This window comes from Copadichromis virginalis, linkage group LG22 (genome assembly GCF_057382275.1).
Source record: "Copadichromis virginalis isolate Kocher_CV1m ecotype Utaka linkage group LG22, C_Virginalis_male_GT1.1, whole genome shotgun sequence".
NCBI lineage: Eukaryota > Metazoa > Chordata > Actinopteri > Cichliformes > Cichlidae > Copadichromis > Copadichromis virginalis.
The window spans coordinates 36,398,125-36,470,213 of NC_140638.1; the positions used below are offsets into that span (position 1 = coordinate 36,398,125).

Consider the following 72,089-nt stretch of genomic DNA (forward strand, 5'->3'; position numbering starts at 1 on the left):
TTTTATTGTTCCTTTTCACATTTCTGCAATTTAAATTCCTTACAATGCTGTGATTGCAGCCATTCCCCGACTCTCTGTGAATGGGACTCATGGTTGTTGATCAATGGTCGTGACAATTTGCACATTAATGATCATAAACTGACCTCACAGCCCATTGTTAGTCAGTGGTGCTGGTTTCAGTCATTGTGTAAATGTCCTGTTTATTTAATTGGAAACCTGCAGTCAGCTGAAGAAGCCACCTGATGATGACAATGAAATGTTTCTCCCACTGAAGACGTCCAGATGAACAGAATCAACCTCTGGGATTTACTTACCTGGATGAGTGAGCATGCATCAGGACTTGTTAGGTGGGTTTTGTTAGTTAACAACATGCTCCCTCACCAGGTCATCTGCTGTGTGACCCTCTAATTTAATGATTTTGGGATTGCACTCAGATGCCAACACCACACAGAGCTCCTTGTTCTGGCTCTTTGAAGCACCGAATGAGTAAAGAAACTGTGTTTACTAATTAGCACCTTGTCAGCACTTACCTGTCGATCAGTATACTTTTGTGATTTCAGCTTCAGCTTCTTGCTTTCTAAAGCTGTCCCTCAGTGAGGCAGGATTACTTACCCTGATAAATCTTCAGTTTCAGTCCAAAGTGTTTCCTGTTACTTTAGTTTTGACATTTACCTTATTAATTCAATTTTCAATTCAGTTTTATTTATATAGCGCCAAATCACAACAAAAGTCGCCTCAAGGCGCTTCATAGATACAGAGAAAAACCCAACAATCATATGACCCCCTATGAGCAAGCACTTTGGCGACAGTGGGAAGGAAAAACTCCCTTTTAACAGGAAGAAACCTCCGGCAGAACCAGGCTCAGGGAGGGGCGGGGCTATCTGCTGTGATTGGTTGGGGTGAGAGAAGGAAGACAGGATAAAAGACATGCTGTGGAAGAGAGACAGAGGTTAATAACAGATATGATTCAATGCAGAGAGTCTGTTAATACATAGTGAGTGAGGTAGAAACACCCAGTGCATCATGGGAATCCCCCGGCAGCCTACATCTATTGCAGCATAACTACGGGAGGATTCAGGGTCACCTGGTCCAGCCCTAACTATATGCTTTAGCAAAAAGGAAAGTTTGAAGCCTAATCTTGAAAGTAGAGATAGTGTCTGTCTCCTGAATCCAAACTGGAAGCTGGTTCCACAGAAGAGGGGCCTGAAAACTGAAGGCTCTGCCTCCCATTCTACTTTTAAATACTCTAGGAACAACAAGTAGGCCTGCAGAGCGAGAGCGAAGTGCTCTAATAGGGTGATATGGTACTACAAGGTCATTAAGATAAGATGGGGCCTGATTATTTAAGACCTTGTATGTGAGGAGCAGGATTTTGAATTCTGGATTTAACAGGAAGCCAATGAAGGGAAGCCAAAACAGGAGAAATCTGCTCTCTCTTTCTAGTCCCTGTCAGGACTCTTGCTGCAGCATTTTGGATCAGCTGAAGGCTTTTCAGGGAGTTTTTAGGACTTCCTGATAATAATGAATTACAGTCGTCCAGCCTGGAAGTAATAAATGCACGAACTAGTTTTTCAGCATCACTCTGAGACAGGATATTTCTAACTTTAGAGATGTTGCACAAATGGAAGAAAGCAGTCTTACATATTTGTTTAATATGTGCGTTGAAGGACATGTCCTGGTCAAAAATGACTTCAAGGTTCCTCACAGCGTTACTGGAGGCCAAGGTAATGCCATCCAGGGTAAGAATCTGCTTAGATACCATATTTCTAAGCTTTTCAGGGCCGAGTACAATAACCTCAGTTTGATCTGAATTAAGAAGCAGAAAGTTAGACATTCCTGCAGTTTAACTAATTGGTGTGTGTTATCTGGCTTCATGGACAGATTATTAGAGGCTCAAAAAGCAGCACAGATGTTTGAGGAGCAGGTCAGAGGGCAGAGATGCACAGAGACATGAGAGAAGTCTGGAAGTTCAGACCTGTGGACTCAGTGGGGCGCCTCCTGTGAGCAGCCTGTGTGGCAAGGCTTCAGCTTTATCTTTGACAGGAGCACGAACTCGTCTGTTACCTGCTGCTCCTCAAGCTTTGATATCAGATCCAACAGCTTCCTCTGGAGCTCCATCACCTTGTCATATCTGGATATGGACCTGAACGCACATGCAGCTCTTCACTGGTGGAAGGGATAAGCTGCTGAAATGTGGACATCTTCCTTGGAGCAGCCATAGGTGACACGTTGTCAGCCAGTTCTAGCTGGAAAAAGGGAGCGTGGGCCGTGGGTGGAATGGCCACTGAGGTAGAGGAAGATGATGACAGGGAATTGGATGATTGGACTCAAGTTGTTGATGGGGGAGGTTGAGAAAGAAGCAGTAACAGGTAAGAAGATGAACGTTTGTTTGGGATACAGAAGAGTAAATGAACTCAACAGTTCACATGAAGGGATCACTGTAGTCCAAACAGGTATAGCAATCATCTCACCCCCGTTCTCTGTTCGGGGCAGGAGGTTGAGAGGAGGAGCTGGCCATCTGGTCGGGGTCTGGGATGCTGCTGCAGGACCGGGGACGGTCTTCTTGTCTCCACCCCTTGGAAAGGGGTAATATCTCCTGGGTCTAGGGGCGGATGCCCCTCGGGGCACGATGGTACCTGGACCTGGGGGGAGTGTGAGTGTTCATCGGGTGAGTGCTGAGTATTTGTATATGTATGCATGAGGGTGGGAATGCACGTTTGTGTCTATGTGTCAGGTTGGGTCTTAGACTCTCTGGGAACATCCCAGGCCCTCCCAGGTGTGGGGCCCATCTCCCCTCACCACACTCCACACGTCTTCATAAATAAAATTTTTATCATTAGAGAAAAAATTACCAGTAATCATCCCACAGATGTAATATTATCTACAGCTACTCTTAGTACCATTGATGTTAAGTTAGACTCTTTTTCTCCAATTGATCTTTCTGAGTTAACTTCAATAATTACTTCCTCCAAACCATCAACGTGTCTTTTAGACCCCATTCCTACAAAACTGCTCAAAGAAGTCCTGCCATTAATTAATGCTTCAATCTTAAATATGATCAACCTATCTCTAATAATCAGCTATGTACCACAGGCCTTCAAGCTGGCTGTAGTTAAACCTTTACTCAAAAAGCCATCTCTAGACCCAGCAGTCTTAGTTAATTATAGGCCGATCTCCAACCTTCCTTTCATATCAAACATCCTTGAAAGAGTAGTTGTCAAACAGCTAACAGATCATCTGCAGAGGAATGGTTTATTTGAAGAGTTTCAGTCAGGTTTCAGAGCTCATCACAGCACAGAAACAGCTTTAGTGAAGGTTACAAATGATCTTCTTATGGCCTCTGACAGTGGACTCATCTCTGTGCTTGTCCTGCTAGACCTCAGTGCAGCGTTCGATACTGTCGACCATAATATCCTATTAGAGCGATTAGAACATGCTGTAGGTATTACAGGTACTGCACTGCAGTGGTTTGTATCATATCTATCTAATAGACTCCAGTTTGTGCATGTAAATGGAGAGTCCTCTTCACACACTGAGGTTAATTATGGAGTTCCACAGGGTTCAGTGCTAGGACCAATTCTGTTTACATTATACATGCTTCCCTTAGGCAGTATCATTAGAAGACATAGCATACATTTACACTGCTATGCAGATGACACCCAGCTCTATCTGTCCATGAAGCCAGATAACACACACCAATGAGTTAAACTGCAGGAATGTCTTAAAGACATAAAGACCTGGATGGCCGCTAACTTTCTGCTTCTTAATTCAGATAAAACTGAGGTTATTGTACTCGGCCCTGAAAACCTTAGAAATATGGTATCTAAGCAGATTCTTACTCTGGATGGCATTACCTTGGCCTCCAGTAACACTGTGAGGAACCTTGGAGTCATTTTTGACCAGGACATGTCCTTCAAAGCACATATTAAACAAATATGTAAGACTGCTTTCTTCCATTTGTGCAACATCTCTAAAGTTAGAAATATCCTGTCTCAGAGTGACGCTGAAAAACTAGTTCGTGCATTTATTACTTCCAGGCTGGACGACTGTAATTCATTATTATCAGGATGTCCTAAAAACTCCCTGAAAAGCCTTCAGCTGATCCAAAATGCTGCAGCAAGAGTCCTGACAGGGACTAGAAAGAGAGAGCAGATTTCTCCTGTTTTGGCTTCCTGTTAAATCCAGAATTCAAAATCCTGCTCCTCACATACAAGGTCTTAAATAATCAGGCCCCATCTTATCTTAATGACCTTGTAGTACCATATCACCCTATTAGAGCACTTCGCTCTCGCTCTGCAGGCCTACTTGTTGTTCCTAGAGTATTTAAAAGTAGAATGGGAGGCAGAGCCTTCAGTTTTCAGGCCCCTCTTCTGTGGAACCAGCTTCCAGTTTGGATTCAGGAGACAGACACTATCTCTACTTTCAAGATTAGGCTTCAAACTTTCCTTTTTGCTAAAGCATATAGTTAGGGCTGGACCAGGTGACCCTGAATCCTCCCTTAGTTATGCTGCAATAGACGTAGGCTGCCGGGGGATTCCCATGATGCATTGAGTTTTCCCTTTCCAGTCACCTTTCTCGCTCACTATGTGTTAACAGACCTCTCTGCATTGAATCATATCTGTTATTAACCTCTGTCTCTCTTCCACAGCATGTCTTTATCCTGTCTTCCTTCTCTAACTCCAACCGGTCGCAGCAGATGGCCCCGCCCCTCCCTGAGCCTGGTTCTGCCGGAGGTTTCTTCCTGTTAAAAGGGAGTTTTTCCTTCCCACTGTCGCCAAAGTGCTGCTCATAGGGGGTCATATGATTGTTGGGTTTTTCTCTGTATCTATGAAGCGCCTTGAGGCGACTTCAGTTGTGATTTGGCGCTATATAAATAAAATTGAATTGAATTGAACGTCACCGCAGCCTCCTGTGGCTTCTGCACTGTGGCTGCTGGGGGCTCTCCTCAGCTCTTTCAAGGAGGGTGGCACAGCTGCCCCTCTGTTGACCCTCTTTGGGCTCTTGTGGCCTGGGGGCCTCTGGAGAAAAAAGAGGTATATACTGTAATATCAAACGGGTTTAGCAGAGGTAGAAACTCTATAGATGCAGTTTTGGAATTTGAAATTAGAAAACCCCAAATAAACAAAAAAGTGTTGCAGCAGTGTTGTTCAAAAAAGCAACATGATACTATGTAGAGAGAAGGCTTATTAATTAAAATGAGGACGATGAGTATCACAGGCCGAATGTACAGGTGGATGAAGGATTTCCTCTTCAGAAGGCAAATAGTAAGGATAGAAAATGGAACATCACAAGGGAGTTGATGATAAATGTTGTGTTTCATAATATAGACAGTGGAATGGGAGTTTCTCTTTATGCAGATGACGGCATCATGTGGAGGAGAGGAAGGAACCTAGAGTTTATTACTGGAAAGGTGCAGGAAGCAATTTTTAAAGTCATGAGTGGGTCTTTACATTTTCAGTGGATAAGACCAAGGTAATGTTTTTCACAAGAAAAAGAACCGGTAAGGTCATTAAGCTAAAGTCATACAAACCATATTATTTGGTTTGATGAGAGGGTTACACGGACAAATTCAGAAAAAGTGTGAGAAAGTGTTCAACATCATGAGGGGTTTAACTGGAAGTGACTACATGATATCACATTGCTTTTTTGAATAACACTGCTGCAACACTTTTTTGTTTACTTGGAGTTTTCAGTCAGGACTATAGTTCAGCAGCAGACACTTTACAGAGGTTTGATCATATTCAGTACCGAGTGTCGAGACTTTGTACAGGTGCAGCTAGAACAGCATCAACAGACAGCATCATTACATTGAAAAATGGCACTTAACAACTAACCTCTGCCCCTCTGCAGCCAAACAGAGAGCCTGATGAGCCCAGCTGTGAGTAAGCTATTAAGACTCGACTGTACGCTGTGTTCGTGTTTCCTCTGAAACAATAAGCTCCGTTGCAGCAGCCTTTCAACGCCTCTCTCTGTCTCTCGCTAGCAAAGTGACCCAGACAACAAATTAAAGCTAGTTTTCAGCTGCGAGCCCAACACGAACCCGACGTATCAGCCAGAGATCCCTTTACTACGGTTCGGAGCCGCGGACCTGTTTTATATACGCGCGGAATAGTTTTCTATACGAGATCGCTGCAAAAAGTGCAGCCTTACCTAATGTCCACCTACTGTTACTCATTATATATCAAGATTTAAACATCTAGTTGGTGTTGGTATGGAGAGTAACCTTCAGTAATAGTAATAAATCACACAGCAATAGTACATTCATGTAGCTGTAAAAAGCATGATCCAAAGTAATCCAAAGTATTCAGAATACGTTACTCTCATTGAGTAACGTAACAGAATACGTTACAAAATACATTTTGGGGCATGTAATCTGTAATCTGTAGTGGAATACATTTTAAAAGTAACCTTCCCAACACTGCATATAAACAGATAATAATTTCCTTGGGGGTTATTAAAGTATTCTGATTCTGACACAGATTCATGACTGAAATGCACTTTAAAACTAAAAGATTTTAAACTGATAACAAAAATAATGGCAGTTCTACCCCTCAGCCTCTTAGATGCACCGTTGGTATCAGTTTGAAAATCCTACGTTGCCTCATTCTTGAATGTCCACGCCACCTGCTGGGGAGACAACAATACCTCATCAGCTTTTTACGGCTGAGAGCTAAAAAACATTATGTCATATGGTGGGCAGCTAAGTTTAGACTACCAGGTTTTTGCCTGTGAAACAAGATCAACTGAAAGCGTGACTCCACAGCAGGATGTCTCGCTTGCTTCAAGCACAATGGCCACGAGTGTCAGACAAAAGCTGACGGCCAAACAATCACATGCTGCAGAAGGCGGACCAGTTGAGACTGAAATCAGAACTGCAAACTGAGATATAATTAATCACCCAGATCCTGGCTTTTGAACATTTTGAACTCATGGAAACCAGTGCCATGCAGAGAACGCAAGCGAGATGAGCTGTGTTTTCTTGATATACACCAATCAGACACAACTTTATGACCACCTGCCTAATAATCTCTAAGAAGGCAGCATGAATCAGGCACATAAAGCATGAGCCACCAAAAAGCTTTATGTTTCTGGAAACGAGTCTCAGTGATGAACACCTTTTGCTGCACCATCAGGCACCATCAGCCTGCACTCAGTACAGCCCTCTGCTGGCTCCACCTCCCCTCCTCTCCGTCTGCCCCTGACACTGATTAGCAGTCAGGGAGCTCCCAGCTTCTCCATCTCCTCCTCCTGCAGCGTGCGGATGGTGCGGTCCACGCGCCACAGGATGTCGTCCACTGCGGCGCTGAGCCGCTGGCTGATCAGCAGCTTCAGAGCCTCGAGCCTCCACATCCTCACCTGCACAGGACGTGTCTATTGTGTGATGTTGAACGTCTAACAACCATACACCTACACTTTCGGGTCAGAGTTCAAGTTAAAGGTCTCACCAGGGTGATCATTACAGACATACACGCACATGCCTCGAAGTGCTGGAAAGCTGAGCTGCTAAACTTCATCTGCGCCTCTTCACTGAGCTTTGCTGCTATTTGTAGTTCAAATTAAGTTTTTGTTTTTTCTTGTTTTTTTAATAGTTCTCTGCTTTTATTGTGAAGGGCAGCAGAGTTCCAGCTCACTGGAGCTGAGACTGCCGCAGTTTGCTCCGGATGCTCTTCTTCTTCTTCTTCTTCTTGGTGTTTATTGGCAGTTCACAAACAATGAATTGGTGTGTTACCGCCACCAGGTGGTATGGAGTGTGGACAGGACTGTCATTAAGGATTAGCTCCTACCATACAGATGTGTTTGTCTAAGATAATATGATAATCAATTAAATCTAGTTTTAGTTTTATTCTGTTTAGGTTTTAAATCATCGTCATGTTTCTTCCTCACACTTCTGGCACTGTAATATAACAAGCTCTATTGTCTCATCATCTCCACAGTGCTCACATTTTGTATTGCAGTGTTTCCCTACAGTAAATACTGTGCTCTTTAGCCCAGTGCGCCCAAATCTGAGACATGAAAGGATTGTTTTTCTCTCTCCTCCATTCTGCACTTCTCATTTCTACAGTTTTCCTTTGGATTATATAAAACTGCCGCCCTTTCGTTTCTTTCTCCCGTCGTTTTTGACATCTCTCTTTCTCTTTTAATAAACTTTTTATTTCTGTTTGACTAAAGCTGATACTCCACCCTTTTCTCAGCCGGAAAAGGGTGGAGTGCCCACTCCGGGTCGGGGATGAGTTCCTGCCCCAAATGGAGGAGTTCAAGTATCTCGGGGTCTTGTTCGCGAGTGACAGGAGAAGGGAGGCGGCTCCATCGACAGACGGATTGGGGCTGCAGTGATGCGGACGCTGCACCGGTCCGTCGTGGTGAAGAGGGAGCTGAGTGTAAAAGCGAAGCTCTCAATTTACCGGTCGATCTACGTCCCTACCCTCACCTATGGCCACGAGCTGTGGGTAGTGACCGAAAGAACGAGATCGCGGATACAAGCGGCAGAAATGAGCTTCCTCCGAAGGGTGGCTGGCCTCTCCCTTAGAGATAGGGTGAGAAGTTCAGCCATCCGGGAGGGGCTCAGAGTAGAGCCGCTGCTGCTCCACATCGAAAGGAGCCAGCTGAGGTGATTCGGGCATCTGACAAGGATGCCCCCTGGGCGCCTCCTGGGTGAGGTGTTCTGGGCATGTCCCACCGGGAGGAGGCCCCGGGGCAGACCCAGGACACGCTGGAGAGATTATATCTCTCGGCTGGCCTGGGAACGCCTTGGTGTTCCCCCGGATAAGCTGGAGGAGGTGGATGGGGAGAGAGAGGTCTGGGCCTCTCTGCTTAGGCTGCTGCCCCGATGGATGGATGGATGGATGGATAAAGCTGATAATGAATTCCACTGATCTTTTTCCAGAGTCCTGCTCTGCAGCCTTATCTGCCATTTCATTTCCTTGAGACCATAATGTGCTGGTACCCATAAAAAGTTCACCATTAGTCCCGTTGTGTTTACTCTCTATGGTGTTGAGTTTCTGATGTCTTGTCTACTTTCTGAGTGGTCGCATTGTAAACGTACTAATAATGAACTGGAATCTGAAGACTGGTCTTAATGGTCTTGTGTCTTCAACTGTCTGGACAGCTGATAATGTCATAACCATTTCTCCTGTGTGTCCTAAATCTATAATTGATCCTTTTGCTTACTTTGATACTAACCTCTGGTAGCTACTCCAACTCTATTTAAATATGTTCTTAGATGTATGTGTATACATTTGTAAATATATGTAATATTTACTAATGTGTTTCTGTACTGTATGTGAATTTAAACTCCTCATCCACATTTCTCCTTTTCTAACAAAGTGAAGTCTACTGTAACATCTGGAGGTATCCACAGCTGTATCACTGTAATGGTACTGTCTGACTTATATTGACCTGATCTATTCTCAGTTTTCTGAGTCACAATCCAACCAAAACTCCTCACCAGAGATGGGCAGTAACGCGTTACTTGTAATCCGATTACTTTTTTCAAGTAATGAGTAAAGTAAGGGATTACTATTGCAAAAACGGTAATTAGATTACAGTTACTTTCCCGTAGGAACGCTGCGTTACTGCGTTACTAAAACCGTGATTTTTTTGCATGACAGTGACGTAAGCGAGTGCGACGTTAGTGACAACAGCTGTGTCCAGATCAACAGTGGATCACATATCGAGTGTGGGAGAGAGTATGAGCGTGCAGCGTTTAAAGCGTGGAAGTACTGACCTTACTTTGAGTTTGATCCCATAAAAAGTGACAAAAACATTAGTGTCCGCTGTGCGTGGGAAGAAAACTTCTTTTTACAGCGAAAAAACCCCTAAACTTCCAAACAAGCACCGAGAAACTCGCGGATTCTTCCACTGACCGCTGCACACCTGCACCAGGTTAACCCTCCGTCTGCTCCACTCCTGCTTTACAGGTGAAAATAGAGCAACAGGATTGCTAGTCTTTGACTTTATTTATTTTCTGCTGTGTTTTACTTGCATCTATTTGAAAGACTGAGTGTAAACACACACAAAAAATATTTTATTTTATGTGCTGGAATGTGCAGAAAATAGGTTTAAATGTTAAACTAATTTCTTCCAGTCAGAGAACGATGCAGATAATTAAATTTTTGCTTGATGCATAAAGTTAAAAGATTAAAACTGATAAAACAAGTTTTAAAAAGAGACTTTTCCATTTGATTACATTTTGTATGATGGATTATGTAGAAAAGTAGAATTGGGCTGAAAGATCTATCACTTTATCACCTGTTCAGGTTGTAAATTGTGTTTTTAAAAGTAACTAAGTAATTAATTACTTTTGAAAATAAGTAATCAGTAAAGTAACGGGATTACTTATTTTTGGGGAAGTAATCAGTAATTAGTTACTGATTACTTTTTTCAAGTAAGTTGACCAACACTTCTCCTCACATCTTTTGCTTCCTTCTGCCAGCTCGGTCGAACTGTTTCCTGAGATGATCCGTCACTGATGTAAATTTGCCCAGTAAGTTAGTTGTTAAGTGCCATTTTTCAATGTAATGATGCTGTTCTAACTGCACCTGTACAAAGTCTCGACACTCGGTACTGAATATGATCAAATGATCAATGATATATATATATATATATGTATACATGTATATATATACATATATATATATGTATACATGTATATATATGTATACATGTATATATATATGTATACATGTATATATATGTATACATGTATACATATATATATACATGTATATATATATGTATACATGTATATATATATGTATACATGTATATATATATGTATACATATATATATACATGTATATATATATGTATACATGTATATATATACATGTATACATATATGTATACATGTATATATATACATATATATATATGTATATATATACATGTATACATGTATATATATACATATATATATATGTATACATGTATATATATGTATACATGTATATATATATGTATACATGTATATATATGTATACATGTATACATATATATACATGTATACATATATGTATACATGTATATATATACATATATATATGTATATATATACATGTATACATGTATATATATACATATATATATATGTATACATGTATATATATGTATACATGTATATATATATGTATACATGTATATATATGTATACATGTATATATATATGTATACATGTATATATATATGTATACATGTATATATATATGTATACATGTATATATATATATGTATACATATATATATACATGTATATATATATGTATACATGTATATATATACATGTATACATATATATATACATGTATACATATATATACATGTATACATATATATATATGTATATATATACATGTATACATGTATATATATACATATATATATATGTATACATGTATATATATGTATACATATATATATATGTATATCATTGATCATTTGATCATATTCAGTACCGAGTGTCGAGACTTTGTACAGGTGCAGTTAGAACAGCATCATTACATTGAAAAATGGCACTTAACAACTAACTTACTGGGCAAATTTACATCAGTGACGGATCATCTCAGGAAACAGTTCGACCGAGCTGGCAGAAGGAAGCAAAAGATGTGAGGAGAAGTGTTGGTCAACTTACTTGAAAAAAGTAATCAGTAACTAATTACTGATTACTTGGGGTGTCAGGCGCCACCTTTCTGGGGACATCTCAGGCCCTCCAAGGTATGGAGGCCTATCTCCCCCTACCACCACTTCCCCTGCCAGTGGCGGACTCCCTCAGGTGTCGGTGCGTTGGTGGTTCTTTGTGTCCGGGGATGGGCGTCCAGGTACACACCGGCTCACTCCTTGGCGGCCGCTTATCGGGGCCTGGAGCCTGGGGCTCGCTCGGGCCACTTCGGAGGTGGGGTGCCCTCGGCCTCTCGGCCTGGGGCTCGGTCACTCAGGCACGGCTGGCTGCCGGCGGAGCTCACGGGCGCGTCACTGCAACTCCCCCTGGCTTCTGCGCCGCGGCTGCTGAGTGAGCCCTCATCTGGGACTCTCCTCAGCTCTTTCTGGGACAGTGGCACAGCTGCCCCTCTGTTGGTCTTCCTTGGTCTCTTGTGTTCTGGGGGCCTCTGGATGTCTGGAGTTTTGATCTCCTCCATACCTGCTTCATGCCCTGGAGGACGGGGCTGTGGCCCCCCCACACCCTCTAGCAGATCATTACATGAAGGAACCTTTTAAAAAAAAACAAGCGCGTCCATGCTCACAGGTGTACACACAGGTGATCACACCCACAAACTACACCCTTTTTGGCTCCTACCTCAAAGCACACTGTGTTCTGTTGATCTTATGTGCTGCACAATAATGTTTAACATTTAGTATTTACTGTCATATTCCCATATATCATTGTGATGTTGTTTATTCTATTACTCTTGTTCTCTTCTGCTTGTTTTCTTTTTTCTTTCTCAGCAGGTGATCCAGGTGATCGATATGTGCATTTTTTTTCTTCTTTTTTTTTCTGCCCGTTCTGTTGGTTTTTGGTTTTTGCCCTTCTCCCCCGTCCCTCTTCTCAACTGTTTCTCTTTCCCTCTTTCTTTCTCCCCTTCTTTCCCCCAGTCAAGTCTGTCCCGTATTCAGTAAGTGAAAATAAAATGAACAATAAAAGGTGAATCAAATGGACCATTACGGCAAGGCTGGGATGGTCAATTTGGTAAAGTAAATCCGTTGGGCATCTTTGTTTGCCTTTAGACAACAATTCTGATGCAAAAGAGCCAAACGGGACAGTGCAGCCTAGGCGGAGCAGTCGAACGCAGATCCACTGAGCGCTCAACACAGACAGCATCGTCAGAAGAAACATTGATAAAATAAATTTAAAATTTTGTATTGTTTGATACATATGCGTACCGAACCGAAAGCACTGTATCGAACGGTTCAATATCGATACCAGTATTGTTGCACCCCTAATATATATATATATATATCAGCCATTAAAAGGATGTTGTCAAAGTTCGGCTTCATGTGAGCCTCACAATCAAGAAGTGTGCAGACAGTAAAGCTTTTAGACTCGGAATTCTAAATTTATAAATACACATATTCACAAACGGAAAATGTTTCTGCAAGGAAGGAAATTCAGGAGTCAGGAGGTTTCAAGAGTAAATATTTCAACAGCAGCATCATTCCATGAAAAATCTGTCAGTGGCCAACTTCCTTTAGCACCAGCAGACTTTCTTCTACATGGATGGATCAACATGAACGAGCAGCAGCCCCCCTCTAAACTGATGAGAAGCTCAACATTAAGCCCGAGTTCTCTGGGATCCAGAACCTTCAAACAGTCATAAAACCTTATTCAGGACGTAATGCTGTTAGGCTGATGTGGTCTGTCCAATCTGTTACACAGAACGTGATTTCACAGGCACGAGTCAGCTTCATAGGGTTAAAAACTTCCTATATCAGAAAATTATTTTGACACAGAAGGAACTAAGATCACCCTGGTATGAAAAGAGGACTGATTCATCACACTGATGCTGAACTGTGTGATGGCTCATGCTGACAAACAGAAAGAGATTTGGTCTATAGTCGGTGTTTCCTGCAGTGTCACAGAGTGAAGACCAAATACTTTGAGTTTCTGTAAGTGAAAATACTCATAGTATGAAAGTAACGTAATTTAACATAGTGTGATTAAATATGCTAAACTCCTGCAGAAGAAGATGAGCTGATTCTGAGGGGGTCAGGTGTAACTCATTCAAATTGCAGCATTTTAAACAGGTTTGTTTTTCTTGTATTCAGACAATGATATAATTTTGATGCAATATTTGATAAAACAAATTTAAAAAGTGAGGCGGATTGTTTTCATGTATGCTCAGCCACAAACATTTAAATCAACATACTCGCTTCTTTGGACAAATCTATTCTACAGGTTCATTATGAAAATACAGTAGAACCCCGACTTACGAAATTAATTCGTTCCCGAGGGTCTTTCGTAAGTCGAAAATGTTTGTAAGTCGAAGCACCCATCGCGCCTTTTGAGTGAAAGATAGGCTATAGGCTAATTGCTAACTACAACAACAATACGTCGTTCAAGTGGAACAGCGAAGCGCAAGTACGAAAGCCAAGGGGGTTGTCACATGATTCGGAAGGCATTGTGGTTATTGTAGGCATTCTGGGCTCAGCCAATCAGAGCCAGCGGATTTCGTTACGCGAGCATTTTGCTGTAACACGGGCAGAAATATTGCCGTTAAGTGCCTTCGTAACTTGAATTTTTCGTTAAATGGGGTATTCGTAAGTCGGGGTTCCACTGTATTGCACATCCCAGAGTCTTTTTGTTGCTGTCAGGATGCAGCACTTAAACCTTATGCAGGAAGATTTAGGCTCAATGCTCTATATTTTCAATATAAATGACAAAAATGTATGCAACACTCAGAAACATACTATGAATCACTACAGCTTTAATATTAAGTGACTTATGAATATAAATCTGTGGATGTGATCAGAGCTGATAAAGCGTCCAAGCTTAAACACAGGTGTGGTTTTTAATAAGTAACTTCTTATTGAATCCTTTACCGCAGATGCTGCACTTATAGAGTTTCTCCCCTGTGTGAATTGTCATGTGTTCAGTCAGATGCACGTTTTGTTTAAAACTCTTTCCACAAACTGAACAACCAAATGGTTTCTCTCCTGTGTGAATTCTCATGTGTGTCTTCAAATTGCCCTTGAGGCTGAACATTTTACCGCACTCAGCGCAGCTGAAGGACTCCTTCAGAGGAACTGTCTTCTCACTTTGGTTCTGGCGGAGCTGTGATGGCTCGCCGACACACCTGTGCGTTTTGAGCTGCGTATACCAGGTGAACCTTTTGTCACAAGCGCTGCAGCTGAACCGTTTCTCCTCTGTGTGGACAGACATGTGCAGCGTCATGCGTCTTTTGTGCGCAAATCTTTTATCACAAAAAGGGCAGGTGAAGGGTTTCTCTCCCGTGTGAATTCTTACGTGAAGCTGCAGTGTTCCTTTCTGGCTAAAACTCTTCCCGCAGAACGAACATTCAAACGGTTTCTCTCCTGTGTGGATTCTCATGTGTGCCAAGATGTTCCCGCTACAGCTGAAACGTTTCTCACAGACTGAGCAGCTGAATGGTTTCTCTCCAGTGTGCGTTCTCATGTGGCTGATCAGGTGGTCTCTACGGCAGAATGTCCGTCCACATTCAGAGCAGCTAAATGCCTCCTTATCAGTATTTCTTATCTCACTCAGAGAGACAGCGTCACTCCTCAGAGAGTTTAAATGGGGCAGAGATTCTCCAGGTTCCTTCAAAGTTTCGTGGTTTGCTTCAGTCTCAGGTTCTGGGGCTTTAACATCACTTCCTGGTTGTAAGGAAGTGTCTGGATGTAAGCTCCCGCCAGGTCTTGACCTCACATGAATGCCACTGCTGACCATGTCGCTAACCTTGCTGCGGCCTTTTTTCAGTCCTGTGTGGATTTTCATGTGCCTGCTCACGTCACCACTGTACCTGAAACTTTTCTTACAGATGGAGCAGCTGAAAGGTTTCTCTCCTGTGTGAAGTCTCATGTGGCTGATGGAGTTTCCTTTCTGAGAAAATGTTTTGCCACAAAAAGAGCAACTAAAAGGTTTCTCTCCAGTGTGAATTCTCATGTGTGCTTTGAGGTGTGGCTTTCTGCCGAACCTCTGACCACATTCGGAACAGCTGAACGATCGCTCAATGTTACAGTTAATGTCGATAATAGTGAAGTTGTGGTTTTTCCGGCATTTTTGACCTGACTGAGGTTCCTTGTTCTGCTCCCAGTCACCGTCACTCACCTCGGTCTCAGAAGAGTCTGAAGCTTTGTCAGTTCCTGGCTCTGAATGGCTTTCTGAGTCTGAGTTCATGGCTTCTTTTTTCATTCCAGTCTGATGGCGATGAAGCTGCAAGGACTCTGGTTTCTCCTCAGCATCTTCTTCATTTTTCACGGGACTGAATGTTAATATGGTGACACAGGCCTCCTGCGGACGTCGAAGCTGATCTGCGTCCTGGCTGCTCCAGGCTTCCTCCTGCTCCTCTTTGATGTGTGTGTGCTCTGAGTCCAGGAGGGGGCTCCACTGTTGCTGCTCTTCTTCACCAACAATCACTTTGCGGACATCTGACGGTAAAACTGAAACACAGATAGGACAGATGCTAACAGCTTGTTAACTGAGTTCTAACATGATGCTTTAAGTTAATCTTTACAGGCCTATAGCAGCGAGGATCTGTGCAACAACCTGCTAAACTGTTCCTGTATAACAGAAAGAAGAGGCGTCCTGGAAATGTCAGGTATATGATATTAAACTATTAAACTATACTTTGGTGTGGTTACAAACTCCGATTAATTAATTTTTTTCTATATAGTGCCAAATTACAACAACAGTTGCCTCAAGGTGCTTAATACTGTAAGGTACAATACAATAATACTCAGTAGACAAAGCAGATAAATAAGGAGTCAAACTGTTTCTTGGATACTACAGGCTTTTCTCAAGAACAGATTTTAAATCTGCTGATTATTGATGTTTTTGTTCTTTTAAGAACAGTTGTCATATACACATATTTGTTTTTAAAAAGAAGATATCTGCAAAAAAGACAGCGCTATTTTATAGGTTATTAGTCAGACGTTATGTGAAAGTAGGCAAAATGCTTAGAGGGATCTGAAGGCATCCGCGCAGGAAGTGACCAGCAGGACGAAGCAACCAGAGAAATGAAATGAAAGCCAGCGGTTTCTGGCAACAAAATAATGGTCAGTGACTGAAAGTGAGGCGGCCTCAGGCTGAGATCATGTCAGTTCTGGTGTGAGTGATTAAAGAAGCTACCAATAATACTGACTGACAGTCCAAATCTTACTCTTTCCCTTAGAATGTTCCAGCCCAGTTGTTCTCTGAGGTTTGAAGACTCTGAGAACATCTGGAGCCTGAGCAGGAGGGGCACAGGAGGTAGTGCGCGGCTCTGAGTAGTGATGGATGAAGCGAGGCTTCGTGAAACACTGAAACACTTGGGCTGGAATTCAATCGAGCCACAGAGTGACATCTGCTGGCCAATTTGGCCATCGCTACATCTTAACAATACTTTCCTGTGAAACAGTGATGCACTGGATAACTGTGTCCATCAGTACAAACAAGGACAGAAAAATAAAGACAGCAATCTGTGACTGAGGATGAGTGTGCTTCAGCAAAATTCTCTATCAAAACATTTGTGTTTCTCACCATCGATGTCTTTATAAAGTAAAACACACACAGAAGAGACAACTATGTTTACTGTAATAATCACAGGGTTACAGTTGCTTTTGGGCTCAGTTGGCTCAGAGACTCTGGATGTATTTGCTTGACTTTCAAGATTTCTGGGAGTTAACATCTAACTTAACATCTCATATTCTGACCAATCATAAAAGACTATTTAACACACATCTTTAAATCAGCAACTTCAACCTCTAACCATGAAGAAACTTTCCTGAACTTTAAACTGCTCTGGATTTTCCAACATGTAACACTTGCATGGTGTTTTAGTCAGTGTGAGTGTGGCGCTTCGGTCATAGTGAACCTGCACAATGGGATCAGAACGATGCCACCTTGAAATGAATATGAAAAAAATATTGAAACTGAAATAAATGTACTGAAAAATTGATAGTGAAAAACAATTGATTGAAACCGTCATTTTTTTTCAGTTTCACTCTGCTGGCACTGTTTTGGCGTCCGGGGGCGCGCTGGGGGGCAGGGATTCCGACCCGCATATATTTGCATATATTATGATGCTGACCAATGACTGGAGAAAACACTGACGTCGCAGCTGCGGTCACGGACAAACTTGCACGTGTCTGTTCGGGAATGGCAGCGTTTACATTACCGACTATTTCAAAGTGACAGCCTGAGGTGTTCTTCAGTAAATTGGACTACCAGACAGGAGGACCTGAGGCTCCACCGCATTATTTTTGGTAAGCTAAATGTGTTTCAGAATCAGAATCAGAATCAGAATACTTTATTGATCCCTGGGGGAAATTATTTTTTGTTACAGTGCTCCATTTTAAACCAACATTAAGACAAGACAGACAATACGCTAACTAAGAATAGTACAATATATACATATATATACATACATACATACATAAGTCACTCATAAATAAATATTTGGAAAAGAAACATGTGTAGTTGTAGCAGCAAACAGTGTGTTAAGTGGATGCGTTGTACAGGGAGATGGCCACAGGCAGGAATGATTTCCTGTGTCGTTCAGTGGTGCTTTTCGGTAATCTCAGTCTCTCACTGAACGAGCTCCTGTGACTGACCAGCATGTCATGGAGTGGGTGGGAGGTGTTATCCAACATTGTCTTTATCTTGGACAGCATCCGCCTCTCCGACACCACCTTGAGGGAGTCCAGCTCCATCCCCACAACATTGCTGGCCTTACGGATCAGTTTATTAAGTCTGTTGGCATCTGCGACCCTCAGCCTGCTCCCCCAGCATGCAACAGCATAGAGGATCGCACTGGCCACAACAGACTCATAGAAAATCCTCAGCATTTTCTGGCAGATGTTGAAGGACCTCAGTCGCCTCAAAAAATAGAGACGACTCTGGCCCTTCCTGTAAAGTGCTGTGGTGTTTTTAGCCCAGTCCAGTTTATTGTCAATGTGTACTCCAAGGTATTTATAGTCCTCCACAATGTCCACACTGACCCCCTGGATTGAAACAGGGGTCAAGTGTTTCCTGGTCTTCCTGAAGTCCACGATCAGTTCCTTGGTCTTTGCCACGTTGAGCTGCAGATGATTCTGCTCACACCACGTGACAAAGGAGTCGACCACAGCCCGGTACTCTGTCTCATCATCCCTGCTGATGCATCCAACCACCGCAGAGTCATCAGAAAACTTCTGAAGATGGAGGTCTCTGTGCAGTGGCTGAAGTCTGTGGTGTAGAGGGTGAAGAGGAAGGGGGAGAGGACAGTCCCCTGTGGTGCCCCTGTGTTGCTAATCACCTTGTCAGACACACACTGTGGGAGACGTACATATTGTGGTCTTCCTGTCAGGTAATCAACAATCCAGGACACCAGAGAAGCATCCACCTGCATCGCTGCTAACTTATCACCCAGGAGGGTCGGCCTGATGGTGTTGAAAGCACTGGAAAAGTCAAAAAACATGACCCTCACAGTGCTCGCTGGCTGGTCCAGATGGGTGTAGACACGATTGAGCAGGTAGATGATAGCGTCCTCTGTTCCGAGACGAGGCTGATAAGCGAACTGAAGGGGATCCAGATGTGGTCTTACTATGGGTCGCAGCTGGTCCAGGATGAGCCTTTCCAGGGTCTTCATGATGTGGGAGGTCAGTGCCACGGGCCTGTAATCCTGGGGGCCACTGGGACGTGGCGTCTTTGGTACAGGGACGAGGCATGATGTCTTCCACATCACCGGGACCCTCTGCAGACTCAGACTCAGCATAAACAGTTTATGAAAGACTCCACACAGCTGGGGGGCACAGGCCTTGAGGACGAGGGGACTCACTCCGTCTGGTCCAGCAGACTTGCCTGAGTGAAGTCTCCTCATTTGCATCTCAACCTGGTATAGAGTGAAGGTGATGGGTGGGGGAGGGGTGTCAGGAATCTCACAGGAGGCAACATGTGAAGAGAGAGGCTGGCACAGTGGTGTGGCTCTGGATTCCAGGCTGACTGCAGGTGAGGTTGTGGGGGTGGGAGCAGACACTGTGGTGTCGAATCTATTGAAAAACAGATTCAACTCGTCGGCTCTATTCTCACCTCCCTCAGCTCCCCTGCTGTTGGTTGGCCTGAATCCAGTGATGGTCTTCATGCCCCTCCACACCTCTCTCATGCTGTTCTGCTGGAGTTTCCACTCCAGCTTCCTCCTGTAATTGTCCTTAGCCTCTCTGATCTTGTCCTTTAGTAACACCTGGACCTTCCTCACCTCCTCTTTGTTGCCCCCTCTGAAAGCCCTCTTCTTGTTGTTGAGGAGGGCTTTGATGTCCTTAGTCACCCACGGCTTGTTATTTGGGTAACAATGAACAGTCTGAGCTGGAACAATGGAGTCGGTGCAGAAAGTTATGTAGCCTGTGATACACTCAGTAAGCCCATTGATGTCCTCGGCGTGAGGCTCACAGAGTGTTTCCCAGTCGGTCACCTCGAAACAGCCCTGTAGTTCCGCTATTGCCTCCTCTGACCACCTCCTAACAGTCCTGGTGGTCACAGGTTCCCTCCTCACAATTGGCACATAGCGGGGGGTGAGGTGAATCAGGTTATGATCTGACCTACCAAGTGGGGGGAGGGAGGAGGAGCTGTATGCATCCTTGACGTTAGCATACAGTAAGTCTAAAGTTTTCTCTCCCCTGGTGGGACAGTCCACATATTGTTTGAATGTTGGTAGTGTATTGTCCAGTGATACATGGTTGAAGTCACCCGAGATCACAATAAAGGCACTCGGGTGCTGAGTCTGTAGCCGAGCTATGGCAGAGTGGATAGTGTCACATGCAGCTGTGGGGTTAGCAGAGGGGGGAACATAAACAGCCACCAAGATGACGTGAGAGAATTCCCTGGGTAAATAATACGGCCTGAGTCCAACAGCACACAGTTCAGTGTCCGGGCAACAAGTCCTTTCTTTTATTGTTATGTTGGCAGGGTTACACCACCGGTTGTTAACTAAAACAGCAAGCCCACCTCCTTTACGCTTACCGCTAGCGATGCTGTCCCTGTCCGCCCGAACAGTGTGGAAGCCTTCCACGGAAGCATTCTCATCGGGAATGTCCTGGTGCAGCCATGATTCGGTGAAACACATCAGGCTACACTCTCGGTATTCCCTCTGACTCCGTACCAGTGCTGAGAGCTCGTCGACTTTAATTGCCAACGATCGCACATTTCCCATCACGATAGACGGCAGACACGGTTTAAACCTCCTCCTCGCTTCGAGCCTCCGCTGTCTCACCGTCACCTTTTTTCTTCTCTTCTGTCCTTGACCTCTGCATCCCCGATGTGTTTTCCTCCAAATTTCAGCTGGTACTTCTGCGGGCCTGGCCAGCGAGCCGGCCGGCATCAGGGCGATCAGCTGATCTCTGGAGTAAACAGTCCGTGCGTGTAGGAGATGTGCCGCGGTCCCGTTCCTTGATAAAAGTAACAGTTCCACGGCCACCAGAAGAACAAAAACTCTCTCAATCCACATGATTGAGTAAGAGATAGAAAACGGAGGAAAATACAAGTCAGAAAAAAAAAAGAATACGTAAGAAAAAAGAGCTAAACTAAGAGAAAGCAGGAGCGACTGTAACAGGCTGCACGCTGGTTTGTAAGCTAATCCGTAACTAAGGTCCTTAGCTAGATACCTAGATAGCTAAGGACCTAGCTAGCTGAGATGACCACTCGGCTGTCGGGGAAACTAGTTTTGTAAAGTTCGTTTAGCAAACCCGTGCAGGTGAATGAATTTACCCTGACTAAAGAAATCAAGAGAAACGCACCGGGCTGCTCAGTGACTAACCACGCTTACTGTACTCTTATTATGAGTATTATACTGTAAGAGCAACAGGCTGGACTCTGCTTCTGCTCCTGTGCAGAGCTGATTATTAAATATGTGCAAACAGCAGCATGTTTTCTGTCGCTTTCCACATGTGGAAGGACATTAACGCCAACTTTTAAATTCCCCTCATTAGTCAATAGCTATGGATTAAATAGCAAAGCCCGATACTTATGTACTGAAACCAACTACTTCCGCTTGGCAGCTTAAGTTAAAATTTTTAATTTTTCCTCTGATTATTTTTTAGCACTGACTGTATATTTTTAAACTGAGTTTGTTGCAAATATTCAGGTTAAAAAACTGTCCGAATTATTTTTAATGAGTTATGTTCACAAAGTCACATGTGCAGTACTCTGTATAGCTTGCATCCTTTAGGACAAATAATTTGAAACATTAATATTTCTTGTTGAATACTGAGCTGATAACACCTCTGTATGTTGTGACCAGGATGCAGCAGCAGACTGAACCTCGACTGAAACCTGCTCCATCATCTCATCTTTGCAGATGTCCATTTATAAAGCATCAACAACTCAAAGGTAAACATGATATTAGAAAATGTGTTAGTAAAGCCTTTAAAACAAATAAAAAATAAACAGCTGTCGGCAGAACTGTAGACTGAACAACTTCAGATCCCGAGTGTGTGAGGACGGAGAAGGATCAGCTCTATTTCAGATTTGAGATAAACTTTATATTTCAGTTTGTGATGATTACAGGAGCTGTCCTCAGATTCAGACCTCAGCACCACCCAGTGACAGCAGACAGATCATCCTATATCTTCAGTCTTTGTAGTAACTCCAAAATTAACTGAAGAAAACAGTACAAAGGTTAAAGTACCACATGTGCTGTCAGTGAAAGCTGCAGCTGTTTTATTGATAAATTTAAAGACAAAAAGTCAAAAGGATTAATCACCCCTGTAACTGTGTCACTATACATCAGCATTAACAGGACCTCAGTTTGGTGTTTCAGGAAACTGCTGATCTCAGACCTGCACAACTATGGCGTTATTTTTGTGCCACTCTTCTGAGCGCACGTAAAAAAAAATTTGCAGGTGCAAGTGTTGCATTTTGAGGAGAAATTTATTTTGAGCGAAGAAAAGCTGAATTTGAGTGAACAAACTTCATTACTGCGTGCAAAACATGTATTTCAGTGTTTGCTATTATCCACACACACACACACACACACACACACACACACACACACACACACACAACAGCAGCCCCTCTCACTCAGTTTTTGCATTTGTGCTCGCTCGCAATGTGTCGCTCGCGCTCTCAACATTTCTGCCAGTGCGTGCTCAACTCTTTCTCTACACCGTTATATTTGTGCCACAAAACCAGCCAATCACAGACTTGGATGCAAAAAAATCTGATTGGCTGTTCTGGTCTCCAATCAGCTCGAAATGATGAAATGCAATATCCCAGAATGCATTTCGTCCAAAGCTCAAACGAGGCAGTGGCGGAGGAACGCAGAGTGGCAGAGTTTGAAATATTACTCTGTCTGGGTCACAAAATAAACTTTTAAGATATTTTCATGCGAGAATGTTTCTGTGTAAACTTCTAATATCTGCTCGATTCATCAAGACATCACATATTTGCATAAGTGCTCTAATGTTTTCAGAGATGCCTGTTACCCACCAGCTGACCGCACAGCTGGAGTGGCCATTGGGCATCCTGGACATTTGCCCGGTGGGCCGATGATGATTCTTCATTTTTATGTTTGCTTGTTTTTGTAATGGTATAAACAATGACAGGTGGTGGATTAACCAATTGGTCATGATCAGCTCTGGGCTGGACCAATTACAACACATCTGTATGGAGGGGAAAAGGAACACGATTCGTCCTGGACTTCAGCTACAATGAAAAAGACACAAAGCTGAAGTTATTCTGTCTTTACGTTGCACAGCTACCTCTTCTTCTCTCATTCTCTCCCCCTCCCTCTCCTGTTGCTACTTCAATCATGAAATTGATCAATGATCAGCTGTCATTAGAATTTATTTAATATTACTTTCTAGTATCAGCTGATGTTTGCTGGAGCCACAGCTGTAAAGCTGCTGCTCATGGTATCGGTTTGGAAACATGAAGGTGATACAAATCATACATATATACCAACAACACAGTGTACGTCACTGTCACAACAGCGTTTGTTTTATTCAAAGGATTTATGGTTTTTCCTGTAACACCTGGTGGTGTAGTCGGTGATCTTTTGTCAGTTCAGCCTTTTATATTATGTTTAACCCGAGTGACCACCCGGTCAGCTGGTGGGTAACAGGCATCTCCGAAAACGTTAGAGCACTTATGCAAATATGTGATGTCTTGATGAATCGAGCAGATATTAGAAGTTTACACAGAAACATTCTCGCATGAAAATATCTTAAAAGTTTATTTTGTGACCCAGAAAGAGTAATATTTCAAACTCGCAGCAATGAAGTTTGTTCACTCAAATTTTGCTTTTCTTCGCTCAAAATAAATTTCTCCTCAAAATGCAACACTTGCACCTGCAAACCTTTTTTACGTGCGCTCAGAAGAGTGGCACAAAAATAACGCCATTCACAACTTCTGTTTTAAACACTGAATGTACTCAGCTACATGAAGAGCACGTGATGTTTTCTCTGACACAATAAAGGTTGTTAGTTGTATTTGAACTAAAAACTTGTGATCTGGAATTTCACTGTTTTTTGACACTAGTGTGTTATTTATCATAAAGTAATTCAGAGTCATTCATACCAGAGTAACCAGAGAGCACAACATATATTTAACTTTCTACAGGACTTAAAGCTATGACATTATGTAAAAGTCCAGACCCTCTGAGGATTATCTGAGTACTTCTAACATTACACAAAGCAAAGGTCTCCATCAGTGTTCATGAAATGCTGGGTTCATCCTTCTTGTGAGGGAGCTGCTGGTGAAGATCACGAGCCCTGCTGGATCCCGGCGATGAGTTTCAGTCTTCCTGGTGTTTCTGAAATGATGCCTCTCACTGTGGGTCAACAGAACTTCTGGCACAGGACAGCTGTAATGAAAGAAATTGAAGTTTTGAAAACAAATCTTGGAAATGCCCTATATGTGAGAAGCAGATTTTGTATTTACTTTTCTTTTGCCAATCAAGATAACTAAAAGTATAATTTTCACCATTCAATTACTAACCTTGTCATCTCCTGCACTGTCTGTTCTGGGCTCTGGGCTCATCCTTCCCAGCGCTCATGAGACTGCTTTGCTGCACTGTGGTATGAGGTGCTAACCTGTTGAGTGTTGGGAAGGTTAATGTATTTCACTACACATTACAGAAGTAACATATTCTGAATACTTTACAACTACATGAATGTGCTATTGCTGTGTGATTTATTACTGAAGGTTACTCTCCACACCAACACCAGCTAGATGTTTAAATCTTAATATAAATGAGTAACAGTAGGTGGACATTAGGTAAGGCTGCACTTTTTGCAGTCATCTCGTATAGAAAACGAATCCTAGCGTATATAAAACAGGTCCGCGGCTCCGAACCGTAGTAAAGGGACCTCTGGCTGATACGAAAACTAGCTTTACTTTGTTGTCTGGGTCAACTTTGCTAGCGAGAGACAGAGGGAGGCGTTGAAAGGCTGCTTATTGTTTCAGAGGAAAACAGGAACACGGTGTACAGTCGAGTCTTAACAGCTTACTTACAGCTGGGCTCGTCAGGCACTCTGTTTGGCTACTTTTCCTTGTTCTCCCTCCCTCGCTCACAGACACATCACGGGTACAGCAGTGCATTCTCCCTGCAGCACGGACTACACTGCCCAACAGGGTACATTGTTTAGGGCGATGCCTGTAACACTCTGCTATTGCCTTCATATTAAATCATTTTTGTGAATAATTTTTAAAAATATTTCTTCACTTATGTAGGGGTGACATGGACCGCGAGATAGAGAGAGCATGTTTTGTTTGGGTTTACCAGAATTACCAGAAACAGAGAGGACATAGCCGAACATATGAAACTGGAAAATACCGCCATGTAATCCATTTATTTCAGCAAAGTAACTGTATTCTGAATACCACGGTTAAACAGTAACTGTAACTGATACATTTACTCATATTTTGTATTTTAAATACGTAACGCCGGTGCATGTATTACGTTACTGCCCAACACTGCCTGTTGAGATCCTGAGATCCGCTCCTAGAACACCGGCCTCCAACTCCTACAGAGACACGGGTGTCCCTAAATTTAGCAAATATTAGCTTCAGGCTAGCTTGCTACGACGAATAGGCTAATACCAGCATTTTACCACAACTTCACCAGATGTAGCTAAAAAAACTAAACTAATGTCCAGCCCAGTGGGACAGCAAGAAAAGATGACAAAAATATTTACTTACCTGCGGTTTAGAGGGTCAAGCTGAAATTGAAGCAGCCATTGAAAGACGGGAAGAGAGAACGATGGCAGCTTGGTCAGCACTAGTGGCCTCTATAATGTATGCAAATACACGCAGGTCAGAATCCCCGCCCCCCCAGCGCGCCCCCGGACGCCACAACAGTGCCAGCAGATTGAAGCTGAAAAAAAAATTTGTTTCAATTAATTGTTTTTCACTATCAATTTTATTTTCACTTTCAATACAAGATTTTTCAGTACATTTATTTCAGGTTTTTTCAGTTTCATTTCAAGGTGGCGTCATTCTGATCCCACAGTTTTTGCGTTATTCCCAATAAAAGCATCAGTGGGAATAAAGAAGAAGGAAAAACATACTGAGGATGAAGTCACTGCTGCAAATTACATTTTCTGTTGAAAGTAGAAAAAATTTGACGAAGGCAAAGCTGTTGTATTTTCTCACTGAAAGCAGAGGCGGTTTTTAGTAAGTTTCCAGTGCAGCGTGCCTCTCTCTCTGTCTGCTGGAGTGTTGGAGCGCACCCACCAGTCTGTCTGTCTCTAACCTATAAGCTAGTAATCATTCAAATAAGACATTTATATATTATGATATATAAATTACATATCAATATAATGTTCTAGATAGTCTAGTCTTCTGGCTACTATTCACAATCCACAGGAAAAATAATAAGAGAGAGAGGGGATTATTTTGTTTTGCACATGCACGTATAATTAATTGAAGTTGTAGTATAAAAAAATATGAATTCATTAATTCAGAAGTCCAAACGATTCTGAATGTTTGCTCCCGGCAATATAACACTGAATATTTCATCAGTGACATGTGAGGTTACCTTAAACACAGCCCGGCAGTCTTTTTTCTCTTGAACAATAAAATATTAAAAACTGTCGTGAGTTCACCTGGTGATATTCTCACGCACGAGGCAACTGCGAAAACGGCAAATAAACGAATGTTGTTCACAGCACAGAAAGAGTCAACCATCATTATCGTTCCCCTCGTGCAGCCTCACAGCTAAAGTGTGCAGGTTACTTTGTGTGCACTCAAATGGAGTCGAGTCAACCAGCGCTACCTGTGTCACAGCCTCCTATGGAACGCCAGCACTGACATGATGAATTAATTAAATACACCATTAAATAATTAATAAAAATTGGAAATAATTCATTAAATAAATATTTACAACACACTTAATTAATTAATAACACATTTAAATCATTATTGACAATTTTAATTATTTAATGATGCATTTAATTCATTTTGGCACTTTTGTCCCCTTCATGTCTCACCTTGAAATCATTTCATCTGTCAGCCTCACCCATCAAACTCAGGGGGCGGGGTTAATGCTGCCACTGCAGCTTCTCTAACATTTGATTGGTTGTCGTGCAAAGCAAGTCAAGACAGGTCGATTCTAGATAATCGATTGCTTGTGTGGACTTGGGGCAGCCAGGTATCCCAGAATGCATTTCAAATCACAGGCAGCAATGGTTTTAAAATAACCTGTTTTTCTGTCACCAGCTACACTTTTAACAGTGTTTTCGCCGCGAATGTCACACGTCTGGTCAGGTTGTCAACATAGAACGTGTTTGCAAAAGTGCTCAGGTGTTTTCAGAGACGTCACTCGCTCTGCGAACAGTCAGCTGACAGAGAGCACCGAGCTCACAGCCCCGGTGTTCCAGCTTCACTGTTTGTTTGTTTTTGTCTGTTTGTTTGGGGTTTTTTGTTTTTGGGGGGGGGGGTTACGTTAACCGGTTTGTTTACATATTCCACTCTCCGTGTTCCACATGTTGCATTCGCAGATTCTCATTTTCACCGAACGATCGTCTCTTTCCGCCTGGTCTTGTGTCTCTGTGCTTCTGTAACATAAAGAACGAGCTGAGTTGTTTCTCAGGACACCAGCGATCAGCTCAGCAGACCCTCAGTTTACCTGCATGCATCTGTCAGCTGTTTAACACCTGCTGCTAATTCAAGAAACACGCCTACGTTACCTGGTGATAGTCACAGTTTAACTGGGCAGCCGGCGCTCGATATAAAGCAATGTCAGCGCATTTTTCTCCACAAGATAAGTAAATATAGTGTTTTCCCCGAGCGCAGAGCTGCTGGAGCTTGTTTCCTTACAGAGCACTTTATAGGCGAACAGCTTTATCAGCGGCTGATGTCCAATCACAGCTTTGAAACCTCAGCTGAGTTTTAGCTCTCAGTGGTTAAACGCTGGACTTCATTCACTCAGGTTCTGTCTGTCGGGTCACGTTTACTTCGCTGTTTTATTTACAACTGAGCAAATCGGTTTGGCTGAGGTTAAAGTTACGTTTCATAACTGCATAGTTTCACAGACGTTTAATGGTTCACTGGCACACGTGTTAGACTGAACTATTCTGGTGTGTTTTGGATTTAACAGTGAATTTTGAGATTAAACTGACATTTAAAACGTTTTTATTGAAAGAGGAAAGAGAAGAGAAGGCGCATTTCCACCGAGAGGAGCAGAGTTTGCAATAGAGATGGCACGATACCACTTTTTTATGTCCGATACCGATATCACAAATTTGGATATCTGCCGATACCGATATGAAGCTGATATAGTGTTTTTTAATCAATAAAACTGTTTTTTAATATCTTGCTGCATTTTGTATAAGTTCATACTCAAGTTTAACTAAACAACAACACTAAAGCTATTCTGTTATACCTGTATGTAAAAAACACACTGCACCCAAAATATTTCATAGTTCAGCAAAACTGATCAATCTAATAAACGTAAACCTGCTCCATCCTCCCTACTCTGGTATTTTAAAGAGTACTTACCAGAAATATTAAACAACCTAACTAACAGGGCTGCAAACTCCCAGCAAAAAAATAAAATAGGGAACCACCCCCCGCCCTCCACCTCATGATGCTTAATCGATGTAATCAACTTTAATTTGATGCAGTGTGAAAAAATGCACAGAAATCAATTATTTTTCAAGAATAATTAAACAGATTCAACATCTTTCTTCAACAGAACTGCAGACTGCACAGATGGTTCCCAAAGGAAAAAGTACTACAGCTTACTAGGGTATATTAGACTTAACAGTTACTATATACAGTAATGGACTTCTATATATTTTACATCAGATTAAAACTTTGGGTGTCAGATTCAGATAATTATTTATTAAAAGCTCCACATTTTAAATGAGTGTCAGTTTTGGCCGGCGGTCATAGGTTCTGTCCAATAATATGACGCGAGACTGGAGTAAAAGACATCCATGGATTGGCCCTTTATTAAAGAAGGAGCATGATAAGAGCACAAACACTAACTACAACTAGTGATGGGACGTTCTGTATCGAGGCTTCGGAGCGCGTGTCGAGTACTGGAGGGGGCGTTTCCGCGATGCGCGTATCGAGGCTTGCTTCATTTATGGGAGGAGCTGAAAATGATGACGTCCGAAGCCTCGCTGCCCGGCTGTACCACGTGACTGGTTCATGAAGTGGTTCGAACTTTGCCGCGAGCTATGACAGCGATATAAACCCTCAGACTTCATTCAAAATGTGGGTGTTTGATGGAGAGTTGCGGTTAGTGAGAGTTTGGAGACAGTTTGGAGGTTTATGAGAGTGAGGAAAGTCAGGAGAGAATGGAGCCAGCTAAGAAGAGGAGGATGTCCTCCCCTGTGTGGGAACATTTTGATCTTATTCCTCCCAACAAGGTATGTAAATTTCTACAGAAGATGTATTTTCATGATACTGATGGTGCAATACAATTTATGTTGAGCTGTCTTGACTTTTGTACAAGGTGAAGTGTTTGCTATGTGCCAGGGAGCTGGGATATAACAACAACACCTCATCCATGCTTAGGCACTACAGAGCTTTGCATGAGAATAAGGGCAACACCGATTGTGGAGCAAGACCAGGTGAGCCATCAAATGCAATGATAATATAGCATGCAGTAATGTTACTAAATGATATAACAATATTATACAACTGTAATAAGTTATGTGTGTGATATTTATATTTGTGCTTTGTCTTTATTGTCTTTCCTCAGGAGAACAATCTCAAATAGATGAAGACCTGGTCAGCATGGTGATTGAGGACTCACAGCCATTTAGCATTGTGGAGGACAAAGGATTCAAAAGATTTGTTAAATCATTAAATCCCAGCTATGTTCTCCCCAATAAAAAGGACGTAAAAGCAGTGAAAATTTAGTTTTTACAGAATAAAATGTGAACAGGCAGGACTGAGGGTCAAAGCCTCAGTGTGTAGCTGTCCATACCTCAACGTTACAAAAGCACAACTACTGTCCACACCCCAACCACACCTCACCTCACAGTAAATGATCATTTCCCATACTGCCAGTATAAATATACACAGTATACTGCCATCACTACAATATAGATGTTTTACACACTCCTTTTGTTGTTGACATTTACAGGCTGTGTGCAAAATGCCACACTCTTCAAATTCATGCCAGCTATTATTTTTACGTCCAGTAGGTGTCCTGCTAGAGCAAATGAAGCTTCATGAAGCTTCTCGTTGGGGTGAACCAATTGGATGAAAAGCTTCAGTGCTTCATGGGGCTTCATCTGCCCATCACTAACCACAACTAAACAAAATGGCTTCCTTTTATACTCTACTTTTTCAGGTGAGCATCCGGAATAGCCCAAGTACGGGGGTTAACTAATCAAAATGAACACATAACCCTCCACACAAACAAACATACAATAACATTAAAGCACATCACAAACATATACATATTTCCAACACATACTATAAACAGACCAATAACATAAGCTTCACTCATTTCTATCTAAATTAAAACCCTCTTTAACCACACTCCCTAACCCGGCACACTGGTCTGCTCCAAGAGCTCTTAAACAGGTGATTGAGCCGCTTTCACTCTTTTGCTCCACATCCTGCAAGAAGCAACCAGGACAGGTGAGTACCTTTACAAGTTCTCATTTCACATACGTTTAGGTTATTGATAAATGATTAACTGCAAGCAGCTCTAACTTTGGCTCTTCTCCGACACAGGTAGGATGGCCAGGTCCACTGTCTCTTTTCCGTTACAAGCTGTCAATTTAATCGTATGTCAAATAACCTAATAAAAGACTCCATAAGAACTAATGTGTTTTCTTTATTACCCTATTTTAAATTCCCCATCCAACAATTTATTATTAACAATACCAACCAGGTAATGGAACCCCTGGTCTCCATTACAATGAGAATAAGAAAGAAAAGTATGTCTTTGTGCCCCCTTTTCCCTGTTCATGCCCTATCGGCCCCCCTGGCTAAACTTTGCTAGATCCGCCCCTGCACAGTTACGTCAGCTGTGTAGAAAAAGATCCTGGTGTAGAAAGTAATATTAAATAAATTCTAACAACAGTCAAGCTTAAACGTGCTGCTGTTGTTCAGCCGCTGGTTTCCTCTTTCTGGTGCAAAGTGGGCCAAAAACAAAGAAGAGAGACGATCAGCTGATCATTGATCAGTTTCATGATTGAAGTAGCAGCAGGAGAGAGAGAGAGGCAGTCGCTCCATATATCGGTTGTTAAGCTTAACGCTGGAATGCTTTACAAACATTCAGAGATGAACTTACACACTTGCTTTACTTCTCTCTGGGATCACTTCCTCAGAGATGAAATGCCGGTTTGGTAGCGAGGCTACAAACACACAGCCGCTCTATCACGTGACCACACTGCTGCGACGTGCTACGGTTATGAGCAGAGTTACGCCGTGTAGTTTTGTGAGGTGCTTTTTTTTGATATTTAATGGATCGGATTACATCTTTTATTTCTCTCTGATATCCGATCCAGTAATTTGGGTCAGTATCAGACCGATACGTAATATCGGATCGGTCCATCAACAGCGTGTTCATCATGCAGACTGCAACCTGCACAGAAATATTACATCTGTTTTTTAATAGTTATTCAACTGTATTCTAAGCACAGTTTAGAGTTTACTTAACTAAAAATAAATGAGGTTAACATAATATGTTAACCTCATTTATTTTTCAAAAAACCCCCAAAAAACACACAAATCATATTATGATTTGTGTGTTTTTTGGGGTTTTTTTGGGGTGTTTCGGTCATGTTACGTTTACCTGTCAAAGGCTTGTTAGAAACTATGAAACACATCGTGGCTCAAGAGTTGGGAGTTCGCCTTGTAATCGGAAGGTTGCCGGTTCGAGCCCCGGCTCGGACAGTCTCGGTCGTTGTGTCCTTGGGCAAGGCACTTCACCCGTTGCCTACTGGTGGTGGTCAGAGGGCCCGGTGGCGCCAGTGTCCGGCAGCCTCGCCTCTGTCAGTGCGCCCCAGGGTGGCTGTGGCTACAATGTAGCTGCCATCACCAGTGTGTGAATGACTGGATGTAGTGTAAAGCGCTATACAAATACAGGCCATTTACTATTTACATCGTGCAGACTTCTGGATGTTAGAAGAAAACTAATACTGCTCATGAAGGAGACTAAAGGCAGGAAGGTGTCCTTTAAAACTAAACCTGTTAATAGGACCTCCCTATTTATATCACAGTTAATGATATAGCACGTGTATTTCAGTAATAGCCTGCTGATTTCAGTGGTGAACAGTCACACAGCTCCGTGGGCGTTATCTGTGATACTCCTTAACTATAACTTATCCAAGTTAACTTCAGTTAACCATTCAGACAGTCAGACGGTTCTTTTGCAATGAAAAATCTAAACACCCATGTCACTGGTAGGTTTCCAGCTGTTTACATTACAGCTGCTTATGCAGTAACCATGGTAACCACAGACTCTGAGTGGCTGGATCTACGCAGGTCAGGCAACAATTTTACATGTATGATCTTAAAACAGGACACAGCCACTATACGTGCTGGCCTCATATCAAATGTGAACGCAGACTGAGTCTATGTTTGACGTTTGTTTATATCTAATCTTCCTCTCAAACATTTAAACAGCAGCGAGTCTGCAGCTGAGGGAACAAACTCAAACTGTTCGAACAGGTTTGTTAATTTGGTGATTTATTAAATGTGTAACTGTTATTCTAATCTGCTGCTGAGTCTCTTACACTGATGAAAATGCAGAAAACACAGATCACACCTGTTCAACCAATCACTTTCATTCCACTTTGATCTGGACAAACTGACGCTTCATCTCTGTTACAGTGTTGCTATATGTTTGTGTTCTTTATGCTGTAGATTTTCACGTCTCTGGAATAGTTGGCAGTAATAAGGATGATTTTCTGTAAAATCATATAGATATGAGCCGTGACATATTCATAGATGGCCGTTAGATTAGTCAGCTGGGAAACTCTGTGTTAACTCATGGAGCTGAGGATATCGTGGATATGCTGACCTCGCTGCGTGGTGTACAGAGCGAGGTCAGCATGATTAATATTCACAATAAAAATATTAGCCGAACATCATGAAGTCTGTATGTGTTTCATAGTGTCGAACAACCTTTGTACAGTTAAAGCCAGCAGTTACTACATGACGGAAACACCAACGTTATCTCTTTTATGTGTTTATACACAGGTCACGCTGATTACTGAACAAAAACCCAAAGATCAGATGTTAAACAGATTTATTTGCTCTCTCTCCTCCTCAAACATGTTTTTGATGTTAGTTATAATTCAGACTGAAACACGTAGGACACATAAGAACATCAGGAAATAAAACACCGATAAATATAACCTCAGTAAAAGAAGTCAGCGGGGGTTACTACAGCTGTGTACCGGGGCCTGCGCTTTGTCGGTGGGATTGCTTGCGAGGCGAGCGGGTCTATCCCACGCTTTGCCGTGAGACTGGGCAGACATCTCCGAAATCATCGAAGCACTTTTGCAAAGAGGCTGTATCTTGACAAACCGACCAGACACATGAAGATTAAACCACTACATTCTCGGCTAAAAAAATATTAAAACGGTATTTGGTAACACACAAACAGGGTTTTTCAAAGCTCAGTTCTGTTAGCTTCCACATGCCGGTTGTTGTGTGCTAGAAACAATGGCCACCAGGCCAAAGCAATGGTTTTGACTCGATCAGCGTTAACCCCGCCCCCTGAGTTTGATGGGTGAGGCTGACAGATAAAATTATTTCATGGTGAGACCCGAAGGAGTCAACTGTGCCAAAATGAATTAATTAAATGTGTCCAAAATATTTATTAAATTCATTATTTCCCATTTTAATTAATTATTTAATGGTGTATTTAAATAATTCATTATGGCATTCCTGGCGTTCCATAGCCTACAGCCACATTAACTTGTGACAAGCATCTGCACCACGTTTTATTCCTGTTTCATGGACAATACATTTGGAACTTTCAGTGTTTTCTGTTCTTGTGTCTTGCACATAAACCTTAAACCAATGAAATGGTATTGTGTACTTACTGTCAGCCTACCTACATCAGTAAGAAATGCCGAATTAGGTGATTTCTAGAACTTTGTGTATATAGTTTGGCAAATCGTTTTCAAACCCACCGCCGTCTTTCGCTACTCAGGTTAAACATGATATATGAGTCACTTAGATAACTTAAAATGTTGTTGTTTGGCTTTTTTCAGTATTTTATTTGTTCCTGAGTAAATCGGTTTGGCTGAGATTATAGTTTTTACACAGCTGAATAAACGTCAAGCAGACAGCTGATCATCAGAAGTGTGAGATGCTCAGAGTTTACTCCGGTGTCCTGTTATATTTTAGATAGCAAGGAGTTTATTAAACTTCACCGAAACAATCTGCAGATTTCATTAAACTTTAATAAACTATCATCTTGTCTTTATTGTTAGTTAGCACCTTAAACACTTAAAGCTGTCAGCTAATGATAGTTATATAAGAGCAGATGCTGCTGGTGCAATAAGCTGTACCTGTACGTCCAATGGATGATGATCTGATTAGTCGACTATCAAAATAACCGTTTGTGGCAGCCCTAGTGCGCAGCAATCTGCAGTAACTTTAAGCATGTTCAGCTGCTTCATTCTACAACCTGACTTTGGATGAGTGACTGTGGCAAGATACAATTTCTCTACTCGACGTGGTGATAGAGGCAGGTGCAGATGTGTGTTCATCTGGCTGCAGGCTATGGCACTTGGCCACAGGTACGTGGAGTGCACTCCACCTGAGACTGCTCCAGCTACTGTATGATCCAGCTACAAAAAAAGGACCGTATGCAATTTTTGGAAATTAAATCACGAATACTGTTAACTTAGAAAGTTTACGTTTTAAAGCCAACTCGGGTCAAAAGTCAGAAACACACCAGCTGGCACACCTGAGTCACTCGCGCTACGGAGCAGTGTTTCGAAACATCTGAAGCTGCACAGCGTCTGTGTGCAGCTTCCATCCCCAGCTCTGAGGGGTTAGCCTGCTCCGTGGACTGTCACTTTTCCCCGCAGCGCCTCTTTGCTCCCTCACGGAGATCGTCAGTGTCTCACTGACTCACTAAACAGCCTCTCATCCAGTAACAAAAGCCTCTGACGGCGGACAGTCGGACAAAGACATGTTTTCTTGTCGGACTTTTTGACCACCGTTGTCTTAGCTGGGCAATAGCTTAGCACCGCGGTTCCGGTAGATAAAACCGAGCAAACCTTCGCCCTGCAGCTTCGGTTCAGGGTCCAGAACCACATCCGGGACTTCACGGTAGCGGTCCATGTCTGCTCCGCTCACAGAACCGCAGAACACCCAGCGGCTGTTTATCTGTTGTTTGAGAGACGTGGTTTGCTCTGCTGCAGCATCGATAAAACGGGCTGATGTTAGAAAACTACTTCCGGGCGCGATTTTCACAGTAAAATAATCTTTCAAGTTTTTTTTTTTTTCACTTTAGGTTCAAGTAAATGAGAGGATGTAAACGAAAGGAGTTTACATCCTCTCATTTACCACATTTCATTCTTTGTTTTTTATTATAAGTAATAGTAGTAGTGGGAGTAGTAGTATAATTATTAACAAGTAGCTGTCACATATATGTGACAGCTGATACTCAGCTGCAGTTTGTTACTGTGCTTGTTGGACCTTCTCGTTCAAACACCAGGTTGATGCTGCCAGCGTCTGCTCCTCCTTCCTGCTACATGTGATAGAAAAGACTGTATATAATAAAGGACAGAGGCACCGTGAGGTCGCCCACGTTTAGTGCCTTTGGCTTTGTCTCATGTGAGGGTTACATAAGTTACATTTGAGAAGCGTTAAATGGAAAATGTCAAAATGAATAACAAAGGCATTTTAAACCATTTTAATCACATTGGTCAATAATGAATCATACTGTGCAGCACCTCAATGTGACGCGTTATACTGCAAACAGACAACAAAGACAGAAAACACTGAAACTAAACCGACATTAAACATGAAAACATGTCACTACAAACGATGTTCATGTAACACTAAAGTATGACAAAAACAAACTGGAATGTGTGGCTCACTGTGGGTGCATTATCCATGATGCAATGACTCAAACATTCATTGCAACCACTTTAGTAAAGTTGAAATCTAAAATAAATCATCCATACATTTTCTTCCGCTTATCTGAAGTCGGGTTATGGAGCCGACAGCAGGGGCGACCCGACCCCCCTCTCACCGCCTCCTCAAACTTATCTGGAGAAACATCGAACCTTTCCCAGGACAGCCGACAGACGTAATCTCTCCAGAGTGTCCCGGGTCTACGCCGGAGCAAATCAGCTCCTGTTTTTCCGACTACTACTGGAACACAGTCGATGCGGAAGTGCGGAGCAGCTCCGAGGTAAAAGGAATGCAGCACTAAAGTCAGGTTTAGTGGATGAGTGCTGGTTGTGAGTAACTGAAGGAAAGCTGGACATGTTGTTGTGCAGTCTTGACTATGCGCTCAGAACCAGAGGCAGTACATCATCCCACAGACAGTATCTGCTGTGGGTTGACCTTCTGAGTGGCTCTGATTGGATGCCCCAACATGCACAGAAGCTTGAGACTGTGACTCTTCACCTTACACTTGGCGCCCTGAGAGGTCAGCGCAAACATCTGCAAACTTTTTCTTCCCTACAAAAATCAAATTAACCACCTGTATTCATAAACATGTTTTTTGGGGTTTTTTTTTGCCTGTCCCGTTTGGATCTTTAGCCATCAGAATCGTTGTCTGAAGGCCAAGAAAGATGCCAAGTGGATTTAATTTACCAAGTGGATCATCATGGCCTTGCCATATTGGTCCATTTGATTGACCTTTATTATAATTATGAATTTATTTTATTTTCAGTTGCTACAAACGGGACAGACATGACTGGGGGATAGGACAGGGAGAAAGAATGAAAGAAAGAGAGAGAGAGAAAGAAAACCAAAGGGGAGAAGAGACGGCGAGAAGGGGGAGAAGAAAAAACAAACAAAACACCTGGATCACCTGTATGGAGATAAAAAACCAGAAGAGAAAACAAACAACAAAGAGCAACATAATAAAAACAGCACCATCACAATAAACTAGCTAGCAGTAGATAACAGTAGATACTTTAATTTCACCTGTTGAGAATGAAAAAAGAAAACAAGCAGAAGAGAACAAGAGTAATAGAATAAACAACATCACAATGATATATGGGAATATGACAGTAAATACTAAACATTAAACATTATTGTGCAGCACATAAGATCAACAGAACACAGTGTGCTTTGAGGTAGGAGCCAAAAAGGGTGTAGTTTGTGGGTGTGATCACCCGTGTGTACACCTGTGAGCATGGACGCGCTTGTTTTTAAAAGGTTCCTTCATGTAATGATCTGCTAGAGGGCGTGGGGGGGCCACAGCCCCGTCCTCCAGGGCATGAAGCAGGTATGGAGGAGATCAAAACTCCAGACATCCAGAGGCCCCCAGAACACAAGAGACCAAGGAAGACCAACAGAGGGGCAGCCGCGCCACTGTCCCAGAAAGAGCTGAGGAGAGTCCCAGATGAGGGCTCACTCAGCAGCCGCGGAGCAGAAGCCAGGGGGAGTTGCAGTGACACGCCCGTGAGCTCCGCCGGCAGCCAGCTGCGCCTGAGTGACCGAGCCCCAGGCCGAGAGGCCGGGGGCACCCCACCTCCGAAGTGGTCCGAGCGAGCCCCAGGCTCCAGGCCCCGATAAGCGGCCGCCAAGGAGTGAGCCGGTGTGTACCTGGACGCCCATCCCCGGACACAAAGAACCACCAACGCACCGATGTCTGAGGGAGTCCGCCACTGGCAGGGGAAGTGGTGGTGGGGGGAGATAGGCCTCCAAACCTTGGAGGGCCTGAGGTGTCCCCAGAGAGGTGGCGTCTGATACCCAGCCTGACATATAGACACAGACATACAGGCACACACAGATACAAACATCCATTCCCACCCTCATGCTCTCATATGCACTTACTCCACACTCAACCAACGTGGAGACAGACATAAAGAGACGCTGTACACACGATCACACTCCCCAAGCGTACTCTAAGCATAAACATGTTAAGGTACCAGAGTCTGTTGCTGGTGTGCTTCCAGATCAGTTACCAGCTCTTGTCTTATGGCTCCTTTCTACATGTAGTGACAGGCATGGCTGTTGGAGGTGATTTAAACTGGAAGTCTTTTACCCACGTTTGATAGTGGACAAAGATTTATTAAAGTTATTCTAAAACCTCTGATTCTTTTTCCCTTTGTGCCCTCTGCTGTGTGGACTATCAGCCCACTCAGGTACTATGAAACAGTAACTGTGCCATGCTGCTGCTGGTAACACTGCCTAAGAGAAAATGCAAAGACTGTTTTTAAATCTCACTATATTTAGCAGCTAACTGTAACACGTACAAGCCAAAAGGCTGATTCTGTTCATCTGGCTGCAGCGTTTGCAGTGAGAGAAACGTTTCATCATCATTCAAGTCGGTCAGAAAACGCTAATCCAGATGAACAGAATCAGCTTTTTAGGATTTCCTTACCTGGATGGTTGAGCATGCATCCAGACAACATGTAGCATGTTTTGCAGCGATAAAATCATTACATTTAGTGTGAAACTGATGAGCAAGCCTGAAAAGAAAACAGCATTTTTCGAATCGACCGCCTCACTCTCTAAATGAGATTCTTGGTGTAAAGGTTTTTTAAGAATGAAAATGTCTCCTGCACTTCAACAATAATTAAAAATCATTCAATTCTGCCCAACTCCCGTGTACTTCCTGCAACTAACTGATAATGTTCACAGAATGAAAGTTAAACCTTTAATGAACATTTACAAACTGTGGTGTCTGTTATGAACCCGCCCCTCCTTTTACCCCATCGGCCTTTAACAGCTGAGGGGTAAGAGCAGCTGATCCTGAAGGTTCAGAGGGGAGGAACTCAGATTGTCGATGAAACGACCCACACTGGATTGATTCATGTCCTCCATCTTTATTCTTTTGATGTCTCTGTTTCAGAGGCATTGATATGGAGAAGCTTACTGACAGCCACTGATTCAGCTTCATTTGAAAACAAAAAGAGGAAAAGTGGTTGAAATCTTCACAGAAAGCTCCAAAATTATGTTTCTGTGACTTGACTTCAGTGGTTTTTGTTCTTGACTTTGTGTTTAGTGTGAAAGACTGTTGCCTACTGAATGTCCTGATGCATGCTCGGTCATCCAGGTAAGGAAATCCTAAAGTTGATTCTGTTCATCAGGACGTTTTCAGTGGGAGAAACGTTTCATCATCATCAGGTGACGTCTTCAGTCTCAGCTGACTGCAGGTTTCCAACCTTTAAACAGGACATTTGCACAATGACTGAAACCAGCAGCACTGAAGGAACAATGGGCTGGGAGGTCAGTTCCTTAATCTTAATTATGCAAATTGTCATGATCATTGATCAACAACCATGAGTCCCATTCACAGAGAGTTGGGGAATGGCTGCAATCACAGCATTGTAAGATGGTGACAGATGGACCCTTAGGCCCCTCCTCCATTCAGAGATGGTCTTTCCCTTTACACGTAAATGGCCTTCTTGACTCCGCCCTCAAACCAGCGTTCCTCCCTGTCCAGGATGTTACATCCTCATCATTGAAAGAGTCCACTGGCCTGTAGGTGTAAATAGACTGCAGAGTCCTGGCATCTTTACCACAGTGAATGCTTAAATTGTATTTATTGGCATATACCTGACATTCAAAGCTAAGATTCAGCACACTGTGTTAGAGGCTGGGACTTGATGAATTCATCAAACATCCATCTTTTAAGTATTAAATTTCAAATTGCATTAATAAACAGCCATCATGTCAAAAATAAAACTGGATCATTATTTATGTCCAGCTGAGAATGAATCTGGGCGCTCATGTTACAATAAATTAACTCAAATCAAATCTACAGTCTTAGCAGCGCACAGTGATACAAGGGATGAGAGAACTGACAGCTATTACTTTAATCACACCGTCTCAGTTTTGTGATGTAATGTGGTAACATCTGGACTGCTGTGTTTACTCTCACCATTTTTATTGCTAGTTTAAAGGCTGTAGATATATATATATATATATATATATATACACACACACACACATATATAAACAGGTGAAATTAATTTTCGATATGAAGTATTTATTAATGGATTGATAATTCATTTTGAAATATTGATTTAAAAATAGTGTTTTTATTTTAAATGATAAAATAATAAATTACTTTAGTAATGTTTCGATACACGTGGCTCTTGTGGTCCTCCATAGCTGATGAGAGTGAGCGATGATGCTAATGACATCAAGATGTTTTCATTACTTCTGAACTTCATAAATTTGCCTCCAACAAACCCCCCAAAAAGAAATCCAGAACTAAACGTGAATCTGAGCATTTTTAAAGAACACACACTGAAAAGACACTCAAGTAAAAAAAAAAAAAAAAGTTTCTTCCTGTCTGAAGTTAGTCGTTGACCAATGAAAACGCTCTGAGCATTTAATTCATCAAAGAAACATGAAATCATGATTATGTTTGAAATAAACTTCATAACTCAGCCGCTGAAATCACTAGGTGAAGTGTACAAACACAACTACTTTGTCATTGTGAGGCCGAGGCATTAGCACTCTGTTTCGGGCTGGTTTCGGACTGATACACTTGTGTCTGTTCAGCTGATAATTCCAGGTGAACGTCTTGAGACAAGTACTGCAGCTGAAGTTCTTCTCCCCACTGTGAATTTTCATGTGAGCGTTCAGGGCCGAGCGGCAGCTGAAGGGCTTGCTGCACTCGGAGCAGCTGAACGGTTTCTCTCCCGTGTGAAGCGTCATGTGGTTCGTCAGCGCCGCCTTCTCCATGAAGCATCGGCCGCACTCGGAGCAGCTGAACGGTTTCTGGCCCGTGTGAGTCCAAAGGTGTTTTTTAAGACTTCCGCTCTGAACGAATCTTTTGTCGCACTTCGGACAACCGAACGGTTTCTCTCCTGTGTGGCTCCGTTTATGCCTTAACAGGTGTGCCATGCGCTTAAACGATTTCCCACATTCGGTACAGATGAGCGCTTCTTCGCCCGAGACACATTTCATATCCCCTGCGAGCACTTTGCTTTCTTCCGAGCTTGAAGGTTCACTGCTCTCCTCCAGATCTCCTTCATGGACCTCCGTCTCCATGTCCTTGTCCTCAGGATCTAAACCTGGGTCTGGTGCTGGTCTGCCAGCATCCTCTCCTCCCACAGAGTCTCTGCGCTTCTCAGTCAGGGTGTGATGAAGCTTAGAGGACTCAGGTTTCTCTTCATCCTCTTCACTTTTTACAGCAACAGGACTGAATGTGAACTTGATGATGTCGACCTCCTCCTGTTCCTCTTTGATGAATACTCCCTCCTGCTCCTCTTCATCACCAACTATTACCTTCTGGACATCTGGAGGTAAACCTGAAACACAGACATTAACACTGACATTACTCAGTGTCACTGAAACCACAAATACTACATGCAGATGATTTGTGACAGCTTGGACTTGTTATTAATCTGCTTGGTTGCACTGTATTCACCATCTGCTTTAACACAGTTTGCAGACACAGCAGTGGACACAGGAGGGAAGTAAAGCAGACGCCCAAGAAACACTTCCACTCAGACGTAGAGTGGCACAAATGTGTTTCATACACTGAGCACACATACAGGTTTTATTGAGATTACTTATTTTATGTTTCTATGATGAAGTGAAGAATGATCAGAAGCATTTCATAAGATTCAAAGACCTTTATTGGAAAATAGAGCCAGGATTTACAGTGGTGAACCCTCTTCTTAACTTCAGCTGGATATCAGCTTCAGGACCAAGTCCTGATTGATGGACATCATTCCTGCCTCCTCAGAGCTCCAAGCTGATCTTAGTTTTCCTTTTAAAGGAATGCTTGGCTCAGCAGAGCTCTGACTGTTTGTCAGCCTGGCTACAGTGCTGCAGAGAAATCTAGGCTTGTTCTTATTTCCTTCAATCAGTGAGATGTTCTAGGTTTAAAGGGGGCTTTTTTATGAAGCAGCAAACTGGCTCTCCAGGCTAAATGATGATCTTCTAAATTAGCATGACGCCATTTCTTCTCCAGATGCGCATTTGAGAATTATACCAGGGTCAAGTACTTCTAATCTGAGGCTTTCTTTTTCACAGGAGCTACAGTATCTAGAGTTGTACGCACTGAAGAAGTAAAACTATTAGCAAGATAATCGACCTTTGTGGGAGTTCTAGCTGCTCTACACTGTGTTGGCACGAGGCACTGAAGATCACAACAGTGGAGGAAATATATCCTTACACTTAGTTACAGCGCTTTCAGAAAGACATCTTCCTTCTCTCACCCCAACCAATCACAGCAGATGGCCCCGCCCCTCCCTGAGCCTGGTTCTGCTGGAGGTTTCTTCCTGTTAAAAGGGAGTTTTTCCTTCCCACTGTCGCCAAAGTGCTGCTCATTAGGGGTGGGGAAAAAAATCGATACTGTGTAGTATCGTGATATTTTGTTTGCTAATAATGTATCGATACAGGGACAGCAGAAATCGATATTTTGTTACAAAAAAGGTTTTTGTGCTCTGACTTCAGAGCATGTTGATCCTTTTTCTGAGCAAGAATCCTGACATTCCTTCACTGTCCAAATGTGTTTAACTTTTTTTTGGCAGCAATAAACATGACAGTTTACTTATTTTAATTTAAGACATGTCTTATTTTAATTAAGTTTAAAACTTTTTTATTTAATGTAAAATTATATTTTGTTTTAATTTACTTTCAAATTCTTCAGTTGCTGAATGGGCTGCATAGTTTTCATAAATAAATAATAATAATATAATATATTATTATAATAATATAATAATAATAATAATAATAATAATAAATAAATAAAATTGCAATAATATCGTATCGTGCGTTAAGTATTGTGATAATATCGTATCGTGGGATGTATAGTGATTCCCACCTCTATTGTTCATAGGAGGTCACATGATTGTTGTATGTATGTATTATTGTAGGGTCTACTGTACAATATATAGAACCTTGAGGGAACTGTTCTTGTGATTTGGTGCTGTGTAAATAACAGTGAATTGAATCTACTCCTGTGTAATCCAAAAATATAAAAATAAAATACATGTTATTGCATTAAATCTTCTTTTCTTCTATTTTCCTGCTGGAGAAGATCCAGTATAACCTTTTCCCTCCTCCTTAGGATTTCTGTGACCAAAACTCTCTAATATCAGCTGAACTTAAGTAAACACTGAATAATCACAATCCTAAAAGCTGCAATACAAAAACAGACATTACTAATGCAAACTAAAACATACAGAGCCCTACAGAAACTTTGACCAGGCGTTTGGACCTGCCTCAGTCTGGAATAGCCAAACTCAAAATGTACCCATCTGGACAGCATGATGGAGCTCTCTGTGTTATTGTTGGGTCTAGAGCAGGGCGATATGACCAAACATATTTATCACGATATACATTTGAAAATTTGCGATAACGATATAACTGACGATATAATTGACACCAGACAAAATACTTTACAACTCCACAACTTTATTAGTGCAAAAAACCCATCAATGTATTTTCACTTAAACAAGCAGCTGTTTTTTATGTGCATTAAAGTTATATAAAAATGTAACAGTGCAAATTCTTTGCTGAGTTTAACCAAAAGGCATTTCCAGTGGAAACTGGCCGACATATCCTCAGCATAACCATGTGTAATATCCACAAAACTTAAAAAGAGGTTATACACACACAATATGGTAATATTATGTTGAAGTACAGTACGTATCACTCCGCGAGGCTCCGCCTACGATGCCGTAATGCTCCCACAATCCATCAAGCGGTGCGGCTTCGTAGCTTAGCAAAGTTTTACTAAAACATTTGACAGATTTTCGAGCACCGTGTACATAAAATCGTTTCCAGGTCAGTAAACACAACCAGAGTTCATACATAAGGCACACGGGATTATAAGGGGCTCTGTCGACTTTCAGAAAAATCAAAGGATTGATTTTAAGTGCCCCGTATTTTCCAAACAACACAGTAATAACGACGGCCCGCTAAGATAAGATAAGATAAGATAGAACTTTATTAATCCCTCGGGTGGGTTCCTCTGGGAAATTCGATTTCCAAAAAAGCACAGCACCGACAGAAGTTACAGAGTTACAGAATATTATATATATATACACACACACACACACACACACATGCACACACACACACACACACACACACACATATATAAATACAGAGACAATATAAATAAAATATACGAAGGGGATAAATAGAATAAATAGGAATAAAAAATAAAAATACAAGTGAATTGCACATTTCAAGTATTGAGGTCTATTGCGCTAGCATGCGCTACCAAAAATAGTGCTTTGTTGTGTATCTGACGGACCAAAGCTAAACCAGTTCCACACCACTGAAGCATTTTTACAAACCAGTTCTGGTTCATCCGTTTCATTCAACGATCCGCTTTCACCCTTCTCATTCTCTGTTGCCGCCATGCTTTTTCCGCCATGTGCGTATGAAAACAAAGGCTCTGCACATGCGCGTTTTACCCATATTCTATTTTATATTTCCTTTTCTTATCGTTGCCCAACATTACGATATGGTACGGTATGATATGTCCCAGCCCTAGTTGGATCTTTAACTTACTGTATAAAGCACCTTAAGGCAACTGTTGTTGTGATTTGACACCATATAAATAAAATTGAATTGAACTGAAAAACGCAAAAGTGATAACTAAATGGCTCAGAGATTTAACATTTGGATCCATGGCCTGGAAACTCCCAACATCTTAATCATCAATCATAATTAAACCAGTATTTAAAAAGCAGAAGCCCAACTGAGGCAGCAATGATCTCCACTCAAGAAAGGTCAGCACTGTAAACACAGATTCTTCACACCATACCTGTGCGATATGACCAAAATCTCATATCCCGATATAAAATATTTATCATCCCAACAGCGATTGCATTTGTCTCTAACCATCAGGAACCTTCACGTTAACTTTTATCGAATGGAAAAGTGTTAGCGTTCATCCTGCAGCTTCACTGTGTTTGTTATGCTAACATAGCTGTGTCGCTAGCGATCACGTGGCACATCATTATATACCAGCTAGCCCAACTTCAGTAACCCTACAAACGTCACTGCTGTTTAGTTTCCTGTCTTCATTTATGTTGGAAGTGACAGCAGAGCTGTACATTTGAATGTTTCAGAAATCTCTCAGTCAGAACATGCTTTAACATGCTTAGGTAACTAGCGAAACTAGCGAGCTAACTTCCGCTAGCTTCCTGCTAACTTCTAACTCTGTTAAATGTCATAAATTCTGTTTTCATGGATGCCTGGAAGTTAAACTGAATTGTTACACCTGGTAAAGCAGCAATGCTGATCGTTTTATTAAAGATGAAAGAATTTAGACAGTTTTTAACTCTCAGTGATGCTGCAGTGTTCGTTTGACTTTGGGACCTGAAGAGACGGAGTTTAGGACCCAGATTACCATGAGACACCATGAGACCGGACAGTGTGCGCACCGCGGATGACGTCAGTGCGCACACTGTGTCTGAGGAAGATGTGCGGAAGTGCTTCAGGAAGGTGAACGCACGCAAAGCTACTGGTCCGGACGGGATTCCCGGCCGCGTCCTCAAGTCATGCGCGGCTCAGCTGGCTGGAGTGTTCACACACATCTTCAACCTTTCCCTCTCTCTGTCTGTAGTCCCAGCCTGCTTCAAAATGGCCACCGTCGTCCCTGTACCCAAATCCTCCACCATCTCCTCATTAAACGACTGGCGACCTGTAGCCCTGACCCCCATCGTGAGCAAATGCTTCGAGAAGCTGGTCAGGGACTTCATCTGCTCTGCACTACCCGACTCACTGGACCCTCTACAGTTCGCATACCGCCACAACAGGTCCACTGATGATGCCATAGCCCTGACACTACACACTGCCCTGTCACACCTGGAGAAGAGAGACACGTATGTGAGAATGCTGTTTGTAGATTACAGCTCAGCATTCAATACCATCGTTCCCTCGAAGCTGGACAGGAAACTGCAGGATCTAGGACTGAGCAGCTCCCTCTGCAGCTGGATCCTTAGCTTCCTGTCTGACAGACGCCAGGTGGTCAGACTGGGCAGCATCACCTCATCCCCCATCACACTGAACACTGGTGCTCCACAGGGGTGTGTACTGAGCCCTCTCCTGTACTCACTCTACACCTACGACTGCACAGCCACTAACAACTCCAACATCATTGTGAAGTTTGCGGACGACACTACAGTGGTGGGTCTTATCACCAGCGGTGATGAGACAGCTTACAGGGAGGAGGTCAGCGCCCTGACCCACTGGTGTCAAGACAACCATCTCACCCTCAACGTCGCAAAGACAAAGGAGTTGATAGTGGACTTCCGGAGGTGCAGAGAAGTACACACCCCCATCACCATCAACGGCGCTGCTGTGGAGAGAGTGAGCAGCTTCCGCTTCCTTGGAGTACATCTGGCTGAGGATCTTACGTGGTCAGTACACACAAACAAAACAGTGAAGAAGGCGCAGCAGCGCCTCTTCTTTCTCAGGAGACTGAAAAGATTCGGCATGAGCCCCCGCATCCTCAGGACCTTCTATCGCTGTGCCATTGAGAGCATCCTCACTGGATGCATCACCACCTGGTATGGCAACAGCACCGCCTACAACTGCAAAGCTCTCCAGCGAGTAGTGCGGTGCTCTGAACGGATAATTGGAGGTGAGCTTCCCTCCCTCCAAGACATCTACAGGAAGCGGTGCCTGAGGAAAGCGGGGAGGATCATCAAGGACTCCAGTCACCCCAGCCATAAACTGTTCAGACTACTTCCATCAGGAAGGAGGTTCTGCAGCATCCGGTCCCGTACCAGCAGACTGAGAGACAGCTTCTTCCATCAGGCCATCAGACTGCTGAACACGTCATAGACACCTCAGCTTCACTACTGGAACTTCAACATTATGCACTCCACACTGTATATAAATGCCACTTGTTTTGCACATATTCAACTCTGTATATTTATATATTTTATTATTATTATTATTATTATTATTATTTATTTATTTATTTTTACTATTTAATTTGTAAAAATGTGTATACACACACACACACACACACACACACACGTAGGAAAATATTTAGTATACACATCCAGAAATGCATACACTATTATATATTGTACATATATTTATTAGTTTCAGGTTGGCCATTCTTGTATTTTGCTCGTTTGTGTTGTTGTGTTTGCACATCTCTGTTGCTTGTGGGGCTCGCACACAAGAATTTCACTCGCATGTGCTGTGCCAGTGTGCCTGCACATGTGATGTGACAATAAAAGTGATTTGATTTGATTTAGATTACTCCCAGATTTAAGAGCACCTTAGTCCAACAAATACGACAATAACCACGGCCGCTTGCATGTTCTGCAAAAAAATGTGCTTTGTCGTGTATCTGACGGACAAACACCAAACCAGTTCCACATCACTGAAGTTGCTCCATTTTTACAAACCAATTCTGGTTCATCTGTTTCACTCAACAATCGGCCATGTGCGTATGAAAACAAAGGAACTGCGCATGCGCGTTTTACCCATATTCTATCGCGATATTTCATTTTCTTTTCGTTGCCTAACATTGTACCGGTATTACTGTAAACAGTATAATATGGCCCAGCCCTAATTACATCCTTTACTGGAAAAAGCTGGCAGGACCCAGAGCACCTGATTAACAAACTCTGATGTTAATTTTGTAGCTACTCTATCCACCGCCGTTTGTTTTACAGAGAAAAATCTGCAGAAAATCTCCAGTCGTATTAACATATATTCAACTTAACTTAATATTAATCAACATATACACCATCAGTGCTGGCCTCTCTGCACTGGCTGCCTGTGTCTTTTAGAGTTAATTTTAAAATTCTTATGTTTGTTTTTAAATGCCTTCACAGTCTTGCCCCACCTTACCTCTCTGAGCTTCTTCATCCCCACATACCCTGTCGGTCTCTCAGGTCAGCTGACCAGCTGCTCCTGGAGGTACCGAGATCCAGGAGGAAGCTCAGAGGGGGCGGGGCCTTCTCTATTGTGGCTCCAAAATTATGGAATAATTTGCCCATGCATGTTAGAGAGGCCCCTTCACTGTCCACTTTTAAATCACGTCTTAAAACCCACTTTTATTCCTTGGCTTTTAACCTCAGTGAGACTTAGTTTCTTTTTTAATGCAGTAGTTATTTAATTAATGATTTCACTCTTCTTTTATTTGTTTTTTTATTTATATCTCATGTAATTTTATTTTACAGTTCCAATGTACAGCACTTTGTGTCAGCTGTGGTTGTTTTAAAGTGCTTTATAAATAAAGTTGATGATGATGATGATGATGATGATGATAACAGTTTTTGGACAGCACAAAAAGCACAGGACAAACTTCAGAATGCTTGCTTGTGGTCTCTGGTTATCACCGACGCTTGTGGCACACATAGAGGCTTTAATGTTAGAAAGTGCTTGAACAGGTGCGATCGAAGCTTGTAGTAGATCACTTTATCATATACTAGCAGGTCTGTGCTGCTGTTCGTGGAAACTGCGGATGCCACAGTTGGAACACGAGTATATATAAACAAATGGCAGCATTTTAAGTATAATAGGGAGGCATCTGTGAGGCTCCGGCCTTCGGGCTGACAACGAGACTACACCCCACACTGAAGATAATCACACTCTTTGACCTGCTGTCTTTAAATCCCCGACACGTTCTGCCGTGACTTCCTGAAATGTTCTGTTTACTGCTGCTGAACCCGACAGCCGCATCTGTAGCACGATGCTAACGTTAGCTTAGCAGCACTAGCACAACACTGAGCCTGTTTCCAGCAGCAGCGACTAAACTAACCTTCTCTTCTTGCCTCCATTTCCGCTTTTAAATCCACATCCGGTGGTTCACTGTGTCAGTCCACCTCTGCTCCGTCCACAGAACTGGACTCTGGAGAACTTTCTGGTTCCAGCTGTAATTCTCTCTGCTAAGCGAGAACAGCGTGAAGTCCGCTCAACTGGCCGCTATCACTTCCGGCACATTTTTCAAAATAAAACCACAACGCTAAAGCAAGCCCATGTCATCAGAATCCTTTATTAATCCACATGATCCCTAAGGAAATCACGTGGTTACTGTTGCTCCGAGACAACAACAGTAACAACCTGGACTAAGTTAAATATTACAATAAATTACAAAGTTGCAAAATTTAAGAAAGAGCTTAAGAAAAAGCTCTAATATATACAAAAAAAAAGCTTTATTATAAAAATCCAGAATATTACAGAGATTAAATATATATTATTGTCATTTTACTCTCAACTGTAAAACTTTGTTATTTTGTTATTTTGACTGGTAGAGGATGTGCAGATATTAAGGGTGTGCATTAGATGGAGATAGAGCCACAGGCAGGAGTGATTTCCTCAGTGGTGCATTTGGAAAATCTTAGTGTCTCACTGAACACACTCCTGTGACTGGCCAGCACCTCATGAAGTGTGACGCCACCTTATTAAGAGAATCCAGCTCCATCCCCACAACATCACTGGCCTTTCAGATCAGCTTTTCCTGCTGCCCCAGCATGACACAGCATAGAGGATGGACTCATAGAAAATCCTGAGCATTGGCTGAAAGAACAGCCTCAGCCCCTCAGAAAATAGAGTCCCTGTGAGAAAATAGAGTCCCTGTGAGAAAATAGAGTCCCTGTGAGTACCTGTTTGTGCACACAGGTGTACACACAGGTACACCTAAGTACCTTTGTGTACCTGAATTAATGAAGTCTTGTTCTTTCAGTAATAATGTGTTAAATTTCCAGCTCCTAATTAGTGGTCTGACTCTTTTCTGTGTCAGAGAGATAGATTCTGGTGCAGGATCACTGACAATGACAGGATGAATCTGAATGCCTGTGATGCTCAGGCACGTGCAGAGGGGGGGGGGGGGGGGGGGGGGCTAGAGGGGCTTGAGCACCCGCCCCTTTCCTGATGGGTGCCCAAAGTGCACTTTTGTTGAGGCAACTTTTAAATTTTTTTTTTATTTTTTTTTATTTTTTATGTGTGTGTGCGTGCGGAGTCCTGTCTGTGCTCCTCAACAATAATATTTAACTATTAATCACAGTTTTGCTAAATAAAAGGATCTGGCTTGCATCAGTCACATGATCACATTTAACCAATGATCGCCCTCGACGGCAGAACGCGCTGGTTACGAGCCGGGAACGAGCTCACAAAGAGCACGCGCATTTGTTGCGGTCCGGAGCTGTAGGAGAAACACAAGTTAACTCAGAGACACAGACTGATGCGACACAACCAGTAAGTAGGTGTACAGCGCACACTGTAGTGTGTAGCACACAGGAGTATCAGCTTATTACGTACACGTTGGTAAGCTGTCTTGTTGCAACTGACGAACTAAAATGAACGAGCGTGCTGTGTGTGCAACAGCGTGACAAACATTACCTGTCCTTTTATTAACTGCACAGGTAGTGCTGGTCACAGCTGCTGGCTACCTGTGTAAGGCTGTCATGGGTCTGTAGCTCTGTCACCGTTTTAGGGAACATATTTAGTTTTAAAGTATTTAGAACATATTTAGCTTTAAAGTAAGTTTCCGGGCATTTCCTGCCTTTCTGGAGGGATTATATTTCACTAAAAAACGATCTAATATGCATGTCCACATAATTATGCATTATTATAATTATAATATATTAAAAAACACAAGCTGTATTTTAAAGAACATACATTAAGAAGCAGATCCCCCCAGGGATCAATAAAGTATTCTGATTCTGATTCTGATATTAGATTTATATTTTTAATAAGACAAAATTTGGATTTTACAGCAGTAAAATTATTGTATCAGTTTAAAAATGTAATAAGCTTTGCCCTGCACAGAGTGGATAGTGAAACAAATGGAATCATCATAAATACATTATTTCATATTTATTACTTCCCCCTCCTCTTTGCTTTATTATTGTAGCTCTAGTAATAAATAATAATGTAAGGATTCTGGATCAGCACCATGATGCCCATAGTATATACAGTATTCTGAAGAAGGTCTAAAATGTCACTGTGCGTGCATGTGTGTTTTATTTAGATGGATTTTTTTTTAAAAGTATTACTCATGATATAACATTGTGCAGACATGGCTGGTAAGGACATGAGGAGGAAACAGTAGGAGCTGTGTGAGGCTACTAAAGGCAGGGCTATAACATTTTTCTGTCATCATTTTATTTTAGATTAAGTGCTGGAGTTGTTAGGTGTGGATAATTAGATTATAGTTTATTGCAATAGCAAGTTGTGCCTTGTTCTCAGATAGACAGCAAGTGGAGAGTGATATATGAAATGATGGGAAGGAAGGAAGAAGAGAAGCAAAGAGTGATTCACAGGCAGAGCCTAAATTATTTCTCACAGTTTTTTGTTGCCCTATGGTTCCAAGCGCTGTCACCAGTCTTTGCATTTTGTTATTATCTCATGACACTTGTTTAATCAGCTACCATCTCTCCTGTGGACTTTTTAATGTCTACAGTCTCAGATCAACACAGCCCTGCCCTTCCCATATTAGATTCTTGATGAATGTGTGTTGTTGTTATTCAGCCTGGTTCAATGTGCCCCTTTTTAACTTTGAGCACCCGCCCCTTTAAACCTCTCTGCACGGCCCTGGTGATGCTGCTAACTAAAAAAGCAGCCTAAACCAGATTATGAGTGGTGTAGTCGTAAAAGCAAGGTAATGGATTGCATTTATATAGCGCTTTTCAAGGCACCCAAAGCGCTTTACAATACCACTATTCATTCACTCTGACACACTGGTGGAGGCAGCTACAGTTGTAGCCACAGCTGCCCTGGGGCAGACTGACAGAAGCAAGGCTGCCATATCGCACCATCGGCCCCTCTGGCCAACACCAGTAGGCAAGTAGGTCTGTGAAGGTTCTCAGTCATCCAGGCAAGTAGGGAAAAGTGTCTTGCCCAGGGACACAACGACCAAGACAGAGAGCCCAGGGATCGAACCGGCGACCTTCCGGTTACAGATGCGATTCCCAACCCCCTGAGCCACGGTCGCCCACGTGGCTCACCCCACTCTCACGTGTCCCTGAGAGTGGGGTGATGTGAAAGCCAAGCATCGCAAAGACCAAAATTACTCATGTATTGTTTAAGAACATCCTTTGACTCACTGCTGTACTGAGCCTGTCAATTTCTGGATTAAATACGAGGATAAAGTCTCCTCCTATTATAAAGTGTGGTGTCAGAGTCATCCGACAAGGAAGAAAAGAAATAATGAAAAAAGGAGGAGTTAACAACATTTAGAACTTTTATTTTGAAAACGTATATATTTCTGCTAATTAAAATGGCTATGCCTCTTTATTTTAAATTGTAACAGGCTGAGTACGTTTGAGGGAACTGTGGAGAAGTGACTGTGTGTACAAATGTTTTGGACATACGTGTCTCCTGTCTGCCTGTAAGTCATCTAATCGGTTAGTAATTTTAAGCCTCTTTTCCCTTGAACCAACTCCACGTATTATCCATGTGACAAACCTCAGTGTGGTCATGTTTGAACTAACTAGTTGAGTGTTAGGTTTTCACTAGGGATGGGTAGATGAGGCCTCGTGAAGCGTTTCAGCACATTCCCCAAACTGTATCGACACTGTGTCGACACAGTTTTGCTGTTTTGCTCCATACTGACACCTGCTGGACCTTAAATATCATTGCAGGCAACTTACTTGAGACGCACAACAGACACTGATTCAATGACCTAGTCATACTTATATACAAGGCTGGACTGGGACAAAAAATGGCCCGGGCATTTTGACTAGAGACCGGCCCACCACGATAAAGATTGAAAATGTGACGTCATTCAGGGGTAAAACCGCAAAGGATTCTGGGAACTTGTGGCAAGAGGTACTAGCGCACGCAGGCTTTCAATAGAGATTGACAGACCACGTGATTTTCGCGCATTGCATGCCGTGAACTCGTGGCAAAACAATCCAAGTACCTGCATCAAATGCAAGCATTTGCAGCACCGCAAAACGTTCATTCTTCGGTTCCAATAAATTCTTGCTTTTTCTTTGCCCCCCAAAAAGGTTCTGTACAAAACGAAGGAGAACAATGCCGGTCCGTACAAAGACAGACTTGATGAAAAGTCAAAGAAAAGATACGAGGAAAAAATCAAAGGAGTGAAAGGGTCAGACCCTTACTAGCACACAGAGTGGACAAAAGACGTCAGCGTGCTGCCCAACTGTCACCACGCTCAGATTTATAATCATACGGTTCTTGGAGTGAGTGCATACACTCATGAAGTTGAGTAACTTCAGGTCAGTGCAACAAGCCCAGGAACAGTTTACCGACGGATGGGTGCAGGACCTTGAAATGCACCGTGTAGAAAGTAAAGACCATCGTACGTATCATAAGTTTACCAGTCTCACAAATCGTCTTCATAAATACACATTCGTTAACCGTTTATTAATAGGACCTTTGAGCTCAACGGTAATTAATTAGTAGTGGAAATAATTTCTGGTAGCATCACAGAAATGTAGCAGTGACAATAATATTGTATGCTGTAATCGTACTGGGCAATTAGTGATACAAAACAACTGTTTTATCCTGTGAATAAAACTATATGTTTTTGTCAATGTACCATAATAACAGAAGCGAAACGCAATATTGTGTCGGATTAAGTCCTTGAAGAGAAATTTTTTAAGCCATGTTTCCGAAGTAAGAGCCGACGGATGGTCTGGATATACCAAATATAACGTCTCAGAACCCTCCAGCTCACATGTTAGTCTGCTCCAAGCATTCCCACAAAGGTCAGAGTTTTGTAGTAGTTAATACGTCATTTTTCTTAACATAATTGGTGATATAGGTTACAAGCAAGTCTGGCGCTGAACAGAAATTGTCGCTCCTTTGTTTATTGTGTTTATTGTGCATAAATAGTGAATTGTCCTGACACAATATTGCGTTTCGCTTCTGTTATTATGGTACATTGACAAAAACATATACTTTTATTCACAGGATAAAACAGTTGTTTTGTATCACTAATTGTCCAGTACGATTACAGCATACAGTATTATTGTCACTGCTACATTTCTGTGATGCTACCAGAAATTATTTCCACTACTAATTAATTACCGTTGAGCTCAAAGGTTATATTAATAAGATAAGATAAGATAAGATAAGATAGAACTTTATTAATCCCTCGGGTGGGTTCCTCTGGGAAATTCGATTTCCAAAAAAGCACAGCACCGACAGAAGTTACAGAGTTATACACACACACATATATATAAATACAGAGACAATATAAATAAAATATACGAAGGGGATAAATAGAATAAATAGGAATAAAAATAAAAATACAAGTGAATTGCACATTTCAAGTATTGAGTCTATTGCACCGTTGACTATTTACAAAAGTATTGCACAAGGTATTGTACAGTGAGGTGAAGAGGCACTACAGCTTAGTTGTCCCCCCCTCCATTAATAAATGGTTAACGAATGTGTATTTATGACGACGATTTGTGAGACTGGTAAGCTTACCTCTGTTCGTACGATGGTCTTTCGTTCTACACGGTGCATTTCAAGGTCCTGCACCCATCCGTCGGTAAACTGTTCCTGGGCTTGTTGCAGTGACATGAAGTTACTAAACTTCATGAGTGTATGCACTCACTCCAAGAACCGTATGATTATAAATCTGAGCGTGGTGACAGTTGGGCAGCACGCTAACGTCTTTTGTCCCTCTGTGTGCTCGTAAGGGTCTGACCCTTTCACTCCTTTGATTTTTTTCCTCGTATCTTTTCTTTGTCTTTTCGTCGAGTCTGTCTTTGTACGGACCGGTGTTGTGCCAAAAAGTGATTATCTGCCAAAAACTGATTTCCGGTATTTGCCAAAAACTGATTGCTCGTATTTAAACTGCTATAAGTAACTTGTTGGCCTATAATATGTGAAACATATGTCAAATGCATCCCTCATGGATGACACAAAGTCATATTGAGCCACAAACAACATTCGTGTAACAAGGTAGAAGCCGCAATCAGTTTTTGGCAGCGACTTTTATATAACCTTTATTTATGCAGTTAAAAAAAAATCTCATTAACATTAAAAATGTCTTTTGTAAGAGTAAGACAGCAGAAATGGCAGCAAATATTACAATAGTTCTGTAAAAATATTGTAAGTGGGGAAAAAGGACCGGATTGGTTATAATGTGAGTACAATAACACAGAGTTATAAAGATACTTGAAAAAACAGATAATCTTTTAATTCTATATATAACCCCTTTGTAAACGCTGTTCACCGAAGTCTATTTACCAACATACGTAAAGATATTACACATAAAAAATACACGGAAACATTGGAAATCACTTTTTGGCACAACACCGGCATTGTTCTCCTTTTGTTTTGTACATTCCTTTTTTGTGCGTCAAAGAAAAAACAAGAAGGTATTGGAACCGGAGAATGAACGTTTTGCGGTGCTGCAAATGCTTGCATTTGATGCGGTACTTGGATTGTTTTGCCACGAGTTCCTGGCATGCAATGCGCGAAAATCACGTGATTGCTAAACAAGGGGGCGGGTGCATCCAGCCTCCTCGGCTGTAATTGGTCCAGCCCAGAATCGATCATGATCAATTGGCCAATCCAACACCTTTCATTATATATATACCCTTCCTAAAAAAAAAAATTAAAAAAAATCCATTGGCCCATAAAAACAAAAAATCGCCAGCGGCCCACCGGGCAAATGCCCGGTATGCCCGATGGCCAGTCCAGCTATGCTTATATACACTGTATACACAGTAAGACATTGCACTTTCCATGGAATAATTTTATACCTTCTATATTACAAATATTGTAGACATCTTTAAAATATATTATGAATGACATTAAGTGAAAATTAAAATGAAAGTATTGTGAATGTAATATTACCCATTTGACTCAGAGTTTATTATAAATTTCTATTCAGAAAAATAGGTTTATCCAATGTTTTTGCATTCAGTCTATTGTGATTTTTTTTTTTACACCATTTCCCCAGCTTTGGAAAACTCACAGGAACAGATGAAGCTGGGGTACACAAAAGCTGTAAAGCCAGGTGGATAAGGTTCTGATAAGAGGTCTTCCTATTCCCTCAGTACGTTACACTCTCTCTCCACAATACTAAGGGGTAGAGCAGGGCGATATGGCCAAAAATATTTATCACGATATATATTTGAAAATTTGCGATAACGATATAACTGACAATATAATTGATGCGAGACAAAATACAACTCCACAACATTACTAGCGCAAAAAGACAACCTTCCATTTATTTTCACTTAAACAAGAAGCTGGTTTTTATGTACATTAAAGCTTTATAAAAATGTAACAGTGCAAATGCAAATTCCTTGCTGAAAGTTTAACCAAAAGGCATTTCCAGTAGAAATGGGCTGACATATCCTGAGCATAACCATGTATAATATCCACTGAAGTTAAAAAGAGGTGCTTTGCAACATTAAACTGCAGTGTGCAGTACGCATTTTTCGGACCATAAGGTGCACGGGATTATAAGGCACATTAAGCGAAACAAAGCAGTCAGATAAATCAAACTTTATTCAAGCTTCTTCCACTTCTGTACCATTGATTCATTAATGTTGAATTCTCTGGCAGCTGCTCTATTCCCATGTTGTTGCAGTATATTAATGACTAACCTCGTATTGTGGATGGATTATCTCAGTTGTTCTCCTGACTGAAGTTTGGTCCGTTTACAGCATCCTGCCATGCGATTGCATTTGTCTCTAACTATCAGAAACCTTAACGTTAACTTTTTTAAGTGGAAAAGTGTTAGTGTTCGTCCTCCAGCTTCACTGTTTATATTATGCTAACATAGCTGTGTTGCTAGCGATCACGTAGCACATCATTGTTAAATACCAGCTAGCCCAACTTCAGTAACCCTATAAACGTCACTGCTGTTTAGTTTCCTGTCTTCATTTATGTTGGAAGTGATAGCAGAGCTGTACGTTTGATTTTTTTCAGAAATCTCTCAGTCAGAACATGCTAGCGAAACTAGCGAGCTAACTTCCGCTAGCTTCCGCTAGCTTCCTGCTAACTTCTAACTCCGTTAAATGTAAAAAATTTTGTTTTCATGGATGCCTGGAAGTTAAACTTCATAGTTACACCTGGTAAAGCAGCAATGCTGATCGTTTTATTAAAGATGAAAGAATTTAGACAGTTTTTAACTCTCAGTGATGCTGCAGTGTTCGTTTGACCTGAAGATTATGGAGTTTAGGACCCAGATTACTCCCAGATTTAAGAGCATCTTAGTCCGACAATAACGACGGCCGCTTGCATGTTCTGCAAAAAAATGTGCTTTGTCATGTACAGTGGGGCAAAAAAGTATTTAGTCAGCCACCGATTGTGCAAGTTCCCCCACTTAAGATGATGACAGAGGTCAGTAATTTGCACCAGAGGTACACTTCAACTGTGAGAGACAGAATGTGAAAAAAAAATCCATGAATTCACATGGTAGGATTTGTAAAGAATTTATTCGTAAATCAGGGTGGAAAATAAGTATTTGGTCACCTCAAACAAGGAAAATCTCTGGCTCTCACAGACCTGTAACGTCTTCTGTAAGAAGCTTTTCTGTCCCCCACTCGTTACCTGTATGAATGGCACCTGTTTGAACCCATCATCTGTATAAAAGACACCTGTCCACAGCCTCAAACAGTCAGACTCCAAACTCCGCCATGGCCAAGACCAAAGAGCTTTCGAAGGACACCAGGAAAAGTATTGTAGACCTGCACCAGACTGGGAAGAGTGAATCTACAATAGGCAAGCAGCTTGGTGTGAAGAAATCAACTGTGGGAGCAATCATCAGAAAATGGAAGACATACAAGACCACTGATAATCTCCCTCGATCTGGGGCTCCACGCAAGATCTCATCCCGTGGGGTCAAAATGATCATGAGAACGGTGAGCAAAGATCCCAGAACCACACGGGGGGACCTGGTGAATGACCTGCAGAGAGCTGGGACCAAAGTAACAAAGGTCACCATCAGTAACACACTACAACGGCAGGGAATCAAATCCCGCAGTGCCAGACGTGTTCCGCTGCTGAAGCCAGTGCATGTCCAGGCCCGTCTGAAGTTTGCCAGAGAGCACATGGATGATACAGCAGAGGATTGGGAGAATGTCATGTGGTCAGATGAAACCAAAGTAGAACTTTTTGGTATAAACTCAACTCGTCGTGTTTGGAGGAAGAAGAATACTGAGTTGCATCCCAAGAACACCATACCTACTGTGAAGCATGGGGGTGGAAACATCATGCTATGGGGCTGTTTTTCTGCCAAGGGGACAGGACGACTGATCCGTGTTAAGGACAGAATGAATGGGGCCATGTATCGTGAGATTTTGAGCCAAAACCTCCTTCCATCAGTGAGGACTTTGAAGATGAAACGAGGCTGGGTCTTCCAACATGACAATGATCCAAAACACACGGCCCGGGCAACAAAGGAGTGGCTCCGTAAGAAGCATTTGAAAGTCCTGGAGTGGCCTAGCCAGTCTCCAGACCTCAACCCCATAGAAAATCTGTGGCGGGAGTTGAAAGTCCGTGTTGCTCGGCGACAGCCCCAAAACATCACTGCTCTCGAGAAGATCTGCATGGAGGAATGGGCCAAAATACCAGCTACTGTGTGTGCAAACCTGGGGCCTGTTCGTCGTACCGCGCTAAGTGAGTTAGCTGGATGAGATTGTTGACGATTTCGCGTGATCCTGGATCAGTCGGTTCCCCGAAGCCCATCCGGGACTTGCTGTCATAGCAACAGAGCCGTAAGCGTAAACCTGCTGGGGAGCAGGTTTACTTTATGTAAACAGGATTAGATCGCGGGCACGCAGGTATGTCCGCGTCACTCATACGAAAGCAACAGCGATATTCCACCACTGTTTCACCATAAATAAATAACATCAATGTAACTAAAGATAATGCAGCACTTGATCCTTTTATTGATTTCACACAGATACATACAGGTCATTCCCTAAAAAAGGGAAATGTACTATTAACATTCTATTACATGTATGTGATTATTACAGATGTAATTCATATTTCAGAGTAGTAATTGTAAATTACTTCGTGTAATCAAGATGAGAGACCACGGCTATAAAAGCGAAGGTGGATTTGGGAAGCCTGTCGCAGCCATATCCTGTCCGTTTACGCGAGCAACCCATTGCGGAAGGTGCAAGATTGATAAGGAGAGTCCTCAGAATTCAGCGTATATTGCGGGACAGACAGGATCCTTTAGCTCAGCGCGACAGTGTGCTCATAGAGAGATATCGATTTTCCCGTGAGGGTATTATTCACTTAACCAACTTGTTGACGAGGGGGTGCAGGACCACCACCTGTCTTTTTTTTTGCTCTGCCCTTTTCTTGGTTGCTGTTATGAACAAACAAACAGAGTATTCCAGGGTCTCTTTCCAAAAGACGACAAGCAATATGAGTGATAAATATTACCATTCTGTAGAATATTCTTATATTTCACTTTTACTTGTTCCCATGTTCTAGTGGGTCCTGTTGTGGCTCTAATGTGAAAGGGGATATAATATAACATATTATAATATAATATAATGTAATATAATATTGGATAATATGGTGTGATATGATAAATCTACCCTACCGCCTACTGGTGTTGGCCAGAGGGGCCGATGGCGCAATATGGCAGCCTGGCTTCTGTCAGTCTGCCCCAGGGCAGCTGTGGCTACAACCGTAGCTGCCTCCACCAGTGTGTGAATGTGAGAGTGAATGAATAGTGGCATTGTAAAGCGCTTTGGGTGCCTTGAAAAGCGCTATATAAATCCAATCCATTATTATTGTTATTATTGAATTACTTACGAGTTTGATTTGTCAGCAACTTCCTGCCAGCCCTCTCTCCTTGCTTTTGCAGCCTTTGCAGTGTTCCCTTGCGTTTTAATTAAACTCTGAAACTCCTGAAATCCCTCACTCAAGAGTTCTTGCTCTGCTGCCGAAAAATACCGAGCGCGCTCCTTCGACATTTTCGCCGACCAATCAAAGGGTTGCCGATCAATGTTTCTACTATCGATGCGTAGCCCCTGTTGGGCCACCCAGTGATCTCACATTACTTCATCCAGCTATACTAATCGTCAACAACAGGTGTGTTCGGGGAACCGGAATAGCGAGCTCAGAGTTAGCGCGATGATTTGGTCTTGGATGTTTCATTTGATCTTGGATGTAGTAAGCGACGTACGAAGCACAGGGCCCTGGTAAAGACCTATAGTAAACGTTTGACCTCTGTTATTGCCAACAAAGGTTATGTTACAAAGTATTGAGTTGTATTTTTGTTATTGACCAAATACTTATTTTCCACCCTGATTTACGAATAAATTCTTTACAAATCCTACCATGTGGATTCATGGATTTTTTTTTCACATTCTGTCTCTCACAGTTGAAGTGTACCTCTGGTGCAAATTACTGGCCTCTGTCATCATTTTAGGTGGGGGAACTTGCACAATCGGTGGCTGACTAAATACTTTTTTGCCCCACTGTACATGTTCCCAGAGGATAAGAAGCTTCAAAACCAAGCTCTTAACCAAAGTCTAACCTATTTGACAACATGTTCAACTCAAATGCAACTTGTGTAAAACAGAATGGCAATTTGTTTTGATTTACAGTTTTTGGGGTTTCGTGGCAAGTTGCTCTGAAAAAAGTTAATTTCTGTCTTTAAGAAAACGGTAAGGTGCAGAAAGTTCTGAATCAATGTCTTCTGTTCTAACTTTACCTAATGTAGCTTGCATGGCTGATTGCAGATTTCATGTCTAACATGTTATTATAAGAGCTGTTTGAGCTGTTTTAAACAATTTTTATAATCTGGTTTTAGGTACATTTGTACTAGTTTTATAACAAATGTGGCGCGATACTGAACTTCACAGGAAATTGGAGTGTTGATACCATTACTATTAAAAGACAAGTGGTGGAAAAATTTGTTTGAAAGTTGTTTGCTGTATGGAAACCAGATAGAAGTTGTTCACATCCTGCCATCTGATGTTTTGAATCTGTTTGTTAGTGACTATCTATCAAGATATGTTTGATATTCTGTCTGACAACACCACCTTTAAAATTGGATGAGTAACATTTGTTACAAAAATTTGACTTTTTTTGTGTTTTTGGAAGGACTTTATTTGTGGCTGAATGTTGTCAGTATGTTAAAAATGGCTGATCTCAAAAGTCAACATTGTCAGTGGTGCAGTTGTATTTGAAAATCAACTGTGTAAACATTCATTGGTACAACAGGGAGCACCTCATGAAAACTATGAAAGATACTTTCTCTAAACTTTAGGAAATTGATTGGCAAAACAAAAAAAAATATGTTGTGTAAACTTTAGGAAATACGTTGCCGAAACTAAAACTAATACCATGTGTGAACTTTAGGAAATACGTTGCCGAAACTAAAACTGATACCTTGTGTAAACTTTAGGAAATACGTTGCCGAAACTAAAACTAATACCTTGTGTAAACTTTAGGAAATACGTTGCAAAAACAATAAAATATGCGTTGAGAAAAAGGACAATTATTAATTTTGTCAACACAAAAACATTAGCTAAAGCAACTTATCTCCTAAACTTGAAATTATAAGTTATCCATCAGAACCTAAAAACGTAAATGCAAACAAGAGGCAAACAAGTATGATTATAACGTAACATATACTAAGTCGATATAAACGATGTTGTCACATCTCATATCTCATATAAAAATATATCGATATTTTTAAAAACCTCGATATATCGCCCAGTCCTAGTATAGAAAGATTCAATATCAAAAGTGCACAATATTATATCTGTATCAAATGATGGGAAGTCTTTGAGGAAAAGCAAAACATTAGAGCTATCCTTTTTGTAAGAGTTCAAAGTTGGTACAAAATTCTTGATGTGGAAGTCTGCGAAACTTGATATTCTCTCAGTTAAACTTCCAATTCCAGAAACAATGAATCTGTCAGGCGGTTCTTCTAGGTTTTTATGGATATATATTAGGGGTGCAACGATATTCGTATCGATATTGAACCGTTCGATACAGTGCTTTCGGTTCGGTACGCATATGTATCGAACAATACAACATTTGTAATTTATTTGATCAACTTTCCTTCTGACGATGCTGTCTGTGTTGAGCGCTCAGTGAATCTGTGTTCGACTACTCCGCCTAGGCTGCACTGTCGAGCGCAGATCCACTGAACGCTCAACACAGACAGCATAGTCAGAAGGAAGAGCGCAGGGCAAGCTAGCGTGACAGAAGTTAAGCTCTCCTTGCAACATGGCAAATTGAACCTCCCCCACCCTCATTCAGATCTGGCGTTTGGAATTATTTTGGTTTTCATGTGACGTATGACCCTGAAGGTAAGCGCGTCATGGACTAAAGTAAAACAGTATGTTGGATGCGCCACGCAATGCTCAATTACATGGGTGGGAGCTAGTGTGTTAGCGCAGTTAGCTCGTTAACGTGTTGGCCGTCTAGCCCCATGCACGGGGCTATCAGGGGTAGCTCGTTAACGGAGATTGTCATTTTAACGAGGTTAACCTGAAAGCACTAGTGGGAACACAACGAATATGACTGCACATTTACGCCGACATCATCCTAGTGCAAAGACAAAAACAACAAGCATGCTACTAACTTTAGCCGAGTCATTTATACAGCTGTTAGCACATGATTCTCCTTATGGGGACCTGATATGTTTAATATGCTGCTGAGAATATAGCCCAGAAGAAGCGGATAGTATAGCTTCTATTTTGGAAAGAGACATTTCTCTGTAATAAACTCTCTTTTCCAAAGATGAGTGATTCCTCAATCAGATACAGGGCTCGCAATATCGCTAACCCGACGTCCTGGGGCTAGCGATTTTTCCAGTCGGGCTACCAAAATCTATCTCTGCCCTGCCCGTCGGGCTATTGTAGGAAGGAAAAATATATGTCAATGCTTTTGCATTCTTTCAGAAATGTAGCTGGGTAATTATGTCATTGGCATCGGTGAGCCACTGTCAATATGTGACATATTGAAATCGCGTTTGAATTTGCGCTTGTTTTTTTTGCTTTCACTTTGCAATCGCGCAAACTGTGTATAGAGAGCGACAGCACTGATCTGTGAGTGATGATAATTTGTGCACCAATTCCTCTGACATCGTCTTATTAATCGTTAGCTTACTATGCAAACATGACAAGTGAAATCTCCCGCAGCTTAAACATGTGAGAGGCTGATCGCGCAGAGAATCGCTGAGCTTATGTGAGTACGTGTGTAAAAGCAGCAGGATATATATTTGACTACGATGACCTGGATGACTGAGAACCTTCACAGACAGACATATATTTCAGTTCTGCTGAGCCAAATAAGACAGGTCAGGGTGAAGAAGTGACAGCCAAAGAAAAGCTTACCACGAAACGGAGAAGTTATGACAAATCAGACTATAAGGCAAAAAGAAAGTGCAGCTTTATGGTTTCATGGACAAAAGAATTTCTGTGGCTGCAATATGACGAGCTAAATAACCAGGGCTGCACATAAGTGGTCCGCAGGTGCGCATTCCCTGTCAAAATAAAAAACACGCACAAGGGTTAGGGTTAAATTTAAAAACTGTACTTTTGAGTTAAAATATATATTTATAATTTTAATAAATGACAAATTTAAAAAGGCATGAACATTTTTTTGTATCGAAAAAATATCGAACCGTGACACCAAAGTATCGAACCGAACCGTGAATTTTGTGTATCGTTGCACCCCTAATAAATCTCTCTCTCTCTCTCTCTCTCTCTCTCTCTCTCTCTCTCTCTCTCTCTCTAGATGGAGCATTATGGCAAAAATGATAATCACGATTATTTTCACTGAAATTGAGATCTCGATTATTTGACGATATTTATTTAACTCTTCAAGTCCTACCATAGAACCAAGTCCGCCAGAGCTTATATTGTTTTTTTACATGTTGTAGTGCCATTTGTGGGAGCATTTCAAGTTGCTATACAACTTTTATAGCCCATATTTTAATAATATGTCTCCATTAAGTCCATAGTAACTACATTAATTGCAAAAAAGTGCAATAAACTACAAAAAAATTTGAAAATCGTTTTTGTTTTTTGTTTTTTACATATATTTCTACTTGGAGAAATTTAAGAGGTTTATCCCTCAAAACTTTAAATACAAAAAAGTTGCAAAAAATAGTTTACAACAACAGGAAATTTATTTTGAGTGTCTTCATAGTTTTATTTTGGAGATACAGCAATTTTTATACACTGCAGGAAAAACAAAAAACAATCCTATGATGCAAATTTGCAAAGAAAACAGCATGTGCATCAAAATAAACTATTTCCAGCAGTGCAATTCGAGTTCTAAGCATCCCAGAAACTATTCAGAAAAGTCAAACATGACCAGTATAGGCTTTTAAGGCCTACAAGTAAAAAACTACAATTTCCGCGAAAATGACGTCACTTCCGGTTTCGGCCAGGAAATGGCGGACATGCGATAGTTCGCGCTGACGTCTGTTTCACTGTGGGAAGTGTTACGAACAGCTGATCAGATCGGCAAAGCGTGTTTCTGGAATATTATGTTTTTGTTCCTGCAAGCGCTTTTTATGCAATTTTTGCAAAGCTTTGTGTGGAAGGAAACCGTGACCGAGGACAAGCTGATGGCATAAGATGTAAGTACAACTCCTCCGGTTTCATATGCAAAACAAATTATTGCGCTAGCTTACACGGTTCAGGTTCTACAGGGATTTAAAAATAGTTACACAACACGGAGCGTGCTGCTCTGACCGGCTTTAAAGGGTTAACAATGACTTTAAAAAAATAATATAAAATAGTGTGCAACACCACTGAAGTTTTTTTTTTTAAACTCTCTTTTCAACCAACGGCAGTCACTCTCCAAATAACTTCTGCTTAGCTTTCCGAGCTTCCCTCGGGTCCTCTTAATCAGCGGTCTCCAACCTTTTTTGTGCCACGGACGGTTTATGCCCGACAATATTTTCACGGACCGGCCTTTAAGGTGTCGCGGATAAATGAGGGAGGGGCTAATAATCGGCTCAGTCATTTTTAATGATCGTTGAAAGCCCAGATCGTAATCGTGATTAAAATTCGATTAATTGAGCAGCCCTAAATTATAATATTTCTGACTGTCTGAGGCCAAGTTGAATCGAATCGGGACTTTGAAAACCGGAATCGAATGGATTATAGAAATCAGTGATGATACCCAGCCCTAGTGAGCAGCCTAGGCACGACAGAAGTGGATGTAGCTGTAATAGGAAAAGAACTATTGCTAACTTTTCTGTTAAGGCCTGATGCTTCTGAAATTCATAGCCAGCTCTGACACGGTGTCATCAATCTTTGAATGCTGAAAAACCACAGTGTATCCAGAAAAACACATTATATTAATTATTATAAAATTTGTGTGCGCCTAACTTTTGTGCTGGTACGCCCAACTTTAAAAAGTTAGGCGTACCGGCACGCCCATGGCAAAAAGTTAGTCTAGAGCCCTGATGATGGTGACGTATTAATAAAATGCTGAGGAGTTTTAGAGAGGAAATGGCACGAGTCTGCAGCAGTGCTTAGTTTAGGTTTCATATCCAAAATATCCATGGTGCTGAAGCAAAGGTAATATTTTGGTGTTGCAATTTAGAAAGGAATGCAGATATCAAAATTTATATGTGAAAAGTAATTGATGAACGTGTTCTTGCAGACTGTGGTGGCCCGGGGCCTGCTTAACAGGATCCAGGAAAGTGCAGGATATCTTCCTGTCTTCATCAACTTCTCTGCTCAGACCTCCTCTGCCCGTACACAGGAGGTCATTGAGTCCAAACTGGAGAAAAAGAGAAAGAACATCTTAGGTAAAAGAGTTGCTTCCACTATTCACCTACACATCTACTGCCTGGCCATTCATCCAATAGTGCTTACACGTTTACTTTTTTCTTCTTGAATATTTATTATTTTTCTCTCCAGGAAACAAGAAGTTGGTGGTCTTTGTGGATGACTTGAATATGCCTAAGCTGGACAGTTCTGGATCTCAGCCTCCTATAGAACTCCTGCGTCAGTTCCAGGACTTTTCTGGGTTTTATGACAGAAAGAAGTTCTTCTGGAAGGAGATCCAGGTATGCAAATAAGATGAGCTACACTGTAATGAGACATTAACTCTGGTTGCAGTTGAGGTTATCTATTTTAGACTTTTCCAAACAGTTTAAAAACAAAACCACAAGAAGGAGCATTTTCAGATTTTAGAAAGATTATGGGGCATGTTTCCTATAAGTACAAGCACGTATCTAAAACAAGGGTAGTGTCATGGTCCTGGGTCGGTGACCCAGCGCTTTTAGTTTGTTATCATTTTCCAGATGATGATGATGATGATTGTTTTAGTTCTGTGTTATATTCGGTCTGCCTCTGAGTCTGCGTCTGTATCTGTCTGTCTATGGTGTCACCCCATCTGTTTGTGAAGCTGTCTGTTTAGATCTGTGTCTTGTTTGGTTCCCCGTGTCTGAGTTTCCTGTTTTATTGTGAAGGTCTCTGTCTGATGTGAGTGTTCAGTTTACATTTCCCCTGTCCCGTCAGTTCTGATTTCTCCCAGCTGTGTTGCCCTCCTGTCCCTCATCCCCTGATTACTGGTGTGTATTTAAGCCCTGTGTGTTCTCCTGCCTGTTGTCGGCTCGTCTGCATTCATCCGTCTACCTCTGCGTTCTATGGTGTTCCTGTCTCTGCCCCGCACCCCTTTTGTATGGTCTCAGGTTTGTCACTTAGTTTCTCCCAGTTTAGGTTTCCGTTTGTAAAGTACTCATACCTCGTTGCCTGTTTTTGTCACCACCACCTTTGTAAATAAAACATCACTCGTATCATCAGTTTGCTGCATCTTGGGTCCTCCTATTCCTCCACACCACACGGCTCCCTCCGCCAGCCGTGACAGTACGAGCCGACCAACATGGACCCAGCAGCATCCGCACCTTCCCAGGAGTTTCGGGAGGAATTAATTGACACTGTTTCAAGGTTGGTCAACTTGTGGCTCGAGCACGAGGGGGAAGGGTTTCACCGCGCGGTAGAAGCCAGGCTACAGCAGCTAATCTCTGCCCACTCCTGGCTGCTGGACTCGCTTCACCCGCTAGCATAAGACTTCCTTCTTCACGAGCTGCACCTTCACCCACCAGCCGCTACCGCTTCCCAACCCAGCCCGGCGGTGAAGGTTTTGCCCGGCCCGCCGGAGGTTTTGCCCGGCCCGCCGGAGGTTTTGCCCGGGAGGAAGCGACGATCGCGCCGTCGGCGCGTCACCCCACAGCCGAAGATTAGGACTTCGGAACTGCCGGCTGTGGTGAGTGAGAAGGACCCTTTTTCTGTTTTGGACTGTGTGACTGTTTGTTCCGGGGCTGTGTTTTTTGAGTCAGCTGCCCCGCCGGTAGCTCAGTTAGCTGCCCAGCAGCCACTAGCTCAGTTAGCCGCTCAGTCGCCACCTCCATCACATTCAGCCTCGCTTCCCATAGCACAGTCACATCCACAGCCTGACTTACTACAAACCTTATTTCAATCCTTAGCCCAGTCAATAGCTCAGTTGGTAGAGGAATCATCAGCCTTATCGTCAGCTCGGTTTCCAACTTCACAACCATCATTTTCCCCTACACCTCCGGTACAGCAAGCTATGTCTATCCAACCCTTACAGAACTGTTCCACAACCTTGAATCCTAATCAGAGAGACAAACCAAACAATATTGTTATCAGTCCTCAAAAGCTGGCCAGTTCTGAGACTGAGATACACTCCAGGGCTTCCCCAGAGGCTGGGTTTTCAGCCCCCAGCAGACTCTGGACCCCTGGCGGTTAAGAAGCCAGCTGAGGACCGCACCCGGCCGTTGCTGCCTGAGCAGACTCAATGCTCTGTGCAGCTGCAGTCTGCCATGTGTTTGCCAGAGGCCCGTGTGCCTTCTGGTTCCGTCCTGTGCCTGCCAGAGGCCCGTGCGCCTGCTGGTTTTGTCCCGTGTGTTCCAGGGGCCCCTGTGCCCACTGGTCCTGAGACTGTTCTCGCTGGAGGGCCCGAAGAGCCCGTCCAGCCTCCCGCCTCGTCAGCCGGAGGGCCCGAAGAGCCCGTCCAGCCTCCTTCCGCTTCCTCGTCAGCTGGAGGGCCCGAGGAGCCCGTCCAGCCTCCTTCCGCTTCCTCGTCAGCTGGGGGGCCCGAGGAGCCCGTCCAGCCTCAAGTGTCTTCTGCTGGGGGTTCTGGAGAACCCAGCCAGCCTCAAGTGTCTTCTGCTGGGGGTTCTGGAGAACCCAGCCAGCCTCAAGTGTCGTCTGCTGGGGGTTTAGGAGAACCCAGCCAGCTTCAAGTGCCGTCTGCTGGAGGGCCCGAGGAGCCCACCCAGCACCACGCCTCGTTAGCTGACGGTCCTGGAGGACCCAGCCAGCACATCCTCACACCTGCTGACGGTCCTGGAGGACCCAGCCAGCACATCTCCACATCACCTCCTGCAGCATCGCTGCCGTCAGGTTTTGCAGCCGTCCCGCTGCCGTCATCCTCGCCTGGTCCAGCCTCCACTTCAACCTCAGTCTCGTCTGGTCCGGCCTCCGCTTCAACCTCAGTCTCGTCTGGTCCAGCATCAGCATCGCCTGGTCCAGCATCAGCATCGCCTGGTCCAGCATCAGCATCGCCTGGTCCAGCATCTGCTTCAGCATCCTCATCAGCATCCTCATCAGCATCGCCTGGTCCAGCATCTGCTTCAGCATCCTCATCAGCATCCTCATCAGCATCGCCTGGTCCAGCATCTGCTTCAGCATCCTCATCAGCATCCTCATCAGCATCGCCTGGTCCAGCATCTGCTTCAGCATCCTCATCAGCATCGCCTGGTCCAGCTACTGCTTCACCTACGCCGTCGCCTGGACCAGCCTCCGCTTCAGCATTCTCATCAGCATCGCCTGGTCCAGCTACTGCTTCACCTACGCCCTCGCCTGGACCAGCCTCCGCATCGGCTTCAGCCTCGCCTGGACCAGCCTCCGCTTCGCCTGGGGCTGCAGGGGCCACGCAGCCTTCGGGTCCCCTACTACCACCTTCACATCGTCGGTCGTCTGCCAGGCCGCTTGTTGGGCATCATCACCACCGTGGCCGCCCTCCGGACTTCTGTTGCCACCCCCGCCTGCTGCGTGGACGACCTCCTACACGCCGCCGTTGCCGTCTGCACGGTCGGCCCCCGGACCTGCATTCGCGCCGCCGTTGCCGTCCGCACAGTCGGCCCCCTGAACTGTTTCCCCGTCGCCGCCGTTGCCGTCCGCACGGTCGGCCCCCTGAACTGTTTCCCCGTCGCCGCCGTTGCCGTCCGCACAGTCGGCCCCCTGAACTGTTTCCCCGTCGCCGCCGTTGCCGTCCGCACGGTCGGCCGCCTGAACTGTTTCCCCGTCGCCACCGTTGCCGTCCGCACGGTCGGCCGCCTGAACTGTTTCCCCGTCGCCGCCGTTGCTGTCCGCACGGTCGGCCGCCTGAACTGTTTCCCCGTCGCCGCCGTTGCTGTCCGCACGGTCGGCCGCCTGAACGGTTTCCCCGTCGCCGCCGTTGCTGTCCGCACGGTCGGCCGCCTGAACTGTTTCCCCGTCGCCGCCGTTGCTGTCCGCACGGTCGGCCGCCTGAACGGTTTCCCCGTCGCCGCCGTTGCTGTCCGCACGGTCGGCCGCCTGAACGGTTTCCCCGTCGCCGCCGTTGCTGTCCGCACGGTCGGCCGCCTGAACGGTTTCCCCGTCGCCGCCACTGCCTTCCGCATGGTCGGCCCCCGGAGATGAACTATTCTAGGCTCCTGAGTTGTCAGCCTCCGGGCCGGCCTCCTGAACTATATTTTGGGACCCTGTTCGGGGACTCCAGTGTGTGTTGTGTTTTGGTCAATTCTTTTGGGTCACTGGAGTTTTTTTTGGTTTGGTGTTGGTCCCTCCGTCCTGGTCCCCCGCCGCCCGCCCTGGGTTGGTCGTCTGTTTTTGTTTTGGGCTGTCTGGGGCCAGCCCTTGCGGGGGGGGTACTGTCATGGTCCTGGGTCGGTGACCCAGCGCTTTTAGTTTGTTATCATTTTCCAGATGATGATGATGATGATTGTTTTAGTTCTGTGTTATATTCGGTCTGCCTCTGAGTCTGCGTCTGTATCTGTCTGTCTATGGTGTCACCCCATCTGTTTGTGAAGCTGTCTGTTTAGATCTGTGTCTTGTTTGGTTCCCCGTGTCTGAGTTTCCTGTTTTATTGTGAAGGTCTCTGTCTGATGTGAGTGTTCAGTTTACATTTCCCCTGTCCCGTCAGTTCTGATTTCTCCCAGCTGTGTTGCCCTCCTGTCCCTCATCCCCTGATTACTGGTGTGTATTTAAGCCCTGTGTGTTCTCCTGCCTGTTGTCGGCTCGTCTGCATTCATCCGTCTACCTCTGCGTTCTATGGTGTTCCTGTCTCTGCCCCGCACCCCTTTTGTATGGTCTCAGGTTTGTCACTTAGTTTCTCCCAGTTTAGGTTTCCGTTTGTAAAGTACTCATACCTCGTTGCCTGTTTTTGTCACCACCACCTTTGTAAATAAAACATCACTCGTATCATCAGTTTGCTGCATCTTGGGTCCTCCTTTTCCTCCACACCACACGGCTCCCTCCGCCAGCCGTGACAGGTAGGACAGTTCTACTAGCACGGCTGTTCTAGACTAGCTATAAGTTAATTGCTCATAAGTCTTAACCTTTTATTTTTAGTGTCTGTACTGTTAACTCAAAAGACACGGCGTCGTAGTCTCATTCCAAGCGCTTTATTCGTTACGCCATTTTTCTCTACACCAACAACAACTCTTCGCGGGCAACAGTACTCTCGCGATATAAGAGAAAATAACAAGTTAACATGTACAGTACATTCTAGTTCCCATAAAGATTGCCTACAAGTAAAGACAAAATCGTTCTAGACTCGGCTACTATGGATGTTTTCCCCGTGTTCAGTTTTTGAGCATGGTTAAAAACCTCATTTGTTCTGTTTGCTGTTTTTAATCTTGTGGGCTATTTGTTAGCTTTTTTTCTTGCCATTTATAAAATGGGAATCAGAATGTCTTTATTGTCATTGTCGCAGGTACAACGAAATTAAAAGTGGTCTGTGATCAGTGCATCATCCATAGAATGTTTACTACCTTAACTTGTGCTATACAAACACACATATACACACAGGCACAACTGATTTTAGAACATTTCTGTACTGTCTTTAAATGCCCCACACAAGGAACCCCTCATCTTAAATGGAACATTTTATTGTCAATGGTGACATGTCAGGAAAAAGTAACATACTAGCGTTTTATCAGCTGTTTAGTAGTCCCTTTATTCTTTCTTTTTCTTCTCAGGAAATGACCATTACAGCAGCATTATGGATTTGATCAACTGGTCTCTGAATGCTATTGACACCCTTTAACGAGAAGTCTGGGCTCGGGAGAACCCGAGTGCCCTGGAGGGACTTTCCCTGCCGGATACACGATGGACGGGTGGCAGAGGATCGTGTGCCTGGCGGGACTGTCGATCGAGGACGCTGAAGATATCTACCTATTTGGAACCACGATAACAGGGTTCTTGCTGATCGGAGCTGGCTTGGCCCTGGCTTATCGGAGAATTAAGAGAGCGGAACCGGCTGTTCAAACGCCCACAAGGCTGCCCGCTGGGATTGGAACGACAGGTGCGACTTCTCATAAAGGGCTCACTGAAGGCAGCATGGTTAAGAGCTTGGAGGCGCTTACAACTGCAGTGAATGCTCAGAATAACACCTTTGAGCGTATGTATGTTGGATTACATCAGGAAAGAATCAACTCAGAACAACATCTCTGGGCGGAGCTGGATTACACCTCGGATCAGTTGGCTGCGGTCGTGAGGTCTGAGAATCTGCTATGTGAGCAAAAAGAGTGACAAGTCCACAGAATCGACGGCTAATAACATCACGGAGAAGCTCGCAGCTATTAACGGGAGACTGAGAGACCAGTGTCGGAGTGTTAAAAACAGCTTGAAATTCTCAATTACCATCATAACCCGGCTACCCCTTCGGCGCCAGCTCAAGGCTGGAGCCGAACAACAACTCCCTGATAACGACTGTGTTGAGTCTGTTC

At 42.9% G+C, this 72,089-nt stretch overlaps 3 protein-coding genes and 1 pseudogene across 3 annotated transcripts; 2 read left to right on the forward strand and 2 right to left on the reverse strand.

Annotated features, from left to right (window-relative positions):
- Positions 1–12,845: 12,845 nt before the first annotated feature.
- LOC146683816 (uncharacterized) lies at positions 12,846–35,478 on the reverse strand. The gene is made up of 2 exons (XM_085445116.1): positions 35,329–35,478; positions 12,846–16,107 (listed from the first exon to the last, which is right to left on the reverse strand). Exons 1-2 carry the CDS (start codon positions 35,390–35,392, stop codon positions 14,480–14,482), a joined length of 1,692 nt encoding a protein of 563 aa, XP_085301242.1. The 5' UTR covers positions 35,393–35,478; the 3' UTR covers positions 12,846–14,479.
- On the forward strand, positions 29,158–29,989 carry LOC146683817 (uncharacterized). Its single transcript, XM_085446918.1, has 3 exons — positions 29,158–29,493; positions 29,580–29,697; positions 29,829–29,989. Exons 1-3 carry the CDS (start codon positions 29,422–29,424, stop codon positions 29,987–29,989), a joined length of 351 nt encoding a protein of 116 aa, XP_085303044.1. The 5' UTR covers positions 29,158–29,421.
- Positions 35,479–40,208: 4,730 nt separating the features above from the next.
- On the reverse strand, positions 40,209–49,116 carry LOC146683818 (uncharacterized). The gene is made up of 2 exons (XM_085445117.1): positions 48,948–49,116; positions 40,209–41,502 (listed from the first exon to the last, which is right to left on the reverse strand). The coding sequence occupies exons 1-2, from the start codon at positions 48,964–48,966 to the stop codon at positions 40,649–40,651; spliced, it is 873 nt and encodes a 290-aa protein (XP_085301243.1). The 5' UTR covers positions 48,967–49,116; the 3' UTR covers positions 40,209–40,648.
- Positions 49,117–65,710: 16,594 nt separating this feature from the next.
- Positions 65,711–72,089, forward strand: part of LOC146683819 (dynein axonemal heavy chain 6-like) — a 56,892-nt pseudogene continuing 50,513 nt past the window's right edge.

Bases quoted from the DNA above. Each gene is read 5' to 3' on its own strand.
- LOC146683817 (XM_085446918.1), top strand. From the start codon at position 29,422: ATGGAGCCAGCTAAGAAGAGGAGGATGTCCTCCCCTGTGTGGGAACAT. The intron at 29,494-29,579 runs GTATGTAAATTT...CTTTTGTACAAG, and splicing joins ATCTTATTCCTCCCAACAAG to GTGAAGTGTTTGCTATGTGC. The intron at 29,698-29,828 runs GTGAGCCATCAA...GTCTTTCCTCAG, and splicing joins CGATTGTGGAGCAAGACCAG to GAGAACAATCTCAAATAGAT.
- LOC146683816 (XM_085445116.1), bottom strand. From the start codon at position 35,392: ATGGACCGCTACCGTGAAGTCCCGGATGTGGTTCTGGACCCTGAACCG. The intron at 16,108-35,328 runs GTTTGCTCGGTT...TCTGTGTTTCAG, and splicing joins ACCGAAGCTGCAGGGCGAAG to TTTTACCGTCAGATGTCCGC.